At 42.9% G+C, this 56,341-nt stretch overlaps 1 protein-coding gene, 2 pseudogenes and 1 gene segment (V, D, J or C); all 4 read left to right on the top strand.

Annotated features, from left to right (window-relative positions):
* The first annotated feature begins 11,634 nt into the window (after positions 1–11,634).
* LOC103227065 (T cell receptor beta variable 29-1-like) lies at positions 11,635–12,559 on the top strand. The segment is given in 2 exon segments: positions 11,635–11,746; positions 12,034–12,559. Coding segments are annotated over 2 exon segments (510 nt in total).
* A 10,432-nt stretch (positions 12,560–22,991) lies between these two features.
* LOC119621577 (putative trypsin-6) lies at positions 22,992–26,513 on the top strand (annotated as a pseudogene).
* A 7,038-nt stretch (positions 26,514–33,551) lies between these two features.
* Positions 33,552–37,868, top strand: LOC119621578 (putative trypsin-6). 3 transcript variants are annotated; one of them, XM_073009439.1, is made up of 6 exons: positions 34,351–34,390; positions 35,413–35,572; positions 35,926–35,967; positions 36,629–36,882; positions 37,278–37,414; positions 37,716–37,868. In XM_073009439.1, the coding sequence occupies exons 1-6, from the start codon at positions 34,351–34,353 to the stop codon at positions 37,866–37,868; spliced, it is 786 nt and encodes a 261-aa protein (XP_072865540.1). The 3 variants fall into 3 exon arrangements, with proteins under 3 accessions (XP_072865539.1, XP_072865540.1, XP_072865542.1); XM_073009438.1 differs by lacking the exons at positions 34,351–34,390; positions 35,926–35,967 and adding an exon at positions 33,552–33,660; XM_073009441.1 differs by lacking the exon at positions 35,926–35,967.
* Positions 37,869–43,733: 5,865 nt separating this feature from the next.
* LOC140709713 (putative trypsin-6) lies at positions 43,734–49,649 on the top strand (annotated as a pseudogene).
* Positions 49,650–56,341: the final 6,692 nt, after the last annotated feature.

Here is a 56,341-nt window from a genome sequence, read left to right on the forward strand (position 1 = left end):
GCAGCTGCTGGATGCTGTGGGTTTTCTCAAACCTGATCAATCTTTGTTCCACGGGGGTACATTATGTTTATTATCCTGGATAGCAAACAGATCCAGAGGGAGATGTTATCTCTATCTTCCAGGCTGATTGCTATACAAACATTCTTGACAAGACAGTCCAAATGAAAAGTTGATATATGATTGTAGAAATGTCAGAGACCCATGGGGGAATTAACTCTCAACACCTCTCCACTGCCTTTGGCACAGAACAACTAGGTAACTATACCTACAGTAGCATAATAATACATTTTTATTTGAAGAAATTGAGCACCCACAGAAAAGAGACTTACAAATACTGATATTTCAGTGTCCCTTATGACACGACTGGTTTCCCGCCAAATCTCTTCAAGTAAAATCTCCTGGTGAACAAGTACCATCCATATTACCAGGCTTCCAGTCACGTTTTTAGTGCTTTACTCTTAAAAATCAATATACAATCAAAGATCATTAGTATACAAAGTTTCTTAACATTTATGATAGAAAGCAAAAGAGACAGACATTAAAGGAAAGAAGAGAAAAACAAAATAAAAAACAAGAAACAGAAAAAGGAAAAGAAATGAAGTAAATTGTGGGAACAAAGAAAATTGAGGCAAGCATATGAAATACAGAGAAACAAAGGTGGAGTTCTAAATAGCAATCACATAAATGATTGTTTCTATCCAAGACAGATATAAGAAACATGTCATCCCTAAAACAGAGTAAGATTATATACACACACACACACACACACACACACATATTTATATGTGTACGTGTATTATATATGTATGTATATATTTTTTTTTTTCCGGGGAGAAACTTTAAGAAAGCCAAAATAAAATTTTAAAATAAGAGTCAAAAGAAAACTTGATATAACATCCCAGAAAATAGAACAAAATATCAAGAAGTTATATAACAGAAAACATGAAAGAAAATATAAGTGACTTGAAGGGTGAACACAGGAGAATCAATGGCTGTCCAAGAGAAAGTCCAGGAAAAAATTTAAAAATTATCAGAGAAATCATACCATAAAAATTAGTTCTCAGAAATGAAAAAACGTAAGCCTCCATATTTTAAAATGCCTGTTGTTGGCTGATTATTGTAAAACAACTGAAACTAAGGCATACCTTCATGATTTCAGAACACTGGGGACTAAATGATTCTAAACTACAAAAGACAAAGAAAATGTTAAAAATCAAAATTATACTTAGAGAAAAGCCATAGATAATGCAAAAGTGGAATAACATCACATTTCTAAATAGCAACACTGAATTCTAAAAAAAAGATGCAAGAAATATCAATAAAATTCTGATAGAAAATCATTTTAATCTTAGATTTCTCTACTAACCCAAGATATCAATAAAATGCAAATAAAAAGACATTTTTAATTATGTTAGGATCCAAAACATTTACCTCTATCTCAAGCTTTCTTAGGAAATTACTGGGTAGTATGTCTCAGCAAACTGAGAAAACAAACCAAAAAGAAAAAAACAAATGGGATACAGGAAATAAAAAATCTCATTCAAAGTAAAAACAAAGAAAAATGTCAGGATAAAAGCTGGGCAGTGGAACTAATTAGCACCCGGCCCAGACTAAAGCAAAGGGACTCCAGGGTTGCATTTTCAAATAATGCCAAAATGCAGACTATGGATCTATTAAATCAGACATCTGAGTAACTCATCCACAATTTTGTAGCCTTTGTTTACATGGCCTGTTAAAAATCCAGATCCATCCTGGAGAAGGTGATCCCAATTCAGATTATTCAGCAATATCAAATATAGGTAGAAACCAAAAGACAAAAATCTGCTGATTTTTCAAGCCATTAAAAAGATTGATGCAGTTCTGGTAATGGCATCATAATTCTTAGAAGACCCATGCCACAAATAACAAATATAAACTCAGGACAAGCATTTTTAAAGCCTACCTTAAGGGACTGCAAAGCAACCAATAGCAGGTAGAAACTATAGGGAAGTCAACACTTGGATGAAAGGTAAGTTTTCTGTTTTTGTAGCTTTTTGCTGAAAAGTAGTTCCCAGTCAAATAGAAACCCATTAAAAAGCCAGCTGTAGAGTTAGGAAAGACAGCCAAGAAAGGGAAAGTCCAAAAAATAACAACCCAATGTTCTTCAGACAAACTCTGTTTGAATCTCAGGTTGAGGCCTAAACTATGCATGTGAGAGGAATACTGTAATTAGCAATGCTAAACCAATAACCAGATAGAGATTTCGGCTGTTGCCCACTGTAGGAAACAGAATTTGAAGTATAAATCCAACCAAGTTAAATGCCTGTTAAAACAAAATCCAACCATCCTTAGAAGGATAAAACAAAATCTAGATATATTGTGGACGATGTCCAAGATATAATGCAAAAATTACTAGGCATATGAAGAAAAGAAATCACACGACCTAATTTGAATGAAGAGGTCATTAGTGGATACAAATTGAGTTTACCTGGATGCTGGAATTAGTAGACTGAAATTTAAAGTAGCTATTATAATCATGTTTAAGAATATAAAAGAAAATGTTCTTATAATGAATACAATAGGAACGTTTATAACAATAATGAAAACTATTAAAAATAAATGAAAAATTTAAAATTTAAACTGCAATATTTGAAAATTAAATAAGATCTCACTTAATGAAATTTGAGCAGATTAGAGATGACAGAAGAAAGATTCAGAAACTTGATGTTATATCCATAGAAATTACAAAATCTAGAGAACAGGAGAAAAAATACGAAAAAATTAAAGGCCTCAGTGATCTTTAGAAAAATATCAAAAGGTACAAAATGTGTGCAATTGGAGTAAGAGTGAAAGAAGATGAGATATAAATATTAAAAAGCATGGATAAAAAACAATATTTTTAAAAAATAGCCTAATTTAATAGTATATTGAAAGACATAAAAAGAATTTCAGAAAAATAATCTGTAGAACACCTACCTAGGCACATCACAGTCAAATTGTCCAAAACTAGAAAATAAGACAAAATCTTCAAACAGCCAGAGAAAAATCATACATACCAGGAACAATGACATGAATAACGATAATTTTTCATTTTAAAAAAGTGAATACCAGAAGAGAAGGGAACTGTAGCTTTAAAGTGCTACAAGAAATAGAAAAAGTCAACCCAGAATTTGATATAAAATATTCAGCAAAAAATTAAAATACCACAGTAAAGTTATCTGAATATAAATAAAATTAAAATATTCATTGACAGTAGAACTACATGATAGTAAATGGCAATGGAATTCTCTTAGGTGAAAAAGAAATAATACCAGTTGGAAGCTTGGATTGTGAGGAAGAAATGAAGAGCACAAGAAAAAATGAAATGTAGTCAGATATTAAAGAATCTTAAAAATTCTATATAATATGTAAGACTAGTTAAAGTAAAAACTGCATCATTGTACTATAGGATATATAAAATATATATAATACAGAATGACACTAAAACTTAAAGGATGGAAGTAGGAAAAACAGATCTATTAGTTGCAAATTTCTTATATTTTAAGTAAACTTCTACAATACATTAAGTAGACAAGTAGTTTTAAATGCATCATTCTTTATTTTCCATAATAGCCCTGAAAATATTAAAGAAATGTAGCTAAAAGCCAATAAATAAAAATCAAAACAGAATCCAAAAATATTATTCAAATATTTAAATAGTGTCTATTCTAGGAGCAAGTTTGGTCTAATATTTAAAAATCAATCAATGTAATTCATCTTATTAACACATTTTTAAAAATCTATTTGATTATACCTGCAGATAGAAAACATTTGGTAAAATCCCAAACTCATTTATGATAAAAACACTCAGAAAATTAGGTTAAAAAAAGGGACTTCTTCAATCTAATAAGGCACCTGAAAGAAACCAACAGCTTATGTCACATTTAATGACAGAAATATTAAACATCTTCCCATTTTTATTTCTTAAATATTAAACAAGTTCAAGATCATAAACAAGTCAATAATGTTCACTCTTACCACTTCTATTCCATATTGTACTGATACATAAAAACAAGAAAAATACTAAAAAGCTAAAGATCAAAAGATAAGGAAAACCTTTTTCAGAGATGAAAGAACTATTTAATTCAAATATTAAAAGAAACCTAAATATTAACTACTCATATTAATAAGTTCATACATTAATTTACTATTACAACATATAAAACTTATATTTTATATACTAATGGTAAACAATTGGATAATTCAATTTTAAAACCTGAATTTATATTAAAAAACATAAAATACTTAAATTTAGCCAAAGACGTGCAAGACTTGTATACAAAAAGCTAAAAATAGTTGCTAAAGGAAATGAAAGACAGTTTTAAAAAACAGAAATATAAATCATGTCTATGGATTGTTGCAGCCTCTGCGTCAAGAGTCCGCTACAGCCTGGAACACCTAACAAAAGAAATGCAGGTGCAGTGCCAGGGATTGGAGGTGGCTCCCCACAAGTCCTAGAAGTAAACCTTGTGAGGGAGCCATCTCTCTCCCCCACCCACCTCAGAGCATGCCTGTGAACAAGAAAGTCCAAGAGCCACACAAGCTGGAAGTTAGCCTAGCTACCGGCCATTCCTCTTAAGTGCCTTCTACTGGATCACAGCACAAACTACAACACTAAAATTATCGTGCTTATATATGCAGGATGTGAAACCCAGTGCAAGAATTCACCCACAAATGTGGATTCTATACAGAGCCCTGACCCTCCGAAAGCATCCAGAAATGTAGCCAACTGACCATACTCAACTTACACCACAGTTAAAGGAACACCAACCCTAGCAGATGAGAAAGAATCAGCACAAGAACTCTGGCAGTTCAAAAAGCCACAATATCCCCTTACAGTCAAATGGGTTACTAGCTCCCTAGAAATGGTTCTTAAAACCAGTCTGAAATGGCTGAAATGACAAACACAAAATTCAGAATCCGGATAGAAAGGAAGCTCACTGAGATTAAGAAGAAAGTTGAAACTCAATCCAAGGAATCCAAGTAACCCAGTAAAATGATCCAAGAACTGAAAGATGAAATAGCCATTTTGAGAAAGAATCAAAATAAACTTCTAGAGCTCAAAAATTTACTACAAGAATTTAATAATGCAATAAGAAGTATTAACAACAGAATAGACCAAGCTGAGAAAAGAATCTCAATGCTTGAAGACCAGTTCTTTGAATCAACTTAGACGAAAATAAAGAAAAAAAAAATTTTTTTTAATGAACAAAACCAGCCGGGCACGGGGGCTCATGCATGTAATGCCAGCACTTTGGGAGGCCGAGGCCGGCAGATCATGAGTTCAGGAGATCAAGACCATTCTGGCTAACACAGTGAAACCCCGTCTCTACTAAAAAATACAAAAAAAAAAAAAAAAAAAAAAAGCCAGGCATGGTGTCAGGCGCCTATAGTCCCAGCTAGTTGGGAGGTTGAGGCAGGAGAATGGTGTGAACCCGGGAGGCGGAGCTTGCAGTGAGCCGAGATAGCACCACTGCACTCCAGCCTGGGTGACAGAGCGAGATGCTGTCAAAAAATAAATAAATAAATAAACAAATAAATGAACAAAACCTCTAAGAAATATAGGATTATGTAAAGATACCAAATCTATGACTCATTGGCATTCCCAAAATAGAAGGAGAAAGAGTAAGCAATTTCAAAAATATATTTGAAAAACACCAAAAATTGCCTAATCTTGCTAGAGAGGTTGAAATTAAATTCCAAGAAATACAGAGAACCCTGGCTAGTTACTATATATGACAACTATCCCCAAGACACATAGTCATCAGATTCACCAAGGTCAAGGTAAAAGAAAAGAATTATAAAGGCAGCTAGAGTGAAGGGTCAAGTCACCTACAGAGGAAACCACATTAGGCTAGCCACAGACTTCTCAGCAGAAAACTTATAAACCAGAAGAGATTAGGAGACTATTTTCAGCATCCTGAAAAAAATTCAACTAAAAATGTCATATCCTGTCAAACTAAGCTTCAAAAATGAAAGAGAAATAAAATCCTTCTTAGACAAGCAAATGCTGAGGAAATTTGTTCTAAGTAGACCATCCTTACAAAAGGTCCTTAAGGGAGTGCTAAATATGGAATCTAAAGAACCTGCTGCCATAAAACACTTGAACACATAGCCCATAGGCCCTATAAAGCAACTACACTATCAAGTCTACATAACAACCAGCGAACAACATGGGTATGAGATCAAAATCACACATATCAATACTAATCTCAAATATAAATGGGCTAAACACCTGCTTAAAAGACATTGAGTGGCAAACTGGATAAAAACACAAGACCCAGCCATCAATGCCTTCAAGAGACCCATCTCACATGTAACAACATCCACAGGCTCAAAACAAAGAGAGGGGAAAATATCTATCATGCAAATGAAAAACAAAAAAGGACAGGAGTTGCTATTCTTATATTAGATAAAACATGTTAAACAATGAAGGGCATTACTATAATGATAAAGAGTACAATCCAACAAGAAGACCTAACAATCCTAAATATATATGCATCCAACACTGGAACACCCATATCTATAAAACAAGTTATTCTTGGCCTATGAAAAGATTTAGACAACCAAACAATAACAGTGGCAAACTTCAAAACTCCACTGACAGTGTTAGACAGATCATTGAGAGTGTTAGACAGATCATTGTTAGACAGAAAACTAACCAAGAAATGCTGGATTTAAACTCAACACTTAACCAGTTTAAACTAATAGATAAATACAGAACACTCCACCCAAAAGGAATGCTTATACACTGTTGCTGGAAATGTAAATTAGTTCAGGCACTGAGGAAAGCAGGTTGGAGATTTTTCAAATAATTTAAAACAGAGTTACCTTTCCACCTAGTAATCCCATTATTGATTATACATCCAAAGGAAACTAAAATATTATACCAAAATGCACTCATATGTTCAAAACCGTGCAATTCACAATAGCAAAGACATGGAATCAATCGAGGTGCCTATCAATGACAGATTGGATGAAGAAAACATATACGCTATGGAATACTACACAGCCCTAAAAAAGAATGAAATCAGTTTGTTCGCAGCAACATAAACAGAGCTGAAGGCCATAGTCCTAAGTAAATTAATGCAGGAACAGAAAACCAAATACTACATGTTCTCACTTACAAGTGGGAACTAAACATTGAGCACATATGAACATAAACATGGGAACAATTGACACTGGGCACTACTTGAGGGGAAGAGAGAGGGAGGTTGACATAGGTTGAAAAACTACCTATTGAGTACTATGTTCACTACCTGGGTGCAGTATACCCGTGTAACAAACCTTCATATGTACCCCCTGTATCTAAAATAAAAGTGGGAATTTTAAAAAGACTAAACATGTTAAAACTAGTACTCTCTAAATTTTATCTACAGTCATTAAAATCTCAATTGTTATCTCAACTGTTTTTGTTTTCTAAGAAACTAAAAAGCTGATTCTAGAAGGTATATGAACACAAAGAATTTATGAGAAGTCCCACTCTTGGTTAGAAGTCTATGTACGATGTTTCAGGCCATAGGTAATCACAAAGGCTTTACCTGGCAGGTTTACAGGGTGTGGAGAGGCTGTTCTGTCCACCCCAGACTTGGTGCACAGCCAATGCATTGCAGCCTTTGAAGGGAGTTGCAGTCAAGGACCCCCTGGCTGGTCACGCCCTTGTGCATATTTATATTGCCAGCTCAGAGTCCTTCATTCTTAGGTCTCTTTATCTGAGGTCTATGTAGAGGTCTTTTTCAGGTGCCTCTGTCAAGGCCTCCTAATAGGAGAGGAACAGAAAACTTAAAGACACTTTTCTCCACTCTGAGTACCCAGTGAGATTCCACTTTCTCCTTGCAGGGCCCCCCAACAGTGAGACAAACCCATGTCTGTACTAATCCAACTAACCCTTGACCAGGTCATTTCCACAGAGAAAAATGGAACAGGGTGAGTCAGTACTTTCTCTGGCTTTAGACTCTTGCTTACACTATTGAAGGAGGTAATTAAAGACTTAACTCTTTCCTTTTGGGCTTGTTGCTTTAATTGGCTCACTACCTGGGTGCAATATACCCATGTAACAAACCTGCATATGTACCCCCTGTATCTAAAATAAAAGTTGAAATTTTAAAAATATGTTAAAATGAGTACCTAAGTCCTCAGCACTCTTTTTCAGCTCTGCTGAGCTCCTGACACTCTAGAATAATCAAAACGTTATTTAGAAAGAACACACTTGGAGTACTTTCACTATCTGACTTCAAGACTTACTATAAACCCACAATAATCAAAGGAATGTGGTACTGGCAAAAGGGCAGACAAATAGGAAATACACATTAAAACCACAATGAGATACCACTAACCATCCACATACCCACTCAAATTAAACCACCTGGCAACACCAAATGCTGGCAAAAATTTGGAGTCCCAGAAGTCACATAGATTGTTGGAGAAAGTGGATAATAGTACAACCAATTTGGAAAAAGTTCTAATAGTTTGTTATAAAACTAAACCCCATGATCATCTATCCCTATGAGCCAGCAATTATGCTCCTAAGTATTTACTTAAGAGAAATAAAAACATACATCTACAAAAAAAGACTTAAACCAGAATGTTTACAGAAAGTGAATTAATCCTTGCCAAAACCTGGAGACATCTTGAATGTCCATCTCCAGGAGAGTGGCTAAACAAACGGTAGTATATCCATATGGTGACATATTCCACTGCCACAAAAAGGAATGAAGTACTAATACACACGACTTGGACAAATCTTAAAAACATTATTCTGAGTGAAAGAAACTTTGCATAGAAGAGTGTATGATGTTATTCCATTTATATAAAATTCTAGAAAATAATAATTTATAATAAAGAAATCAGAACACTGGTTGCCTCTAAGGGGTTAGCAGTGGGGAAAACTAAAGGCATGAGAAAATCTTGGAGATAATGGTAATATTCTATAATTTGGTAGGTTACACAGTGTATGCATTTGTCAAAACTTGTTTAACAGTATTCAAGATTTGTGCATGGCGCTGTAAGCAAATTTTACCTGAAAAACACCTTGAACTCCAGTTAATTATATGTGTGCTGAACTGCTTAGAAGTGAAGTATGCCTTCAACTGACTTTTCAATGAATTACAAAATTAGATGGATTGATGGACAAATAGAAGGATGGATAGATGGATAGTTATGTGGTAAAGCAATAATGGTTTTATCTAGAACCTAGGCGGTGGGTACATGCGTGTTCACGGTATGATACTTTCAGCTTCTATAGATGTTTGAAAATTTTCATAATAAAATGGAAAATAATGGCACGATTCTGTGTATTTTTTAATAAAATCAACTTTGAAATACGCTGATAAGAACCACATTGCTAATTAAAGAAGCGAAGTACAGGAAGGTTTGGACTGTGTGTTTCCTGTGTAAAACAAGAAAGGGTCAGATTTACATAAACTTGAGCAAGCAAGAACTATTATTTCTAAGAATATGTACCAAAACACTTGAAAGACTGTTTGTCTCTGGAGAGGGGACTTACTTTTTGTTCTCTGTTATAATTGAGTCATTAACTATGTGCATGTATTAATTCAATAAATAAACACATTAAAATTAAACGAGAGTTTAGTATCCATAACATTCCCTGAGAGAAAAATGTAGAGACCACTGCAGTTTGAAAAGCATGAAAAGGGAGGGGAATATGTTTGCTGGTTTGTTTTTTTTTTTTTTTTTTCAAACAAAGAGAATACTGATGAAGAGGCAAAGATTTGGAATTTAGTAAAGAATAGGGATCATTTGTTAATTTTCAGAAGCTTTTAGGATAAATGAAATGAAAAAGATGCTGGGTTATTTTGGCAGAGAGTTTGATACAATTGACTAAAAGATTTAAAAATATATCTACATGTCAATAAAAACTGAAGTATTCTATATCTTTTACTATTTCTACTTAGCAGAGTTTACCTCAAGTCACTGTCTGAGTCATGTCCAATAGATGTAAAGGCTTCACACACACTCCTCATATGAACAAGTTACTGAAATATTGTTAAAGTGTCACATTTTCTCTATTATAAGGTAAATTGCTTTTCACAATTCTATTTTCTTTGAAATATGAGTAAGACCTATAATCAATCTTCACCTTTAATGTGGTAGTACTAAACACCACCCAAAAGTAACAATTCGGTATTTAATAGAACATCTTATAATAGAGAGAATCTCAGAATCAAATAAGATAGGTTAGTTTTTGCAAGGCTGTCTTTCTAGAGTTTCCTAGTATTCTGTAGAGTGTTAGGCCTATCATTTTCAGTTACCCACCAGACTGTACTTTACTGAGGCACAGGCAACTGCAAAACTCAGACAATTCTTGATAGTGTTGATATTAACACTTGAGATTTGTGATCACATAGGCATTGACTTGAGTCCTGACTCTGTTACTTACTCTTGGATTATAGGAACTTGGATAGGTTATTTAAGGTCTCTAGGTCTTACCTCTAAAATTTCCTAATCTGTAAAAATAGTGTAACAATAATAAATAGCCAAACCAAAAAATAGACTTAAATAAATGTATGAAAAGCAGGCCGGGCACGGTGGCTCAAGCCTGTAATCCCAGCACTTTGGGAGGCCGAGACGGGCGGATCACGAGGTCAGGAGATCGAGACCATCCTGGCTAACACGGTGAAACCTCGTCTCTACTAAAAAATACAAAAAACTAGCCGGGCGTGGTGGCGGGCGCCTGTAGTCCCAGCTACTTGGGAGGCTGAGGCAGGAGAATGGCGTGAACCCGGGAGGCGGAGCTTGCAGTGAGCTGAGATCCGGCCACTGCACTCCAGCCTGGGCGACAGAGCGAGACTCCGTCTCCAAAAAAAAAAAAAAAAAAAAGAAAAGCAGAGTAAGTGCTCAAAAACTTAGATCTACTTTTATGCAAAAATGAACTATTTTAAGCAGTTACATGATATGAGAAATCAGCTTGATAATGGAAAAAGATCATAGCATTGTGGTCAAGTTTTACACATGCATGATCTGTTTCATGGCCTAGACCAAGTTGAATTAGAATAGAAGAAACTATATTACAAGTATCCAGGAATTAAGCAAAGACAAAAAAATAGTTATGACTGTGATAACTGAAACAAAGGAAGAGATATAAGAGACAACACATTTAATTTGTGAATTGGCAAATAAGGTAGGTGAAGAAAAAAAGAGGCTTATGGAATTCTTGAGCCTAACGTGCAAGAAGAGCAGGGATGCCATTTATTGGGAGAGGGGAACTGAGGAATAAGAGCCCGTTTATTGGTGTGTGTATGTGCTGGGGGAGGAATGAGTTCAGTTTGAGATAACCATGAAGACCCAGCAGACAGCTGAAATACTGTTATGAAGTTCCCTTATATTCTAACATATTACCTTTAGTTCTTTGAAGTCAATTCTGCACCCCACTGTTTGCTCTACACCCAGACAGTAGCACCGACTGGTGTTCAGTAATGACAGATGGTAAAGTGGTGGGAGAACAGTGGTGAGTTGCCGGTGCATGCTGCAAGGCTTGGGCATGAAGACTCATCCTGAGTGAAGAGCCACACAGTTCCACCAGGGGGAAGACTGATTTTTGCATATCTTGCAGAAAATCAACCACCTGTTAGAGGAGGGAAACAGAGCAGGAAGGAGCTACGCTGTAGGAAGCAAAGATGAACTTGAGTTTCACTTCTTAGTGCCTTTTCTCAGGGGAGAGGCCATCACTAGAAGATGCTGGGTTTTCTGCTCCTTCTGCTGGGACGAGGTATGAGCCTTGGCTTGTGAGGAGTCTGGGGTTAATGTTAATGCTGGGTGGAGAGGTGGAAAGACTTTCTCTTCAGAGAGTCTGAAGCCACCAGACAGAAGATGAAGGGGATATGTTAGATTAAAGGATCATAACAGAGTAATTGTTGGCACAATAAAAAGGAGGCAGTGCCCTGGGGTCCTTTGGGAGCTGAGGTGGCATTGGAGTGACAAAGCAGAGACGTTCCTGCCTGGCGAGACATCTGACTCCAAGCTTGTCAGTCCTCATGCATATCTCTCTGGAATTAGGCTCTGTGTTCAGTGCTGTCGTCTCTCAAAAGCCAAGCAGGGATGTCTGTCAACGTGGAACCTCCGTGACGATCCAGTGTCAAGTCGATAGCCAAGTCACCATGATGTTCTGGTACCGTCAGCAACCTGGACAGAGCATGACACTGATTGCCACTGCAAATCAGGGCTCTGAGGCCACATATGAGAGTGGATTTGTCATTGACAAGTTTCCCATCAGTCGCCCAAACCTAACATTCTCAACTCTAACTGTGAGCAACACGAGCCCTGAAGACAGCAGCATATACCTCTGCAGCGTTGAAGACACAGTGCTGGGCACAGATCAAAGATCTGAGCAAGAACCTCAACTCTCTCCTACCCAGCTCCCCTTGCATGAGCCTGAGGGCCCTGCCAAGGTGGGACAGGAGGAGGAAACCACAGCTCTTGGGCAGGCACAGCTGTTTCTGTGCTTGTGGGTGGGCATGAGTATGAATGGATAGACTGGGGATGAGGAGAGCATCTGTAGGACTAGCTGGAGTGTTCTATCCACAGACAGGAAGGGTGGCTCCTGGAAAGGTGAGGGTAAAATTTCTTCTAGAAGGGTGCTCAGAAATACCCAATAAAAACAATCAGATACAGTTTCCTTCAAGTGGAAGGGTCAGTAATAGCCTTTAACTGTTTTATCTCAAGGCTCTTTTTAGCTGGTTTTCTATCATAATATATTTTGGCAGAACTTTAGTCACCTTGAAACAAAGCTGGTACATTACGTTAATGACATCTGGTTGTTCTCAGTCAATAGGAATTATAAAGCTCTCTAGATGCCTCAGTATGACAATATGACACACGTATCCCAGGCCAACATAAAATCTGCGAAGTTCAGGAACCTTCTATAATGGTGAGTTTTGGAGTAGTCCAGAGGTTTGGGGCATGTCAAAATATCTCCTCTAATGTGAGAAATAAGCTGCTGCACCTTAGATCATCTACCACAGAGAAAGAGGTGCAATGCCAAGTCTTCGGACTTTGAATTAAACTTTGGATATACTGCATTTGATTGTGCTACTCTATTCCATTTACTATGTAATCTGTAAAGCTGGAGCCATTGCAAGAGAGGGTTCTGTGGCAGAACAAGCCCATGATGAAAGCTTCCTGCTGCTTGGGCCATAGACTAAGCAGACCCAGTTGTTCTTGAAGATCCTATGATAGATACGGATGCTCTAAGGAGATCCTGAAATTCCCCAATAAGAGAATCACAAGGCAGTGTGGAACAGGTTCGCTGTGCCCTGATTGGCACTTCAGACCATTGCATCTTGGGTTATACTTTTGTTGCTTTCCAGATCCCAGAGAGAAAGAATGCTCACACACACAAATTACATGAAGAGTGTTTATTACATACAGGCAGCAAGGGAAAACAGAGGCCTAAGATTCAGGGAAAGCCAGTTCCACTAGGCTCAAGAAAGCTGCCAATGGTGGATGAAACTTTGTCTGTGCCTTCCCTACTTGCTCTGCCACTGAGGGACCTCAGAGAGCAGCCACTCTGGGTGTTATATCCTAAGCAACTTGACATGCTTGGCAAAACATTGAAGGGCATCCTACTTCTAGAAGGGACTGGAACAGAGCCCTGGTTGTTCTAGCCAGTTCCTCCTAATCTCAGGATGTTACATTACCAGCACATTGTACAGTCATTCTTGAGAACTACAAGCAAGAAATGGGGAGGTACTGAGTTGGTCCAAGGCCACCTGGAGAATTGCCCTGAAGACAGGTGCAGAGTTTTGGTGTAAAGCTATACTCTTACCGGCCAACGACCCCCTTTTCTTTTGAAACGTTGCTCCTGCCTCTGTAACGGATACCTTATAATGGCATTCAGAACAAGGTATTATCTGATCTGCAAAACTGTAACGTTGGCTGTGCCCAGAGCATTCTCTCTGTTATTAAATGGAAAATATATAATCGAGACCATACTTAAATACAGCTGGAAGAAGGTACAATTCAATTTCAAGAGCACATCTCAGAGTGTCATGGTACCCACTCATGCTTTTCTCCTCTTACCTTCAAACCACACCCAAGTTTCATAGAAATTTCATATTTCCAGTTGAGAAACATGTGGTCATTTTTTTCAGATGGGTCTCCACATTATTCTTGAAGGATCATTACAGTCTAACCAAGTATGGTTCTGAAAGGTAGTGGTGAAGGGAAATCCTCTTGGGGCCAAAACTTAAATCGGTATACCTGATTGTTGTCCACATTTTATTGAAGAAGATATGGTCAGAAGTATAGCTATATCTTATATTCAATTTTCTTTCATACTATCATCTAGTCTTCTTACCTATTCAGTCATATTTTTCTTCTTTTTGCTTCTCTATGCTACAATCTGGATAATTTCTTTAAAACTACTGTTTAGTTTACTAATTCACACCTCAGCTCCAGTAATTTAATGTTTCAACTGACTTTGTTCATCTAAATTATATTTTTTATTTCTAGAAACTCCATTTGGGTCATTTACAAATATGAGTTGTCATTTTTGAACGCATCTTGTTCCTTGTGTATTTTAAAATTATTTTCTTTTTATAAGTATATTAAGCATCTACTGGGAATTCTTATCTGACAATGCCAGCATTTGATGCCTTTTTGCATCTTGTTTTCAGTAGTCTGCTGACTCTCACTCAGGGTGGCCTATTTCCTTGTGCACTATGTAACTTGATGTGAATTTATCTTTCATAATTCTTTAAATACTGGAGTAAACGTGGGTTTTCTAGGAAATATTCATGCTTGCCTCTGTCAAGAAATTGGAGTGCTACAGACCCAATATCATTTTATTTTATAATTCTCAGTATATGTCTTCTTGGTCATAGAATGTCTATCTCAATCTCCAATGGGATGACTGTTCAGTGACCATGAATACTCAGAGGAAATTTTTAAAAATCCTTCACCCAAAGCCAAGACCAAGATAAATAATATTCTTTGTTAACTGCTTCTAGGATTAGTTTTCTAGCTCATCCTTTCACTAACTATGTATCTCTTTGTGTACCTCACTTTATAAAGGAGTGATTCCTATCTAGTTTCTGGTCCATGTAAGGTCCCATGGGCCTTGTCCAGTTTCCATGTGTACTAATTCTCCAGGTCACAGGAATGCGCATGTATACCCATTTTATCTCATGAGTTCAATGCTAGCTTACCTTTCCTGCCCCATGCTCCCATTACCATAGGAAGTTGACAAATTTACCTACAGTGAAGTCTTGGATTATGAAGCACCTTCCTATATTATAAAATTGCCTCTTTAAAAGCAGTAAAGCACTGTGGTTAGGAACTTGAACTTTGTCAAGTGACAGACCTAAGTTTAAAACTTGGTTCTTCTGCTTTAACACTAGGTGTAACCTTAACAAGTTACACAATTTCTCCATGCCTTAATTTCTCCATAGAAAATAAGGATAATAGCGAGTTTTTAAATGTAAATTTTTAATAAGAAAGTGATGCAATTATCTGTATAAAAAGCACACAGAGACAAAATATGCAATTAGTGTAGTTGCTATCTAAACGTATTTCTCACTATAAAAACATAGTTTACCACTAGCAATTCCTTCCTCAAGAATAAGTAGGACCCTCTCTCAGAAAATTTTATTATTACAATTGTTTCTCTTTTAGATATTTTAACTAAATAAAAAAATTTGTGGTATTATAAAATATGCATATTATCAAAATAAAAAAGTCAAAATCACTCAGTTTAATAAAATTAGATCATAAAATATGTAGTTTTAGAAGTTAGTCCCTTAACCCAACAATATTTCATGAATATCATTTCATGTCAAAAATATTTTACATTAACTTTAACAAGAATAATTCAATATACTGATGAACGTCCTTCATACAATCAAAACCCACGACAAGGTATATATCCATAGGCTAGATGACACGGTTACTTAATTTTAAATAGCAATCAGTTGTGTGTGTTGAATTATTTCTGTTACAGACTCAGAAGGAAATCATGAAAGCCCTCCTAACTCTACCTGCAAATGGCTGGTTCCTTTTTATTCAGGTGTTAACTTAAATGCCACCTCCCCAAAGAGACCCTTCCTGACCACTCTACATAACAGCACTTCAGCAGTCATCCCATATTATATTATCACTTTATCCTATTTTAGTAATATGTACTCATCATGTACTGAAAGTAATGTATGTGCATCCCATTTCTATACCTCCTCACATGTGCATGAATGCATGCACATGTACACATGAATGCAATGAAAACAAGAACCTTTTCTGTCTTCTTCATTGCTGTTTCCAAATAGCATAGAAGAACTCTTGGAATATCACTTCAGGAATTCAATAAATATTTGTGAGTAAATAAATATGATTTCAAACATAAGAGGAAAATTTATACAGCTGTAGTGGATTTCCCTGAAGGAAAGCTCTACAAAGGCATTTGAGTTTAGATAATCTAAACCCATAAGAAAATTAACTAGATTATTCTAACAGGAAAGGAATAAGCACTTCAAACTTTATATTTTTTATTCTTGTTTTAAATTTATGTTTTTGTTGGGAGGAGGATACAAAAAGATTAAATGACACAAAATTACAGCTAGATAGGAGGAATAAGTTCCAGTGTTTTACAGAACTGCAGGACTACAGATAACAAGCTTTGTATTTGAATAGAAAAGGTACACATGTCATGTGCCAACCCCCTTCTGCTGCCTTACCCAAGACTGGGAAATGGAACAGAAGACATGGGTTCTACAGAGGGGCAAAGTGCAGAACCTGCTCAAACACAGTGGCCCTAGGGCGAAAGGTTCTCAATTGGAATTGTGTTGGTGCTTGTGTGGATGAAGCACTCAGTTCTGAGCCTTGGGAGCCTTTTGAAGGCCCTCCTGGCCAAGACGATCTTGAGGAAATGGCTGACCCGTTGGCTGCCTTCCAAATGGATGACACAGTCTAGAATTTTATAAGCTAAATGAGTAAAAGGAACCCAGTTGACTGGATTTATCACCAAACCTATCTTGTGAGACTCAATCTAGAGCTAGTACAATTTAGAAAAATACATACATATATCATATATTAAACTCTGAGTATCATGAAACAGATCCTAGATGTTATAATAATAAGAACCTACATGGGTGTTTCTCCCACACTCTGTCCTGGCTTTCTTCTGCTTCCTATCTAAGGCAGCCTAGACTCACTTAAGCAGCTCTAATAGGCCAAACAAGAGAGTGGTCAAGGAGTGGCTGAAATGTGAACATAAAGACTCATCATTATATTACAGCAATCAATCTATCCTTAAAATAATTTAGGTTTAGTCTCAAGTGCTAGAGGCTTCCCCATTTACTCATACATGGAAGCCTGAAGAATAAACAGAACTATAAACTTCCCTCTGGGCATAAAACCTGCATGTTTTCCATGGCCATCGACTCCATCTTACAAGTCAGACTTTTTTGGATCACACAGAGGACTCCCTTCACTCTCCAGATTCAGTGATTCCTGGGTTGAGATAGTAATGAAAACAATTCCTTATTGGATAAAGAGAAATTGTGCCATGGGGTAGACCGGTAGCTTAGAAAAAAAAAAAAAAAATGGATGAGGAGAGGAGCTGGGAATTTGTGGGGAAGACAGCCTAAAATCTGACAATCTGGTTGGAGAATGATAAAGGATACTGGAACCCAAGGAGGAGTTGAGTAAGAGCTTAGGATAAAGATGTGGTGGGATTTGGAGAAGAAAGTGTTAAAAAAAAAAAAAGAATTTGGAATCTGACACTTTTCCGACTACTAGGAGGTCTGAAAGACTCAACTCTGTAGCGACATGAAGGGGAACAAACTTCGTCTGAATAGGGAAGGTTCTAGTATGATCTCTGCTTTCCTTAGACAAGTGACCCTGGAGAAGTCACTTCACCTCTGAGCTTTAGATTGTTCATCTCTAAAAAGGAGATAACAATATCTGCTGCCTGCCACCTCAGTGAGGCTGCACCAAGGATCGGTTTGGAGGAGGCAAAGCAGAATGCCCTATGGCAGAGCATGGAGGCCCTAGAGTTAGATCAACATACTTACATCCCATCTTTACAACCTACTGGCTGTGTGACCTTGAGCAAGTCACTTCACCTTCAGAAAGCCCATTGGATCTCTGTAAAATGGGCAATTCCATAGGTGGTTGTGATGATAAAATGAAAAAGCCATTCTTATATGAGTTACGTGCCGTATGGTAAGTTATGTGGTAACTTACTTGTTTTTGGCAGAACAATTATTTTCCTTTGGAAATAATTGGAATTAAAGGAATTGCTGGGTGGAAAGGTAGTTCTCTTTTAAATTATTTCAGAAATCTCCAAAGTGCTTTCTGCATTACTTTTTCCATGAACTAATTTACACTCGGGCCAACAGTGTATAAGCATTCCCTTTCCTCTGCAGCCTCACCAGCATCTTCTGTTTTTTTTTTTTTTTTGTTTGTTTTTTTTATATTTTAATAATAGCCACTCTCCAGCCACGCTCTTTCAAGGCCAATGTGGGGAAGAGCCATGAACATCCATTTTCCCGAAGAGAATTCTTGCCTGCCCACTGGCAGAATGCTTGTTGTCATCTGTCTTCTTGTTTTCCAAAGAAAAACCAAAGGTAAAGTAGTATGATCTTCCACACCTGAACCAGTTTGTAGCTGCCAGAGCCTGCTGGGAAGGGGCCCCCCAAGCATGCATTGATCTTGTCACCTGGAATTTGAGATATCAACAAGCCCCATAGCAACCGACCATACAACTGCCCATCAGCGCCCATCCTTTCATGGGATTAGCTCAATTCTGGCTCTGCAGACACTGGCAGCCACAGGTCACAAATCCTGGGCCTCTGTGGGCTTCCCTCATCACCCACGGCCAAAATGGGCTGCCTGTCCTAGGCAGAGACACAGCAACATTCTGTTAAACTGAAATTAAGCTTAAATCCACTTCACCAATAATCATCTGAGGGCACAGTCCCTGCCTCCTTCCTGGGGGATTTTAAAACACACATCTCTCTGACCAAACAGGTAGGTGAGATCTGACTTTAAAGGGGGGGAAATCGGGATGAACTTGGGCATCAGGAATGAATCCCAAGTGTTTTTGTGTGGGGACAGGCATCCACATCCCAAACTGTACCTGGAGATGGAGAAAAATGCAGGAAAGGAGGAGAGAAAAAAAGGGGGACAAAGTGACTAAAAGTAATTGAAAGCTTCCCTTTTGGTTCTTTCCAGCTCTGGCTGCTTTGCCAAGATCATAGGTGAAGGCAGGGTCAGCTCTGGCTGGGAGCTGCTGTTCTGGGAGATGGGAGAGTCATGTCACCTCCAGAAAGCTCATTTGATCATCTGTAAAATGGGGAATCCCATAGCTGGTTGTGATGATAAAATGAAAAACACATTCTTAACTTGTATGAGTTACATGCTGTATAGTAAATTATGTGCTATATAGTAAGCACACAAAAATGATTCACTGTTATCATAATTGAAGGGCAGTAGTTTGGTGTGCTAAGCACTAAATACAAGCCAGAAAGATGTCTTACAGAAGTAGACAAAGAAAACTGTAGCTCAGAATGAATAGTGCCAAGAATGGCATGTCCTCCAAATTGAGCTCGGGCACCTGGATCTGAACCTGTCCTACACATGTGAGTTTACAGTATGAAGTAACAGTCTCCACCTATAGCTGTCTTTGCTGCCTATAAGGTCATTCATTTTTGAACAAAACTGACCTCAGACTATACTGTGATCATTTAAGGAAGAGCGCAAAATACTGGAGAAGACTAGTCTTCAAGCTGTAGATACAGAAAATCCTCATATTCTGGTGTGTTCCCTTTCAGACAGAGCGTGAGAGCCACAAGCACTGATCCAAAAATCCCCTTTACCAAACAAATTTTCCATCTTCTACAGAGGTTCACCTCCCTCTTTAGTGCACACTGGTGTCTACAGTTGCTAGAGCAAGAGTCTCTCCTTATCCTCCAAGGCAGGAGTTCTGTGAAGACCGCCTGACAAGGGGATAAAATGAAACAACATGTTTAGGGACAACAAAGGAAAACCCCATATTATCAATGCTCCAAAACCTGGTTACCTCAGGCTTGGCCAGTTCTTCATGAGCAGAGAAGTGTGTCATCTACATGGCGGTCATGGCCTAGATGGGTCTGGAACTGTGGCAAGGTAAGGCTCTAAGACAAAGTGCCAGGAGAAAGATGAATTGAATCATCTGTTTCTGCCAGGAAGAAAATACCAGGAAGGAATCAAATGTACCGTTTGTCCTCTGGGGACCTCTGCCTTGATCCTCAATGAATCTCCTTTTAGATGCCACCTGCAGCAATTCCCATACTTCACAACGCTCTCTATGGCTTCCGTTGGCCTTATGATCAGCTCTGCCAAGATCTGTATTCTTGGGAAAGACAGAATCCTTCTGAATCTCATTGTCTTCCTCTATAAATGGAAATAATTTTGCTCTGCACAAATCACAATTAGCATGTTTGTGGGAAGTTAAACTGTGAAACTCAGCATAAACGAAAAGCTATGCACCACTCTTGCTTACTTAAAAACGTGTAAAGCTGTCAGACACCATATACCATCTAAGTACAGCAGCATTAGGTTTGAGCCCAACAGTGATTACATAGGGTACGGGGTGGAGAGGGTGTCTCAGAGCAGTGGGTCTCCTGGCTGTCAGGAAGCTGGATCGGTGGCCATACCAGGAGTTGAACCCGAAGGTACTTTGTGTGTCCTCTCAACTCCACGGGCCCCACTTTAGCATTTTTTCCGATTCCCTCTGGTTTCCATTTGCTTCCTCCCTCTAGCCCCTGGCCATGTCAAATTTTACCACCAAGTTTCTGAGCTTTTCTCATTTTGTTCATCGTCTTCAGAACACTGCTACTTCTTTTACCTTTCAAAGAATTCAAACTTGAACTCTACTCACTCCTGCCCATCACCAGCCTGAACTCAGAGTTGCTGAGAAGGGAAAGCACCCTCATAAGCAAGCTCCTCCTTTCTTTACATCACCAGACCTGAGTACAGACAGCATCTCCATCTCCACACTGCTCTGGCCAGGTTATGCCTCAGTCAATTACACAACTGTGTCTTAGTAGCATTGGTAGGGCCCAAATCAGGGTATTCTCTGGGAAGATTCATTTTGTACTGAGCACAGCATAATCTCACTGCATCGAAGATAGAAAACTCTAGACCCACCCCTCCTCATCTTCGTTATTGAACCCAATATGTGACCCATTTAACATGTGCTAAAATCTCCACCTTCTGCTGATTCTCAGATCAGATCATAACCAGATTTACCATGGTCCAAAGTCTGATATCTCATCGGGGGCATGTCATTTGGGGGCATGTCATTTGTTGTTTGGAGAGCTCATGGTAGGGGTAATAGTAATAGTAATAGTAATAGTAATAGTAATAGTAATAGTAATAGTAATAGTAGGGCGATTTCTAGGTCAAATAGTAGAAAGGTGATGCCAACTAGGAAAAATTTTATGGAGAAAGGAATGTGAGCAGAATTTAGTGGGTCAAAGCCGCATTCATAAGAGTCAGTTTTTTCTGTGTAGGAGTTGAGTTGAGGTAGTCAGAATATGATGATTATTAATAGTAGGGTCAGAAGGGTGTTGATTATTAAGGCTAATACTAGGTTAATTACTCTTTCTTGAATATTGTTGAAACTGGCTAATTGGAAGTCAACTGTACTAATTGTACTAAAAGAGTAAGACCCTCATCAGTAGATAGAAATATAGAGGAATAATCAGACTACATCTACAAAATGTCAATATCAAGCGGTGGCTTCAAAGCCGAAGTGGTGGTTTGATGTGAAGTGGTATAATAGTTGGCGAATAAGACAGATAGTGAGGAATGTAGATCCAATGATAACGTGGAGTCTGTGGAAGCCTGTGGCAACAAAGAATGTTGAACCATAGATACCATCGGAAATAGTAAAGGGTGCTTCAAAGTATTCTGAGATTTGCAGTAGGGTGAAGTAGATGCCTAGTAGAATTGTAATGAGCAGGGCTTGGATTATTTGTTTTCGGTTATTTTCTATTAGACTATGGTGGGCTCAGGTGATTGTGACTCCTGATGCAAGCAATACACAGGTGTTTAAAAGGAGTATTTCTAGTGGATTTAGGGGAGTAATTCCTGTTGGTGGTCAGTATCCTCCTAGGTGGGGCTGTCAACCCCGAGCAGATGGTCCAGTTTGCATCACCCTGAGTGCCAATAGCCAGGGCACCATGAGGCTGCATAAAAAACACCTATGACAAGACGCACATGAGACAGACAAATGTCTTCACATTGAAGAAGGGGAGGAGTGCACCATTGATTTCCATGCTCCAGAGGCACTGAGTAAGCACCTACCTAACCTGTGCCCCCTCCTTCTTTGCAACACTTCCCATCCTTAAGGCTTGGTAGCAAGGAGAGCCATATCAAATCCTATCGGATGCTGAGTCTTCCTTCTCCTTACCCCTTAGTTTTGGAATTCTTATACCCCAAAGCCTTAGATTTAACCGTGCCACATGCTGCTTGGAGAGAAGTATCTTCATATTCACAGGAACGAGCCTTAGATATGACTTTGCTCCTCTCCTGGGGGCTTCAGGACACTGAAAAGCCAAGCTTGTTACCAACGCTTGCCCTTCCTTAAGTACATTAAATACATCCCCAATAGTTAAAAAGATTCCTAAACAGCCAGGGCATTCTCCCTCCTTCTAACCCTCACCTCCTCGGCCTGAGAAATCCCAGCTGTGTGACTCGGGGCTTGATTTTCCCTGTCTTCCCCATCCCAGCATCCTTCCAGGAAACAGCCAGTCTCCCTCTCTGCTCTCAGAAGGCAAGTTCCCTTATCACCTGTGAATCACAAACCCACAGAGTGGCCAAACACAGCCGGGCTGATGCAAGACCCTGGGAAGGGGAAAGCTGCAGGTTTGTTGGTCCTACGAGGAGCAGTGACCCTCACCTCACAGACACTTCCTCTCCCAATCCTCGGGAGGTATAAAGACAGGTCCTCCACCACCAGTCAGGCACACTCTACCACCATGAATCCACTCCTGATCCTTGCCTTTGTGGGAGCTGCTGGTGAGTTTCATGCCCTGCCTCAGGCCCCAACCACCCCTTTCCTGACAGACACATGCCCTTCCATTCTTGCCACCTCTCCTCTTTTGACTGTGCTCTGGTATTTTATTTACTCTATCTGGCATCTCTACTTCCCATCCTCCCTGGGCTCTCTTTAAGCCTCACCTCTTTTACCTTCTCCCTGATTTCACTCCCACCACTGCAATTCATCCATATCCGAGCTGGGGATGGAGATGCTGGGAAGGGAGACAAGGTGAGGCTGTCTCACAAAATAAAGCAGTGGGTTTCAGGCTTGGCTCCCACAGCACCAGAATACCTCCACTATAGCTGCTCTTAACCTTGAATGCAACTGGGGAGGTGGAAAAATCACTCATGCCAGAGACTCAGCTCTAGAAATTCTCACTTCATTTGTCTGGGGTGCAGCCTGTGTTCTGGGCTTTTAAGCTTCCCAGGTGATTTTTAACATTTCTAGGCATGCAGCCAAGGATAAGAATTGCTGTTCTTTTAGACAATAATAACGTCTACCTTTGTTCTGTCGAAGTGAGCCAGGGGCTGCCCTCAACTCCGCCTTCACTACACAGATCTGAGCTGAGGGGGAAGCTGGTCATGGCCAGGTCGACACAGCCAGGGGATTTTCCTAGTTTGGCCAAAGTCTCCTGACCATCCAGGGCTTAAACGGCCAGGTAGAATACACAGGTGGTGAATGAAAGAGAGAAGCATTCAGTGGGTGAGACAGACACATCCCAACTCCTATCCCACTGGAAGCATTTTGAGGACATTCCTTGCTTCCTTAGCCTGGTGACCCCAGGAGAGATCTGAACACCTGCAGGGTACCTAGCTATGTGCCCTGCAGACAGAGACTTGGAAGCCACATCCAGTGATGCTCACCAGGGGTGGCAGCGCTCACTCCCTTGCCTAGCCTCACTGAGCTTCTTAAGGATTTCTAATTAGCAGAGAGCAACTGCAGGCTGGGAGCACCACCCCTAACATGCAACTGACTTGCCTTCTCCCTTCCCATCTCCACTCCAGTGGCTGCCCCCTTTGACGATGATGACAAGACCGTTGGGGGCTACACCTGTGAGGAGAATTCTGTCCCCTACCAGGTGTCCCTGAATTCTGGCTACCACTTCTGTGGTGGCTCCCTCATAAACGAAGAGTGGGTGGTGTCAGCAGCTCACTGCTACAAGCCGTAAGTGTGGGGCCCCTGACTGCAAAGCTCCCAGCCAGGCTGCCTGGGAGAGCTTGGCTTCAGCCCAGGGAAGTACTGAGGCTGGGTGAGACGGATGGGAGAGGTGGTGGAGAAGAAAACTTATTGGCAGCAGCTGACTGTCCAGAGCAGAGAGTGAACACAAGACAGGAACCTCTCACACCCAGGCAAATCCATGAAACAGCAAGGGTTGTGGTCATAAAAGCAGGCAGGAATGATCTTGGAGTGGACTGAGCTTGTGAGAAAAGCAGGCAAGTACTTTTGCTGGTTAGCTATACATTAAAGCCACCTAAGAAAGAGTTTTTAAAAATACTGATGCCTGTGTCCTATCCCAGGGCAATTAACTCAAAATTTTCAGGAAGAAAGTGTGAATATCAGTATTTCACACTCTACCTCTGGTAACTATAGAGTGTATAGACAGAGCTAAGAACCGCCACCTACACCAAAAACTCAAACCTGAGTATGCATCGGAACCAGCTGCAGGCTTGCTATGGCACAAATCACTGGGTCCCATACCCAGGGTTCTGATCAGTAGGTGGGGGTAAGGACCAAGAATTTACATTTCTAACAAGTTTCCAGGAGATGCTAATGCTATGGCTACCCTTGGATTAGATTACACAGAAGGGTGGTGTTCACCAGGCCAAGAAGGGAGGGAGGAACAGGCACTGTGCACAGTTAGAAAGGCCTGGGGTGAAGAATGCTGGGAAAACTACAAGGAGCTCTTTGTGCCCATAGTGCTGGTGATTGTGGAAATTGTGGGAAAGAGGCTGGGAAGGTGGGGTGAGGAGCAGCCTCTGGTGCATCCCTTTGACTCTTCCGCACCCCACTAACAACAACCTCTGAAGCAGAAAGGTCCTGGGTCTCCCACCTGCACTGACCCACATCCCCCTCCTGCCCATGCGATATGGCCACATACTCCACCCCATGCCTCCAGAGCTGTCCATGAGCAGGGAGCTTAAGGACCCTGGGGAAGGCGGGATGGGTGCCCCGGCTGTGGGAGAAGGTCTTCACCATGCCTGCCCTGCCCATCAGCCGCATCCAGGTGAGACTGGGAGAGCACAACATCGAAGTCCTGGAGGGGTCTGAGCAGTTCATCAATGCAGCCAAGATCATCCCGCACCCGACTACAACGAGGTTAAGAAATATAACACTGACATCATGCTGATCAAGCTTTCCACACCTGCTGTCATCAATGCCCGTGTGTCCACCATCTCTCTGCCCACCTCCCCTCCAGCACCTGGCACCGTGTGCCTCATTTCTGGCTGGGGCAACACTCTGAGCTCTGGCGGTGAGTGGGACCCTTTGTCTTTCTCCTTCTCTCCATCCTCTCAATTTCCAGAATGAAGCATATCCCTTAATTTGAATCCTCTCGCCCCCAGGCTTAAGATACATTTCCAATGCCCATTATACACAGGCTCTGCACTGAACATGAGAGAGATGCAAAGTCTAAGGACTTGGCTCCTAATACAAAAGACAGGACAAATGGAGAGCTTGCCGTGATCACATCTTGGGAGGGGTTCAACAATGATCATTCTGGGAACTAAAAGCCAGAGTCCCTTGCCAGGACTTACGTTTTAGAGTCCTCTCCAGGAGCAGTGTTCCTATTCAGTGTTCCATCCTAGATTATTGTCTCCTTCTCCGGCCTGACCCACATTTCGACTTTCTTTGATCTGTTCCTGATCCTCACAGCCGACTACCCAGATGAGCTGCAGTGCCTGGATGCTCCTGTGCTGACTCAGGCTGAGTGTGAAGCCTCCTACCCTGGAAGGATTACCAGCAACATGTTCTGTGTGGGCTTCCTTGAGGGAGGCAAGGATTCCTGCCAGGTGATTTGAACAACCTTCCCATGCTGAAGCTCCCACTGATACTCAGGCCCCATCTCGAAAAAAGATTTCAACTGCCAAGATGGCGGGGCGGAGGAGGCTCCCTGCAGTGTCCCCATGGAGAAGTGAGGAAGGTTCCCTTGGGCTGCATGCTGTCTGCTTAGGAAGAACAGAGAATGGGCCACCGTGAGAAGGACGTGGAGCCACAGAGCTGCCTGGAAAGGGGTCTTTTAAGGTTCAGAGTAAATATAGCTATATTCCTCCTCCATCTCTCCATACAACTTGTACCTTCTTCTCCCCAGGGCGACTCTGGTGGGCCTGTGGTCTACAACGGACAGCTCCAAGGAGTTGTGTCCTGGGGTTATGGCTGTGCCCAGAAGAACAACCCTGGAGTCTACACCAAGGTCTACAACTATTTGGCCTGGATTAAGGACACCATAGCTGCCAACAGCTAAACCCCAGTCACTGTGCAGTCTCTATACCAGTAAAATGACCCTGTTCTCACTGTGTCTGTGCCTGCTCCCTCACACTCCTTCACACTGGAAAGCATCTTCCAATCTCTGGTCAGACACGGCAGTCCCCCTTAAAGGTAAGCAGAGCCCCCAGCTCCCAAAATGTGTTGCATGGTACACTAGATTAGCACATACAAAGAGATGGAATCCAAAAATAATAAGAAGCTTGGGAGAAAGGGGGGTACTCTTTTCTAGAGAAACGTGTGTTTCGGAAAGGTGGTCTTTTGGTGGGGAGGTTGATTTTTATTTGGGCTTCTCACAGTGGTTGGAGCTACTCTACCTTCAGAACAACCACAGCACAGAAAAGGTGTCAGCATCTTCCAGACAAACCAAAAAATTTGACGAGCTAAATCTTATTGCTAAAATACAACAATAATTACAAATGCTACTGGTGATGACATGCCTCTCTGAGGAATGTTTTGGTACCAAACCCTGGACCAAGTCCTCCCTTCTCATTGACCTGGAAAATCAGACTCAAGTAAATCTCCCTGGCCCCCTAATTATCCCTCAACTCCCTAGTTCCATCTCTGTGAGCAGCTAGAGAGATGTCCCGCCTACCATAGCAGGAGCCTGACTGCAACTTGTGAATCAAACCCAGCTCTGCACACTGCATTTTCCTCTTCTTTGACTTTGGGATAGGACGTTGCAGTGAATCCCTCAGCTAACACCAGCTCCCCACTATGACCAGGGAAAGAAATTAGAGAGGGTCAGGATTCCCCAATTTGATCAATTAGCTGAGGAAGGATTCATTTTCATAAAACTTGTTCGCCTTTAAGACACTTCAAATGAGTTATTTGGGACTCTTTAAAAAAGGTAGAAGGAAAGATCTGAGGGCTGTGACACCATCCAGCCACTCTGGCCACATGTTGGCTGGCTTGCACTCACTGGACACAGCAGAGGGAAGCAGGCCTGGTGGCAACTCTGGCACCTGCCAAAGCCTCCTCGTGACAATTCTGAGAGGGCCCATGTTGGGTCCATAGCTCATCCAAGCTTGTCACCGAAGATCCAAGCAAGCTTCTCTTTGAAATTCCACCTTCACCTTCTGTCCCAAGTGGTTGTGGATACCCCCGGGAGCTGGAACCAAGGGCCAGGAGCAGCCAAGGGAGACAGACAGGTTCAGAGCACATTTCCTGCTACAGGGAACACAGCACAGACCTCCAAGTGTACAGGGAGCAGCGTGCAAATTGCAGTGATGAGTAGAGTAAAACCCCTACATGGAGCACAGCATTCCTGGCAAACACAGGGGACCTCAGTCCACTTGCTGTACAATACACCCAAGTATGCATCAGATACTTGTTTGGTAAACAGTAAATGTGTAAGATCAATTACCTTCAGAGGGCCATCTCGGCTCCAGATGTGTGATTCGTGTGAGCAGATGGCTACCACTCACTATCTTCGGAGGAAAGCAGGGATCAGGGCTCACACACAATGGACAGATACACATGGGTTACCCAGAAATTCACTGCATACAAACATCACTTTGTTCAACAAGGATTTTGTTTTTATGGAGTCCAAATGCGAACAGACCATAGTTCACCTTACAGCCTTGGGTTTGTCTGCTTTTGGAGAGAGATATATATATACACGAGATAGATAGACAGACAAGATAGATACATTTTTTCCCTTTCTTACCATAATGTCAAGGCCTCGCCTGAATATCATCATCACTCAAGAGTCAAGGGAAGAACCAAATGCTTCATATAAACAGGGCTGGGCAGGGAGTGTTAGTTTCCACTGTTTTCTGTCTCCATTCAGATCATTCCTAGCAAAGCCCAGCTGGTTACCTGAAGCCAAGAGACAGACATAAGGATCCCAGTGGACTTCCAGATGGCTGCTTCTACCTCCTACCTGGGCCACTTAGAGTCTTGACACAGAAAAGTGAGTCACCCCACTCAGAACAGTTGCCAGCAGAAACAGGGCATGAAAATCACAGATAACCATGGCATCTCTTACAAGTGGTCAGTATAAACTAAACCAACACTACCACCACCAAAACCACAAAACAAGCAAAAAAATCCTTATCGAAAATTCAAGACAAACTACTGTGTAGAGTCAGGCCATGAGGTTGCCTTTTCTCAGGCCACACAGCTTTCCCAGTCCATTTGCTCACATGGAACTGTGAGATGTGAAGGTCTCCAGAGCGTGTGCTCAGGATCGAGGCTGGTGCTGTTCACTTGTGGGTCCAGAACAAAGGGCAAAGAAGCAGAAAACTGCAACTATGTCCACTGCCATGGCTTATGCCCTCCTTCCCACAGAGGCTCCGAAGAGCCCCCACCTCAGCCTTCACACAAAACATCTCCTTCTGCCTCAACTACAGCCAGGCTGGAGTGCCGTGGCATGATCTCTGCTCACTACAACCACTCCCGGGTTCAAGTGATTCAGCCTCCCAAATCACTGGAATTACTGACTCCCACCACTATGCCCAGCTATTATTTTTATTTTTGTTTTTGTATTTTTAGTAGAGACAGGGTTTCACCATGTTGGCCAGTCTGGTTTTGAACTCCTGACCTCAAGTGATCCAAAGTGCTGGGATTACAAGCGTGTGCCGCTGCTTCTGGCCCGGGCCCCATTTAAAAAAAAATAATTCCAACTTTTATTTTACATTCAGGGGGTACATGTGCAGGTTTGTTACATGGGTATATTGTGTGATACTGAGGTTTGGGGCACAAATGATCTCATCACTCTAGCAGTGAGCATAGTACCCAATAGGTAGTTTTTCACCCTTTCCACCCTCCTGCTCTCTTCCCTCTAGTAGTTGCATATTTATTGTTCCCATATTTATGTCCATGTGTACCCAGTGCTCAGCTCCCACTTATACACAAGAACGTGATATTTGTTTTTCCATTCGTATGTTAATTTGCTTAGCATTATGGTCTTCATCTCCATCAATGTTGCTGCAAAAGACATGATTTCATTCTTTTCATGGCTGCATAGCATTACACCATGTATGTGTACCACATTTCCTTTATCTAGTCTACTGCTATGGCCACCTAGGTTGATTTCATGGCTTTGCTACTGTGAACAGTGCTGTAACAGACATTCAAGAGCATGTGTCTTTTTGGCAGAACAATTATTTTCCTTTGGTTAAATGCCCAGGAAAGGAATTGCTGGGTAAAAAAGTAGTTCTGTTTTAAATTATTTCAGAAATCTACAAACTGCTTTCTGTATTAATTTTTCCATGAACTAATTTACACTTAGGCCAACAGTGTATCAGCATTCCCTTTCCTCTGCAGCCTCACCAGCATCTTCTATTTTTTTTTTTTTTTTTTTGACATTTTAATAATAGCCACTCTCCAGCCAAGCTCTTTCAAGCCCAACGGAGGGAAGAGCCACAAACATCCCTTTTTCCGAAGAGAATTCTTGCCTGCCCACTGGTAGAATGCTTGTTTTCATCTGTCTTTCATTGTTTGTCAAAGAAAAACCAAAGGTAAAGTGGTATGATCTTCCACACATGAACCAGTTTGCAGCCACCAGAGCCTGCTGGGAAGGGGACCCTCAAGGATGCATTGATCTTGTCACCTGGAATTTGAGAGATCAACAAGCCCCATAGCAACCGACCATACAACTGCCCATCAGCGCTTATCCTTTCACGGGATTAGCTCAATTCTGGCTCTGCAGACACTGGCAGCCACAGGTGACAAATCCTGGGCCACTGTGGGCTTCCCTCGTCACCCAAGGCCACGATGGGCTGCCTGTCCTAGGCAGAGACATAGCAACATTTTCTTAAACTGAAATGAAGCATAAATTCCCTTCACCAATAATCATCTGAGGGCACAGTCCCTGCTCGCATCCTCAGGGATTTTAAAACACACATCTCTCTGACCAAACAGGTAGGTGAGATCTGACTTTAAATGGGGGAAATCGGGATGAATTGGGGTATCAGGAATGGATCCCAAGTGTTTTTGTATAGGAACAGGCATCCACATCCCGAACTGTACCTGGAGATGGAGAAAAATGCAGGAGAGAAGGAGAGAAAAAAGGGGGACAAAGTGGCTAAAAGTCATTGAAAGCTTCTCTTGTGGTTCTTTCCAGCTCTGGCGGCTTTGCTGAGATCATAGGTGAAGGCAGGGTCAGCTCTGGCTGGGAGATGCTGCTCTGGGAGACGAGAGAGTCATTCACCTCCAGAAAGCTCATTTGATCATCTGTAAAACGGGGAATCCCATAGTTGGTTGTGATGATAAAATGAAAAACACATTCTTAACTTGTATGAGTTACATACTGTATAGTAAGGTACATGCTATATAGTAAGCTCACAAAAATGATTCACTGTTATCATAATTGAAGGACAGTGGTTTGGTGGGCTAAGCACTAAATACAAGCCAGAAAGATGTCTTAGAGAAGTAGACAAAGAAAACTGTAGCTCAGAATGAACAGTGCCAAGAATGGCATGTCCTCCAAATTGAGCTCGGGCACCTGGATCTGAACCTGTCCTACACATGTGGGTCTACGGTATGAAGTAACAGTCTCCACCTATAGCTGTCTTTGCTGCCTATAAGGTCATTCATTTTTGAACAAAACTGACCTCAGACTATACTGTGATCATTTAAGGAAGAGCACAAAATACGGAGAAGGCTAGTCTTCAACCTCTAGATACAGAAATCCTCATATTCTTGGGTGTTCCCTTTCAGACACAGAGTCAGAGACACAAGCACTGATCCAAAAATCATCCCTTTTCCAAAAAATTTTCCACCTTCTACTAAGGTTCACCTCCCTGTTTACCGCACACTGGTGTCTACAGTTGCTAGAGCAAGAGTCTCTCCTTATCCTCCAAGGCAGGAGTTCTGCGAAGACCCCATGACAAGGGGGCAAAATGAAACATGTTTAGGGACAACAAAGGAAAAACCCATATTATCGATGCCCCAAAACCTGGATACCTCAGACTTGGCCAGTTATTCGTGAGCAGAGAAGTGTGTCATCTACATGGCGGTCATGGTCTGGATGGGTCTGGAACTGTGGCAAGGTAAGGCTCTGAGACAAGGTGTCAGGAGAAAGATGAATTCAATCATCTATTTCTACCAGGAAAAAAAGCACCAGGAAGGAATCAGATGTACAGTTTGTCCTCTGGGGACCTCTGCTTTGATCCTCAATAAATCTCCTGTTAGATACCACCTGCAGCAATTCCCACACTTCACAGCACTCTCCATGGCTTCCGTTGGCCTTATGGTCAGCTCTGCCAAGATCTGTATTCTTGGGAAAGACAGAATCCTTCTGAATTTCATTGTCTTCCTCTACAAGTGGAAATAATTTTGTTCTGCACAAATCACAATTAGCATGTTTGTGGGAAGTTAAACTGTGAAACTCAGCATAAATGAAGAGCTATGCACCACTCTTGCTTACATAAAAACTCGTGTAAACATGAAAAAATGCTCATCATCACTGGCCATCAAAGAAATGCAAATCAAAACCACAATGAGATACCATCTCACACCAGTTAGAATGGCGATCATTCAAAAGTCAGGAAACAACAGGTGCTGGAGAGGATGTGGAGAAATAGGAACACTTTTACACTGTTGGTGGGATTGTAAACTAGTTCAACCATTATGGAAAACAGTATGGCGATTCCTCAAGGATCTAGAACTAGATGTACCATATGACCCAGCCATCCCATTACTAGGTATATACCCAAAGGATTATAAATTATGCTGCTATAAAGACACATGCACACGTATGTTTATTGCAGCACTATTCACAATAGCAAAGACTTGGAATCAACCCAAATGTCCATCAGTGACAGATTGGATTAAGAAAATGTGGCACATATACACCATGGAATACTATGCAGCCATAAAAAAGGATGAGTTTGTGTCCTTTGTAGGGACATGGATGCAGCTGGAAACCATCATTCTCAGCAAACTATCACAAGAACAGAAAACCAAACACCGCATGTTCTCACTCATAGGTGGGAACTGAACAATGAAATCACTTGGACTCGGGAAGGGGAACATCACACACCGGGGCCTATCATGGGGAGGGGGGAGGGGGGAGGGATTGCATTGGGAGTTATACCTGATGTAAATGACGAGTTGATGGGTGCAGCACACCAACATGGCACAAGTATACATATGTAGCAAACCTGCACGTTGTGCACATGTACCCTACAACTTGAAGTTTAATAATAATAAATAAATTTTAAAAAAACTCGTGTAAAGCTGTCAGGCAGCATACACCATCTAAGTACAGCAGTGTCAGGTTTGAGCCCAACAGTGATTAGAGGGGGTATAGGGTGGTGAGGGTGTCTCCAAGCAGTAGGTCTCCTGGCTGTGGGGAAGCTGACTTGGCAGCCATGCCAGGAATTGGGCCAGAAGGTAGTCTGTGTGTCCTCTCAACTCCTTGGGCCCCACTCTGGCATTTTTTCCAATTCCCTCTGGTTTCCATTTGCTTCCTCCCTCTAGCCCCTGACCATGTCCAATTTCACCACCAAGTTTCTGAGCTTTGCTCATTTTGTTCACCATCTTCAGAACATTGCTGTTTCTTTTACCTTTCAAAGATTTCGAACTTGAACTCTGCTCACTCCTACCCATCACCAGTCTGAACTCAGAGTTGCTGAGAAGGGAAAGCACCCTCATAAGGAAGCTCCTCCTTTCTTTACATCACTAGACCTGAGCGCAGATAGCATCTCCATCTCCACACTGCTCTGGCCAGGTTATGCCTCAGTCAATTACACAACTGTATTTCAGTAGCATTGGTAGGGCACAAATCAGGATATTATTAGGGAAGATTCACTTTGTACTGAACACATCATAATCTCACTGCATCTAAAATAGAAAATTCCAGACCCACCCCTCCACATCTTCGTTATTGAATCCAATATGTGACCCATTTACCATGTGCTAAAATCTCAGATCAGATCGTATTCCAGATTTACCATGGTCCACACTCTGATATCTGATCGGGGGCATGTCACGCTGGTTCAGGCTGTCAGCCCTGAGCAAGTGGGTCAGTTTGCATCACCCTGAGTGCCAGTTGCCAGGGCATCCTTGAGGCTGCATAAAAAGAACCTATGATAAGATGCACATGAGGGAAACAAATATCTTCACATTGAAGAAGGGGAGGAGTGCGCCATTGGTTTTCCATCCTCCAGATGCACTGAGTAAGCTCCTACCTAACCTGTGCCCCCTCCTTTGAAACACTTCCCATCCTTAAGCCTTGGTAGGAAGGAGAGCCATCTGGAAGCCCAGAATCCTGTGGAATGCTGCATTTCCCTTCTCCTTACCCCTTAATTTGGATTTCTTATTCCCCAAAGCCTTAGATTTAACCGTGCCACACGCTGACTGCAGAGAAGCATCTTCATATTCACAGGAATGAGCCTTAGATACGACTTTGCTCCTCTCATGGGGGCTTCAGGACACTGAAAAGCCAAGCTTGTTACCAACACTTGCCCTTCCTTAAGTACATTAAATATATCCACAATAGTTAAAAGGATTCCTAAACAGCCAGGCCATTCTCCCTCCCTGTAACCCTCATCTCCTCGGCCTAAGAAAGTCCAGCTGTGTGATCTGGGTCTTATCTTTCCTTGTCTTTCCCATCCCAGCATCCTTCCAGGAAACAGCCAGTCTCCCTCTCTGCTCTCAGAAGGCAAGTTCCCTTATCATCTGTGAATCACAAGCCCACAGAGTGGCCAAACATAGCCGAGCTGATGCAAGACCCTGGGAAGGGGAAAGCTGCAGGTGTGTTTGTCCTGGGAGAAGTGGTGACCTTCACCTCACAGACACCTCCTCTCCCCATCCTTGGGAGGTATAAAGACGGGTTCTCCACCACCAGTCAGGGACATTCTACCACCATGAATCCACTCCTGATCCTTGCTTTTGTGGGAGCTGCTGGTGAGTTTCATGCCCTGCCTCAGGCCCCACCTACCCCTTTCCTGGCAGACACATGCCCTGCCATTCTTGCTACTTCTCCTCTTTTGATTGTGCTCTGATGTTCTATTTCCTCCATCTGGCATCTCTACTTCCCATCCTCCCTGGGCTCTCTTTAAGCCTCACCTCTTTTACCTTCTCCCTGATTTCACTCCCACCACTGCAATTCATCCATATCCAAGCTATGATTGGAGATGCTGGGAAGGGAGACAAGGTGAGGCTGGCCCATGAAATAAAGCAGTAGACTTCAGGCTTGGCTCCCACAGCACCAGAATACCTCCACTATAGCTGCTCCTTGAATGCACCTGGGAGGTGGAAAAATTACTCATGCCAGAGACTCAACTCTACAAATTCTTACTTCATTTGTCTGGGGTGCAGCCTGGGTTCTGGGCTTTTAAGCTTCCCAGGTGATTTTTTACATTTCTAGGCATGCAGCCAAGGATAAGAATTGCCGTTCTTTTGGACAATAATAACGTCTACCTTTGTTCTGCCAAAATGAGCCTGAGGCTGCCCACAACTCTGCCTTCACTACACAGATCTGAGCTGAGGGGGAAGCTGGTCATGGCCAGGTCTACACAGACAGGGGGTTTTCCTAGGTTGGCCGAAGTATCCTGACCATCCAGGGCATAAATAGCCGAGTGGAGTACACAGGTGGTGAATGAAAGAGAGAAGCATTCAGTGGGTGAGACAACTCCATCCCAACTCCTATCCCGCTGGAAGCATTGTGAGGACATTCCTTGCATCCTCAGCCTGGTGACCCCAGGAGAGAACTGAACACCCACAGGGTACCTAGCTACGTGCCCTTCAGTCACAGAGACTTGGGAGCCACATCCAGTGATGCTCACCAGGGATGGCAGCGCTCACTCCCTTGCCTAGCCTCACTGTGCTGCTTAAGGATTTCTAATTCGCAGAAAGCAACTGCAGGCTGGGAGCACCACCCCTAACATGCTGCTGACTTGCCTTCTCCCTTCCCATCTCCACTCCAGTGGCTGTCCCCATTGACGATGATGACAAGATTGTTGGGGGCTACACCTGTGAGGAGAATTCTGTCCCTTACCAGGTGTCCCTGTATTCTGGCTACCACTTCTGTGGTGGTGCCCTCATCTGTAAACAGTGGGTGGTTTCGGCCTGTCACTGCTACAAGTCGTAAGTGTGGGGCCCCTGAATGCAAAAATCCAAGCCAGGCTGCCTGGGAGAGCTTGACTTCAGCCCAGGGAAATACTGAGGTTGGGTAAGATGGATGGGAGAGGTGGTGGAGAAGAAAACTTGTTGGCAGCAGCTGACTGTCCAGAGCAGAGAGTGAACACAAGACAGGAACCTCTCACACCCAGGCAAATCCATGAAACAGCAAGGGTTGTGGTCATAAAAGCAGGCAGGAATGATCTTGGAGTGGACTGAGCTTGTGAGAAAAGCAGGCAAGTACTTTTGCTGGTTAGCTACACATTAAAGCCACCTAGGAAAGAGTATTTAAAAATACTGATGCCTGTGTCCTATCCCAGGGCAATTAACTCAAAATTTTCAGGAATAAGGTGTGAATATCAGTAAGCATTTCACACTCTACCTCTGGTAACTGTAGAGTGTATAGACAGAACTCAGAACTGCTGCCTATACCAGGAACTCTCAAACCTGAGTATGCATCAGAAAAACCTATAGGCTCGTTAAGGCACAAATCGCTGGGTCCCATCCCCAAGGTTCTGATCAATAGACAGGGGTAAGGACCAAGAATTTACGTTTCTAACAAGTTCCCAGGAGATTCTAATACTATGGCTACCTTTGGATTAGATTACACAAGTATGGTGCTCACCAGGCCAAGAAAGGTGGGAGGAACAGGCACTATGCACAGTTAACAAAGGCCTGGGATGGAGGATACTGGGAAATCTTCAAGGAGCTCCTTGTGCCCACAGTGCTAGTGACTGTGGAGATTCTGGGAAAGAGGCTGTGAAAGTGGACTGAGAAGCAGCCTCCACTGGGATCCCTTTGACTCTGCCCCACCCCACTAACACCAACCTCTGAAGCAGAAAGATCCTGGTTCTCACACCTGCACTGACCCACATCCCTCTTCTGTCCCTGCGATATGGCCACACACCCCACCCTATGACTCCAGAGCTGTCCATGAGCAGAGAGCTTGAGGACCCTGGGGAAGGTGGGATGGGTAACCCAGCTGTGAGAGAAGGTCTTCACCATGCCTGCCATGCCCATCAGCCACATCCAGGTGAGACTGGGAGAGCACAACATCAATGTCCTTGAGGGGACTGAGCAGTTCATCAACGCAGTCAAGATCATCTGCCACCCCGAATACAACCGAACAACTCTGGACAATGACATCATGCTGATCAAGCTCTCCACACCTGCCGTCATCAATGACTACGTGTCCATCATCCCTCTGCCCACCGCCCCTCCAGCTCCCTGCGCTGACTGCCTCATCTCTGGTTGGGGCAACACTTTGAGCTCTGGCGGTGCGTGGCTCCCTTTGTCCTTCTACTTCCCTCCATCCTCACAATTTCAAGAACGAACCATGCCCCTTAACTTAAATCCACTTGCCTCCGGGCTTAAGACACATTTCCAGTGCCCATTACACACAGGCTCTGCACTGGGCACCAGAGGATGCAAAGTCTCAAGGACTTGGCTCCTAAAATCAAGAGACAGGACAAATGGAGAACGTGCTGTGATTACATATTGGAAGGGGTTCAACAATGATCATTCTGGGATTCAAAAGCCAGAGCCAGGACTTATGTTTTGGAGTCCTTTCCAGGGGTAGTGTTCCTCTTCAATGTTCCATCCTAGATTATTGTCTCCTTCTCTGGGCTGACCCACATTTCTACTTTCTTTGTTCTCTTCCTGATCCTCACAGCTGACTACCCAGATGAGCTGCAGTGCCTATATGCTCCTGTGCTGACCCAGGCTAAGTGTGAAGCCTGCTACCCTGGAGAGATTACTAGCAACATGTTCTGTATAGGCTTCCTTGAGGGAGGCAAGGATTCCTGCCAGGTGATTTGAACAACCCTTCCCATGCAGAGGCTCCCACTGATACCCAGGCCCCACCCGGGAAAAAGATTGGAACTTCCAAGGTGGTGGGGCTGAGGAGGCTCCCTGCAGTGTCCCCATAGAGAAGTGAGGAAGGCTCCCTTGGGCTGCATGCTGTCTGCTTAGGAAGAACAGAGAATGGGCCGCACCATGAGAAGGACGTGGAGCCACAGAGCTGGCTGGAAAGCGGTGTTTAAGGTTCAGAGTAAATATAGCTATATTCCTCCTCCATCTCTCCATACAACTTGTCCCTTCTTCCGCCCAGGGGGACTCTGGTGGCCCTGCGGTCTGCGATGGAGAGCTCCAAGGCATTGTCTCCTGGGGCGATGGCTGTGCCCTGAAGAACAAGCCTGGAGTCTACACCAAGGTCTACAACTATGTGGACTGGATTAAGGACACCATAGCTGCCAACAGCTAAAGCGCCCGGTCCCTCTGTAGTCTCTATACCAATAAAGTGACCCTGTTCTCACTGTGTCTGTGCCTGCTGCCTCACACTCCTTCACACTGGAAAGCATCCTCCAATTTCAGGTCAGACACGACTTTCCCGCTTAAAGGTAAACAAAGCCCCCAGCTCCCAGAATGTGTTCCATGGTACACTAGATTAGCACATACAAGGAGATGGAATCCAAAACTAATAAGCTTGGGAGAAAGGGGGGCACTGTTTTCTAGAGAAACGTGAGTTTCGGAAAGGTGCTCTTGGATGGGGGGTATTGATTTTTATTTGGGTTCTCACAGTGGTTAGAGCTACTCTGCCTTCAGAACAATCACAGCACAGAAAATGTGTCAGCATCTTCGAGGCAGCCCAAAAAATCTGACCAGCTGAATCTTATTGCTAACATACAACAATAATGACCAATGCTGTTGGTGATGACATGCCTCTCCCAGGAATGCATTGGCACCAAGCCCTGGACTAAGCCCTCCCTTCTCATTCACCTGGAAAATCAGACTCAAGTGAATCTCCCTGGCCCCTAACTCTTCCTCAATTCCCTACTTCTCTCTCTGTGAGCAGCTAGAGAGATGTCCCGTCTACCATAGCGGGAGCCAGACTGTGACTTGGGAATCAAGCCCAGCTCTGCACGCTGCATTTTTATCTTCTTTGCCTCTGGGATAGGAAACCACAGTGAATCCCACAGCTACCACCAGCTCCCCACTCCGACCAGGGAAAGAAACTAGAGAGAGTCAGAATTCACTCATTTGATCAATTAACTGAGGAAGGATTCATTTTCATAAAACTTGCTTTCCTTTGAGATACTTCAAATGAGTTATTTGGGACTCTTTAAAAGTGGTGGAAGGAAGGACATCTGAGGACTGTGACACCATCCAGCCACTCTGGCCACACGTTGGCAGGCTTGCACCACTGGAGGCAGCAGACAGAAGCAGGCCCCATGGCACCTGTGGCAGCTGCCAAATCTTCCTCCCGGCAAATCTGAGGGCCTATGTTAGGGCCACAACTCATCCAAGCTTGGCACCGAAGATCCAAGCAAGCTTCTCTTTGAAATTCCACCTTCACCTTCTGTCCCAAGTGGTTGTGGACACCCCTGGGGGCTGATACCAAGGGCCAGGAGCAGCCAAGGGAGACAGACAGGTTCAGAGCACATTTCCTGTTACAGGGAACACAGCACAGGCCTCCAAGTGTCCACGGAGCAGCGTGCAAATTGCAGTGATGAGTAGAGTAAAACCTCTACATGGAGCACAGCATTCCTGGCCAACACAGGGGACCTCAGTCCACTTGCTTTGCAATACACCCAAGTAAGCATCAGACACTTGTTTGGTAAACAGTAAATGTGTAAGATCAATTACCTTCAGAGGGCCATCTTGGCTCCAGATGTGTGATTCGTGTGAGCAAATGGCTACCACTCACTATCTTCGGAGGAAAGCAGGTCTCAGGGCTCACACATAATGGACAGATACAGACACGTCACCCAGAAATTCACTGCATACAAACATCACTTTGTTCAACAGGGATTTTGTTTTTATGGAGTCCAAAGGCAGACAGACCATAGTTCACCTTACAGCCTTGGGTTTGTCTGCTTTTGGAGATACGTATATATATATACACGAGATCAATAGACAGACAAGATAGATACATTTTTTCCCTTTCTTACCATAATGTCAATGCCACATCTGAATATCATCATCACTCGAGAGTCAAGGGAAGAACCAAACGCTTCATATAAACAGGGCTGGGCAGGGAGTGTTAGTTTCCACTGTTTTCTGTCTCCATTCAGATCATTCCTATCAAAGCCCAGCTGGTTACCTGAAGCCAAGAGACAACATAAGGATCCCAATGACCTTCCAGACAGCTGCTTCCACCTCCTACCTTGGCCACGTAGACTCTACACAGAAAAATGAGTCACCCCACTCAGAAGTGTTGCCCGCAGAAACAGGGTATGTAAATCACAGATACCCATGGAATTTCTTCCAAGTGGTCAGTGTAAAACAAACCACCACTACCACCAACAAAAACACAAAACAGGCAAAAATATCCTTATCGAAAATTAAAGACAATATACTGTGTGAGAACCAGCCCATGGGGTTGCCTTTTCTCAGGCCACACAGCTTTCGCAGTCCATTTGCTCACATGGAACCGTGAGATGTGAAGTTCTGCAGAGCGTGTGCTTGGGGTCGAGGCTGGTACTGTTCACCTGTGGGTCCAGAATAAAGGGCAAAGAAGCAGAAAGCTGCAACTCTGTCCACCGCCACGGCTTAGGGCCTCCTTCTCACAGAGGCTCCGAAGAGCCACCACCTCAGCCTTCATACAAAACATCTCCTTCTGGCTCAACTACAGCCAGGCTGGAGTGCCGTGGCATGGTCTCTGCTCACTACAACCTCCGACTCCCAGGTTCAAGTGATTCACTCCCAAATCGCTGGGATTACTGACTCCCACCACCATGCCCAGCTATTATTTTTCTTTTTGTTTTTGTATTTTTAGTAGAGACAGGGTTTCACCATGTTGGCCAGTCTGGTTTTGAACTCCTGACCTCAAGTGATCCAAAGTGCTGGGATTACAGGTGTGAGCTACCACTTCTGGAGCACATTCTATTTAAAAAAATATAATTTCAAGTTTTATTTTACATTCAGCGGGTACATGTGCAGGTTTGTTACATGGGTATATTGTGTGATGCTGAGGTTTGGGGCACAAATGATCTCATCACTCAGGCAGTGAGCATAGTACCCAATAGGTAGTTTTTCACCCTTTCCACCCTCCTTCTCTCTTCCTTCTAGTAGTTGCAGTGTCTACTGTTCCCATATTTATATCCATGTGTACCCAATGCTCAGCTCCCCCTTATACACGAGAATGTGATATTTGTTTTTCCATTCGTATGTTAATTTGCTTAGCATTATGGTCTCCAGCTCCATCAATGTTGCTGCAAAAAACATGATTTTATTCTTTTCATGGCAGCATAACATTACACTGTGTATATGTACCACATTTCCTTTATCTAGTCTACTGCTATGGTCATGTAGGTTGATTCCATGGCTTTGCTACTGTGAACAGTGCTGTGACAGACATTCAAGAGCATAAGTCTCTTTGGCAGAGCAATTATTTTCCTTTGGGTAAATGCCCACTAAAGGAATTGCTGGGTAAAAAAGTAGTTCTGTTTTAAATTATTTCAGAAATTTACAAACTGCTTTCTGCATTACTTTTTCCATGAACTAATTTACACTCTGGCCAACAGTGTATCGGCATTCCCTTTCCTCTGCAGCCTCACCAGCATCTTCCATTTTTTTGACATTTTAATAATAGTCACCTGCAGCCAACCTCCTTCAAGGCCAACATGGGGAAGAGCCACAAACATCCCTTTTCCAGAAGAGAATTCTTGCCTGCCTACTTGTAGAATTCTTGTTTTCATCTGTCTTTCTTTGCTTATTATTGGAAAAACAAAAAACAAAAAACAAAAAACCAAAGGTAAAGTGGTATGATCTTCCACACCTGAACCAGGTTGCAGCCACCAGAGCCTGCTGGGAAGGGGCCCCTCAAGCATGCATTGATCTTGTCTTCTGGAAATTGAGAGCTCAAGAAGCCCCATAGCAACCGACCATATACCTGCCCATCACCACTCATCCTTTCACAGGATTACCTCAGTTCTGTCTCTGCAGGCATTGGAAGCCACAGGTGACAAACCTTGGTCTCTGTGGGCTTCCCTCCTCACCCAGGGCCACCATGGGCTGCCTGTCCTAGGCAGAGACACAGCAACATTCTCTCAAACTGAAATTAAGCATAAATCCACTTTACCAATAATCCTCTGAGGGCACATTCCCTGCCTCCTTCCTCGGGGATTTTAAAACACACATCTCTCTGACCAAACAGGTAGGTGAGATCTGACTTGAAAGGGGGGGAAATCAGGATAAATTGGGGTATCAGGAGTGAATCCCAAGTGTTTTTGTGTAGGAACAGGCATCCACATCCCGAACTGTACCTGGAGATGGAGAAAAATGCAGGAGAGGAGGCTAGAAATAAAGGGGGACAAAATGGCTAAAAGTCATTGAAAGCTTCTCTTGTCCTTTCTGGCTCTAGTCGCTTTGCCAAGGTCTTAGGTGCAGGCAGGGCCGGCACTGGCTGGGAGCTGCTGCTCTGGGAGATGGGAGAGTCACTTCACCTCCAGAAAGCTCATTTGATCATCTGTAAAATGGGCAATCCCATAGGTAGTTGTGATGATAAAATGAAAAACACATTCTTAATTTGAGTTACATGCTGTATAGGAAGTTAGGTGGTATATAGTAAGCACACAGAAATGATTCAGTGTTATCATAATTGTAGGACAGTGGTTTGGTGGGCTAAGCACTAAATAAAAGCCAGAAAGATGTCTTAGAGAAGTAGACAAAGAAATCTATAGTTCAGAGTGAACAGTACCGAGAATGGCATGTCCTCCAAATTGAGCTCAGGCAGCTGGATCTGAACCTATCCTACAAATCTACACATCTGAATTATAGTATGAGGTAACAGTCTCCACCTATAGCTATCTCCTCTGCCTATAACATCATTCCTTTTTGAAGAAAGCTGACCTCATACTATTCTGTGATCATTTAAGGAAGGGTGCAAAATTCTGGAGAAGGCTAGTCTTCAAGCTCTAGATACAGAAAATCCTCATATTCTTAGGTGTTCCCTTTCAGACAGTCAGAGACACAAGCACTGATCCAAAAATCCCCTTTTCCAAACAAATTTTCCATCTTCTACCAAAGTTCACCTCCTTGTTTAGTGCACACTGGAGTCCACAGTTGCTACAGCAAGAGTCTCTCCTTATCCTCTAAGGCAAGAGTTCTGTGAAGACCCCATGACAAAGGGACAAAATGAAACAAAATGTGAGGTGGTGGAGAAGAAAACTTGTTGGCAGCAGCTGACTCTCCAGAGCAAAGAGTGAACACAAGACAGGAAACTCTCACACCAAGATAAATCCATGAATTTATCTTGTTGTTGTGGTATTAAAAGCAGATAGGGATGATCTTGGGGTGGTCAGAGCTAGTGAGAAAAGCTGGCATGTACCTTTTGCTGGTTAGTTCCACATTAAAGCCACCTAGGAAAGAGTTTTTAAAAATACTGATGCCTGTGTCCTATCCCAGGCAATTAACTCAACATTTTCAGGAGTATTTAACACTCTACTTGTGATAACTGTAGAGTGTATAGACAGAGATGAGAACCGCTACCTACACCAAGAACTCTCAAACCTGAGTATGCCTCAGAACCATCTGCAGGATTGTTAAGGCACACATCACAGACTCTCATCCCCAAGGTTCTGATCAGTAGGTGGGTGTAAGGACCAAGAATTTATATTTTTAACAAGTTCACAGGAGATGCTAATGGTATGGCTACCTTTGGATTAGATTACACAGAAGGGTGGTGCTCACCAGGCCAAGAAGGGAGGGAGGAACAGGCACTGTGAGCAGTTAGCAAAGGCCTGGGGTGATGAATGCTGGGAAATCTACAACGAAGTCCTTGTACCTACAGTGCTAGTGACAATGGAGATTGTGGAAAAGAGGCTGGGAAGGTGGGTTGAGAAGCAGCCTCCGGTGGGATCCCTTTGACTCTTCCCCACCCCACTAACACCAACCTCTGAAGCAGAGAGGTCCTGGGTCTCCCACCTGCACTGACCCACATCCCTCTCCTGCCCATACGTTATGGCTACACACACATCCCACCCTATGGCTCCAGAGCTGTCCATGAGCAGAGAGCTTGAGGACCCTGGGGAAGGTGGGATGGGTGCCCCGGCTGTGGGAGGTCTTCACCGTGCCTGCCCTGCCCATCAGCCTCATCCAGGTGAGACTGGGAGAGCACAACATCAAAGTCCAGGAGGGAAATGAGCAGTTCATCAATGCGGCCAAGAAAATTCGCCACCCCAAATACAGCAGGAAGGCTCTGAACAATGACATCATGCTGATCAAGCTCTCCACGCCTGCTGTCATCAATGCCCTCATATCCAAGATCTCTCTGCCCACCACCCCTCCAGCTGCTGGCACCAAATGCTTCATCTCTGGCTGGGGCAACACTCTGAACTCTGGCAGTGAGTGGGACCCTTTGTCCTTCTGCTTCTCTCTATCCTCACGATTTCCAAAATGAAGCATGCCCCTGAAGTTGAATCCTCTCACTTTCAGGCTTAAGACACATTTCTAGTGCCCATTATGCACAGGTTCTGCACTGGGAACCAGAGGATGCAAAGTCTCAAGGACTTGGCTCCTAAAATCAAAAGACAGGACAAATGGAGAACTTGTTGTGATTACATACTGGGAGGGGTTCAACAATGATCATTCTGGAAACTAAAAGCCAGATTCCCTTGCCAGGACTTATGTTTAGAGTCCTCTCTAGGGGCAGGGTTCCTCTTCAATGTTCCATCCTAGATTATTGTCTCCTTCTCTGGCCTGACCCACATTTCTACTTTCTTTGATCTCTTCCTGATCCTCACAGCTGACTACCCAGATGAGCTGCAGTGCCTGGATGCTCCTGTGCTGACCCATGCTGAGTGTGAAGCCTCCTACCCTGGAGAGATTACCAGCAACATGTTCTGTGTGGGCTTCCTTAAGGGAGGCAAGGATTCCTCCCAAGTGATTTGACCCCTTCCCATGCTGAGGCTGCCACCAATACCCAGGCCCCACCAGGGAAAAAGATTTGAACTCCCAAGGTGGTAGGGCTGAGAAGGTTCCCTGCAGTGTCCCTATGAAGAAGTGAGGAAGGTTCTCTTGGGCTGCATGCTGTCTGCCTAAGAAGAACAGAGAATGGGCCACTGTGAGAAGGACATGGAGCCACAGCGCTGGCTGGAAAGGAGTCTTTTTTTTTTTTTTTTTTTTTATTATTATTAAACTTCAAGTTGTAGGGTACATGTGCACAATGTGCAGGTTTGCTACATATGTATACTTGTGCCATGTTGGTGTGCTGCACCCATCAACTCGTCATTTACATCAGGTATAACTCCCAATGCAATCCCTCCCCCCTCCCCCCTCCCCATGATAGGCCCCGGTGTGTGATGTTCCCCTTCCCGAGTCCAAGTGATCTCATTGTTCAGTTCCCACCTATGAGTGAGAACATGCGGTGTTTGGTTTTCTGTTCTTGTGATAGTTTGCTGAGAATGATGGTTTCCAGCTGCATCCATGTCCCTACAAAGGACACAAACTCATCCTTTTTTATGGCTGCATAGTATTCCATGGTGTATATGTGCCACATTTTCTTAATCCAATCTGTCACTGATGGACATTTGGGTTGATTCCAAGTCTTTGCTATTGTGAATAGTGCTGCAATAAACATACGTGTGCATGTGTCTTTATAGCAGCATAATTTATAATCCTTTGGGTATATACCCAGTAATGGGATGGCTGGGTCATATGGTACATCTAGTTCTAGATCCTTGAGGAATCGCCATACTGTTTTCCATAATGGTTGAACTAGTTTACACTCCCACCAACAGTGTAAAAGTGTTCCTATTTCTCCACATCCTCTCCAGCACCTGTTGTTTCCTGACTTTTGAATGATCGCCATTCTAACTGGTGTGAGATGGTATCTCATTGTGGTTTTGATTTGCATTTCTCTGATGGCCAGTGATGATGAGCATTTTTTCATGTGTCTGTTGGCTGTATGAATGTCTTCTTTTGAGAAATGTCTGCTCATATCCTTTGCCCACTTTTTGATGGGGTTGTTTGTTTTTTTCTTGTAAATTTGTTTGAGTTCTTTGTAGGTTCTGGATATTAGCCCTTTGTCAGATGAGTAGATTGCAAAAATTTTCTCCCATTCTGTAGGTTGCCTGTTCACTCTGATGGTAGTTTCTTTTGCTGTGCAGAAGCTCTTTAGTTTAATGAGATCCCATTTGTCAATTTTGGCTTTTGCTGCCGTTGCTTTTGGTGTTTTAGACATGAAGTCTTTGCCCATGCCTATGTCCTGAATGGTACTACCTAGGTTTTCCTCTAGGATTTTTATGGTATTAGGTCTAACATTTAAGTCTCTAATCCATCTTGAATTAATTTTCGTATAAGGAGTAAGGAAAGGATCCAGTTTCAGCTTTCTACTTATGGCTAGCCAATTTTCCCAGCACCATTTATTAAATAGGGAATCCTTTCCCCATTTCTTGTTTTTGTCAGGTTTGTCAAAGATCAGATGGCTGTAGATGTGTGGTATTATTTCTAAGGACTCTGTTCTGTTCCATTGGTCTATATCTCTGTTTTGGTACCAGTACCATGCTGTTTTGGTTACTGTAGCCTTGTAGTATAGTTTGAAGTCAGGTAGCGTGATGCCTCCAGCTTTGTTCTTTTGACTTAGGATTGTCTTGGAGATGCGGGCTCTTTTTTGGTTCCATATGAACTTTAAAGCAGTTTTTTCCAATTCTGTGAAGAAGCTCATTGGTAGCTTGATGGGGATGGCATTGAATCTATAAATTACCTTGGGCAGTATGGCCATTTTCACGATATTGATTCTTCCTATCCATGAGCATGGTATGTTCTTCCATCAACCGGTACCAGCCATTGCAAAAACATGCCAAAATGTAAAGACCATCAAGGCTAGGAAGAAACTGCATCAACTAACGAGCAAAATAACCAGTTAATATCATAATGGCAGGATCAAGTTCACACATAACAATCTTAACCTTAAATGTAAATGGACTAAATGCTCCAATTAAAAGACACAGACTGGCAAACTGGATAAAGAGTCAAGACCCATCAGTCTGCTGTATTCAGGAGACCCATCTCACACGCAGAGACATACATAGGCTCAAAATAAAGGGATGGAGGAAGATTTACCAAGCAAATGGAGAACAAAAAAAAGCGGGGGTTGCAATACTAGTCTCTGATAAAACAGACTTTAAACCATCAAAGATCAAAAGAGACAAAGAAGGCCATTACATAATGGTAAAGGGATCAATTCAACAGGAAGAGCTAACTATCCTAAATATATATGCACCCAATACAGGAGCACCCAGATTCATAAAGCAAGTCCTTAGAGACTTACAAAGAGACTTAGACTCCCATACAATAATAATGGGAGACTTCAACACTCCACTGTCAACATTAGACAGATCAACAAGACAGAAAGTTAACAAGGATATCCAGGAATTGAACTCATCTCTGCAGCAAGCAGACCTAATAGACATCTATAGAACTCTCCACCCCAAATCAACAGAATATACATTCTTCTCAGCACCACATCGTACTTACTCCAAAATTGACCACGTAATTGGAAGTAAAGCACTCCTCAGCAAATGTACAAGAACAGAAATTATAACAAACTGTCTCTCAGACCACAGTGCAATCAAATTAGAACTCAGTACTAAGAAACTCAATCAAAACCGCTCAACTACATGGAAACTGAACAACCTGCTCCTGAATGACTACTGGGTACATAACGAAATGAAGGCAGAAATAAAGATGTTCTTTGAAACCAATGAGAACAAAGATACAACATACCAGAATCTCTGGGACACATTTAAAGCAGTGTGTAGAGGGAAATTTATAGCACTAAATGCCCACAAGAGAAAGCAGGAAAGATCTAAAATTGACACTCTAACATCGCAGTTAAAAGAACTAGAGAAGCAAGAGCAAACACATTCGAAAGCTAGCAGAAGGCAAGAAATAACTAAGATCAGAGCAGAACTGAAGGAGATAGAGACACAAAAAACCCTCCAAAAAATCAATGAATCCAGGAGTTGGTTTTTTGAAAAGATCAACAAAATTGACAGACCACTAGCAAGACTAATAAAGAAGAAAAGAGAGAAGAATCAAATCGACGCAATTAAAAATGATAAAGGGGATATCACCACCGACCCCACAGAAATACAAACTACCATCAGAGAATACTATAAACACCTCTACGCAAATAAACTGGAAAATCTAGAAGAAATGGATAATTTCCTGGACACTTACACTCTTCCAAGACTAAACCAGGAAGAAGTTGAATCCCTGAATAGACCAATAGTAGGCTCTGAAATTGAGGCAATAATTAATAGCCTACCAACCAAAAAAAGTCCAGGACCAGATGGATTCACAGCTGAATTCTACCAGAGGTACAAGGAGGAGCTGGTACCATTCCTTCTGAAACTATTCCAATCAATAGAAAAAGAGGGAATCCTCCCTAACTCATTTTATGAGGCCAACATCATCCTGATACCAAAGCCTAGCAGAGACACAACAAAAAAAGAGAATTTTAGACCAATATCCCTGATGAACATCGATGCAAAAATCCTCAATAAAATACTGGCAAACCGGATTCAGCAGCACATCAAAAAGCTTACCCACCATGATCAAGTGGGCTTCATCCCTGGGATGCAAGGCTGGTTCAACATTCGCAAATCAATAAACATAATCCAGCATATAAACAGAACCAAAGACAAGAACCACATCATTATCTCAATAGATGCAGAAAAGGCTTTTGACAAAATTCAACAGCCCTTCATGCTAAAAACGCTCAATAAATTCGGTATTGATGGAACGTACCTCAAAATAATAAGAGCTATTTATGACAAACCCACAGCCAATATCATACTGAATGGGCAAAAACTGGAAAAATTCCCTTTGAAAACTGGCACAAGACAGGGATGCCCTCTCTCACCACTCCTATTCAACATAGTGTTGGAAGTTCTGGCTAGGGCAATCAGGCAAGAGAAAGAAATCAAGGGGATTCAGTTAGGAAAAGAAGAAGTCAAATTGTCCCTGTTTGCAGACGACATGATTGTATATTTAGAAAACCCCATTGTCTCAGCCCAAAATCTCCTTAAGCTGATAAGCAACTTCAGCAAAGTCTCAGGATACAAAATTAATGTGCAAAAATCACAAGCATTCTTATACACCAGTGACAGTCAAACAGAGAGCCAAATCAGGAATGAACTTCCATTCAAAATTGCTTCAAAGAGAATAAAATACCTAGGAATCCAACTTACAAGGGATGTAAAGGACCTCTTCAAGGAGAACTACAAACCACTGCTCAGTGAAATCAAAGAGGACACAAACAAATGGAGGAAAGGAGTCTTTTAAGATTCAGAGTAAATGTAGCTATATTCCTCCTCCATCTCTCTCTTCATACAACTTGTCCCTTCTTCTCCCCAGTGTGACTCTGGTGGCCCTGTGATCTGCAACAGATAGCTCCAAGGAGTTGTCTCTTGGGGCTATGGCTGTGCTCAGAAGAACAGGCCTGGAGTCTACACCAAGGTCTACAACTATGTGGACTGGATTAAGGACACCATAGCTGCCAACAGCTAAAGCCACCAGTCCCTCTGCAGTCTCTGTACCAATAAAGTGATCCTGCTCTAGCTGTCTGTGTCTCTGCCTGCTCCCTCACACTCCTTCACACTGGAAAGCATCCTCCAATCTCAGGTCAGATTGGGGTGTCCCCCTTAAAGATCAGCAGAGTCCACAGCCCCCAAAATGTGTTCCATGGCACACTAGATTAGCACATGCAAAGAGATGGAATCCAAAAATAATAAGAAGCTTGGGAGAAAGGGGGTCACTGTTTTCTAGAGAAACATGTGTTTCAGAAAGGTGGTCTCTCTTGGGTGGGGGAGGTATTGATTTTTATTTGAACTTCTCACAAACGTTAGAGCTACTCTGCCTTCAGAACAATCACAGCACAGAAAATGTGTCAGCATCTTCGAGGTCATCCAAAAAATTAGACCAGTGGAATATTATTGCTAAAATACAACAATAATGAGAAATACTGTTGGTGATGACATGCATCTCCCAGGAATGTTTAGGCACCAAACCCTCGATCAAGCCCTCCCTTCTCATTCACCTGGAAAATCAGACTCAAGTAAATCTCCCTGGACCCCTAACTCTTCCCTCAATGCCCTAGTTCCATCTCTGTGAGCGGCTAGAGAGATGTCCCGCCTACCATAGCGGGAGCCAGACTGTGACTTGGGAATCAAGCCCAGCTCTGCACACTGCATTTTCGTCTTCTCTGCCCCTTCACTTAAAACCTCTTGCCTCCAGGCTTAAGACGCATTTCTAGTGACCATTACACACAGGCTCTGCACTGGGCACCAGAAAGATACAATCTCAAGGACTTGGCTTCTAAAATCAAGAGACAGGACAAATGGAGAACTTGCTATGATCACGTCTTAGGTTCAACAATGATCATTCTGCGAACTAAAAGCCACAGGCCCTTGCCAGGACTTATGTTTTGGAGTCCTCTCCAGGAGCAGTGTTACTCTTCAATATTCCATCCTAAATTATTGTCTCCTTCTCTGGCCTGACCCACATTTCTACTTTCTTTGATCTCTTCCTGATCCTCACAGCTGACTACCCAGATGAGCTGCAGTGCCTGGATGCTCCTGTGCCGACCCAGGCTAAGTGTGACGCCTCCTACCCTTTAAAGATTTCCAGCAACATGTTCTGTGTGGGCTTCCTTGAGGGAGGCAAGGATTCTTGCCAGGTGATTTGAACAACACTCCACATGCTGAGGTTCCCACCATTACCCAGGCCCCACCAGGGAAAAAGATTTGAACTCCAAAGGTGGCAGGGCTGAGGAGGCTCCCTGCAGTGAGCCCATGGAGAAGTGAGGAAGGCTCCCTTGGGCTGCATGCTGTCTGCTCAGGAAGAACAGAGAATGGGCCACCACCGTAGAAGGACGTGGAGCCACAGAGCTGGCTGGAAAGGGGTTTTAAAGATTCAGAGTAAATGTAGCTATATTCTTCCTCCATCTCGCCATACAACCTATCCCTTCTTCCCCCAGGGTGACTCTGGTGGCCCTGTGGTCTGCAACAGACAGCTCCAAGGAGTTATCTCTTGGGGCTATGGCTGTGCCCTAAAGAGGAGGCTTGGAGTCTACACCAATGTCTACAACTATGTGGACTGGATTAAGGACACCATAGCTGCCAACAGCTAATGTCCCCGGTCCCTCTGCAGTCTCAGTACTAATAAAGTGACCTTGCTCTCATTGTCTGTGTCTGTGCCTGCTGCTTCACACTCCTTCACACTGGAAAGCATCCTCCACTCTCAGGTCAGACAGGACTGTCTCCCTTAAATGTAAGCAGAGCCCCCAGCTCCCAAAATGTGTTCCATGGTACACTAGATTAGCATATAGAAAGAAATGGAATCCAAAACTAATAAGAAGCTTGGGTGAAAGGGGGGCTTTGTTACTGTTTCTAGAGAAACATGTGTTTCAGACAGGTGGTCTTTGGCGGGGGGTATTGATTTTTATTTGGGTTCTCACAGTGGTTAGAGCTACTCTGCCTTCAGCACAATCACAGCACAGAAAATGTGTCAGCATATTCGAGGCGGTCCAAAAAATCTGACCAGCTGAATCTTATTGTTAACATACAACAATAATGACCAATGTTGTTGGTAATGATGTGACTCTCCCAGGAAAGTGTTGGCACCAAGCACTGGACCAAGCCTTCCCTTCTCATTCACCTGGAAAATCAGACTCAAGTAAATCTCCCTGGACCCCTAACTCTTCCCTCAATTCCCTAGTTCCGTCTCTGTGAACAGCTAGAGAGATGTCCGGTCTACCATAGCGGGAGCCAGACTGTGACTTGGGAATCAAGCCCAGCTCTGCACACTTTATTTTCATCTTCTTTGCCTTTGGGGTAGGACTCCACAGTGAATGCCACAGCTACCACCAGCTCCCCACTCTGACCAGGGAAAGAAACTAGAGAGGGTCAGGATTCACCCATTTGATCAATTAACTGAGAAAGGATTCATTTTCTTAAAACTTGCTTTCCTTTGAGACACTTCAAGTGAGTTATTTGCGACTCCTTAAAAAAGGTGGAAGGAAAGACATCTGAGGTCTGTGACACCATCCAGACACTCTGGCCACACGTTGGCTGGTTTGCACCCACTGGATGCAGCAGAGGGACGCAAGGCCCCGTGGCATGTGTGGCACCTGCCAAAGGCTCCTCCTGGCAATTCTGAGAGTGCCCATGTTGGGGCCATAGCTCATCCAAGCTTGGCACTGAAAGTCCGAACAAGTTTCTCTTTGAAATTTCACCTTCACCATCTGTCGCAAGCATTGTGGACACCCCTGGGAGCTGGTACCAAGGGCCAGGAGCAGCCAAGGGAGACAGACAAGGTCTGAACACAATTCTAGTTGCAGCGAACAGAGCTCAGGCCTCAGAGTGTTCATGGAGCAGCGTGCAAATTGCAGTGATGAGTAGAGTAAAACCTCTACATGGGGCACAGCTTTCCTGGAAAGCACAGGGGACTACAGTCCATGTGCTGTGGAATACACCCAAGTAAGCATCAGATACTTGTTTGGTAAACAGTAAATGTGTAAGATCAATTACCTTGAGATGGCCATCTGTGCTCCAGATGTGTGGTTCATGTGAGGAGATGGCTACCACTCGCTATCTTCAGAGGAAAACAGGGCTCAGGGCTCACACAAAATGGGCAGATACAGACGGGTCACCCAGAAAGTCACTGAATAGAAACATCACTTTGTTCAACATGGATTTTGTTTTCATGGAGTCCAAACACAGAGCCTAGTTCACGTTATAGCCTTGGGTTTGTCTGCTTTTGGAGATATACATCCAATAGATAGATACACAGAGAAGACATATACATTTTTTCCCTTTCTTACCATAATGTCAATGCCTCATCTGAATGTCATCATCACTCAAGAGTCAAGGGAAGAACCAAACACTTCATAGAAACAGGACTGGGTGGAGAGTGTTAGTTTCCACTGTTTTCTGTCTCCATTCAGATCATTCCTATCAAAGCTCAGCTGGTTACCTGAAGCCAAGAGACAGACATAAGGATCCCAATGGCCTTCTAGACAGCTGCTTCCACCTCCTACCTGGGCCACGTAGACTCTTTACACAGAAAAATGAGTCACCCCAATCAGAAGGGTTGTCAGCAGAAACAGGGCATGAAAATCACAGATAACCATGGGATTTCTTCAAAGTGGTCAGTGTAAAATAAATCACCACCACCACCACCAAAAACATGAAACAAGCGAAAAAATGCTTATTCAAAATCCAAGACAAAATACTGTGGGAGAGCCAGGCCATGGGGTTGCCTTTTCTCGGGCCACACAGCTTTCCCAGTCCATTTGCTCACATGGAACAGTGAGATGTGAAGGTCTCCAGAGCGTGTGCTTGGGATCGAGGCTGGTACTGTTCACCTGTGGGTCCAGAACAAGGACAAAGAGGCAGAAAACTGCAACTCTGTCCACCACCACGGATTATGCCCTCCTGCTAAGAGAGGCTCTGAAGAGCCCCCACCTCAGCCTTCACACAAAACATCTCCTTCTGGCTCAACTACAGCCAGGCTGGAGTGCCGTGGCATGGCCTCTGCTCACTACAACCTCGGCCTCCCAAGTTCAAGAGATTCAGCCTCCCAAGTAGCTAGGATTACAGGTGTGTGCCACCATGAACAGCTAATATATATATATATATATATATATATATATATATATATATATTTATTTTTTTTTTTTTTTTTTTTTTGATTTTTAGTAGAGACAGGATTTCACCATGTCGGTCAGTCTGGTTTTGAACTCCTGACCTGAAGTAATCCAAAGAGCTGGGAGGATAGCCGTGAGCCACTGCTCCACGCCCAGGCTCCATTTTTAAAAAATAATTTCAACTTTCATTTTAGATTCAGGGGGTCCATGTGCAGGTTTGTTACATGGGTATATTGTGTGATGCTGAGGTTTGCAGAACAAATGATCTCATCACTCAGGCAGTGAGCGTAGTAATCAATAGGTAGTATTTCAGCCCTTCCCACCCTCCTTCCCTCTTCCCTCTAGTAGTTGCAGTGTCTACTGTTCCCATATTTATATCCATGTGTACCCAATGCTCAGCTCCCACTTATACATGAGAATGTGATATTTGGTTTCTGTTCCTATGTTAATATGCTTAGGATTACAGTCTCCATCTCCATTCATGTTGCTGCAAAGACATGATTTCATTCTTCTCATGGACGCATAGTATTCCATGGTGTATATGTACCACATTTCCTTTATCCAGTCTACCGCTGATGGCCCCCTAGGTTCATTCCATGGCTTTGCTACTGTGAATAGTGCTGTGAAAGATGTTCAAGAGCATGTGTCTTTTTGGCAGAACAATTATTTTCCTTTGGGTAAATGCCCAGTAAAGGAATTGCTGGTTGGAATTGTAATTTTGTTTGAAATTATTTCAGAAATCTCCAAAATGCTTTCTGCATTAATTTTTCCATGAACTAATTTATACTCAGGTCAACAGTGTATCAGCATTCCCTTTCCTCGGCAGCCTCACCAGCATCTTCTATTTTTTTGACAATTTAATAATAGCCATTCTGCAGCCAAGCTCTTTCAAGGCCAATGTGGGGAAGAACTACAAACATCCCTTTTCCAGAAGAGAATTCTTGCCTGCCCACTGGTAGAATTCTTCTTTTCATCTGTCTTTCGTTGTTTAGTTTTCGAAGAAAAACAAAACGTAAAGTGGTATGATCTTCTACTCCTGAACCAGTTTGCAGCCACCAATGCCTGCTGGGAAGGGGTCTGTCCAGCAAGCATTGATCTTGTCACCTGGAATTTGAGAGATCAACAAGCCCCATAGCAACCAACCATAAAACTGCCCATCAGCGCCCATCCTTTCATGGGATTAGCTCAATTCTGGCTCTGAAGACACTGGCAGCCACAGGTGACAAACCCTGGGTCTCTGTGGGCTTCCCTCCTCACCCAGGACCACAATGGGCTGCCTGTCCTGGGCAGAGACACAGCAACATTCTCTTACACTGAAATTAAGCATAAATCCACTTCACCAATAATCATCTGAGGACACAGTCCCAGCCTCCTTCCTCGGGGATTTTACAACACACATCTCTGATCCAAGCAGGTAGGTAAGATCTGACTTTAAAGACGGGGATATCGGGATGAACTGAGGTATCAGGAATGAATCCCAAGTATTTTTCTGTGGCATCCATATCCCGAACTGTACCTGGAGATGGAGAAAATTGCAGGAGAGGAGAAGAGAAAAAAAAGGGGGACAAAGTGGCTGAAAGTCATTGAAAGCTTCTCTCAAGGTTGTTTCTGACTCTGGTTGCTTTTCCAAGGTCTTGAGTGCAGGGAGGGCCGACTCTGGCTGGGAGCTGCTGCTCTGGGAGATGCAAGAGTCACTTCACCTCCAGAAAGCTCATTTGATCATCTGTAAAACGGGCAATCCCATAGTTGGTTGTGATGATAAAATGAATAAAACATTCTTAACTTATATGAGTTACATGCTGTATAGGAAATTACGTGGTATATAGTAAGCACACAGAAATGATACATTGTTATAATTGAAGGACAGTGGTTTGGTGTGCTAAGCACTAAACACAAGACAGAAAGATGTCTTAGAGAAGTAGACAAAGAAATCTATAGTTCAGAATGAACAGTATCAAGAATGGCATGTCCTCCAAATTGAGCCTGGGCAGCTGGACCTGAACCTATCCTACACATCTGAGTCTACAGTATGAAGTAACAGTCTCCACCTATAGCTATGTTCTCTGCCTGTAAGGTCATTCCTTTTTGAAGACAGCTGACCTCAGACTATACTGTGATCATTTAAGGAAGAGCGCAAAATACTGGAGAAGGCTAGGCTTCAAGCTCTAGATACAGAAATCTTCATATTCTTGGGTGTTGCCTTTCAGACAGTCAGAGACACAAGCACTGATCCAAAAATCCCATTTTCCAATAATTTTTCCACCTTCTACCGAGGTTCACCTCCCTGTTTAGTGCACACTGGTGTCTACAGTTGCTAGAGCAAGAGTCTCTCCTTATCCTCTAAGGCAGGAGTTCTGTGAAGACCCTATGACAAGGGGACAAAATGAAACAACATGTTTAGGGACAACACAGGAAAAACCACATTATCAATTCTCCAAAACATGCTTTCCTCAGGCTTGGCCAGTTATGTGTGAGCAGAGAAGTGTGTCATCTACATGGCGGTCATGGCCTAGATGGTTCTTGAACTGTGGCAAGGTAAGGCTCTAAGACAAAGTGTCAGGAGAAAGATCAATTCAATCATCTATTTCTGCCAGGAAGAAAAGATCAGGAAGGAATCAAATGTACTGTTTGTCCTCTGGGAATCTCTGCCTTGATCCTCAATGAATCTCCTTTTAGATGCCACCTGCAGCAATTCCCACACTTCACAATGCTCTCCATGGCTTCCGTTGGCCTTATGATCAGCTCTGACAAGATCTGTATTCTTGGGCAGGACAGAATCTTTCTGAATCTCATAGTCTTCCTCTATAAATGAACATAATTTTGCTCTGCACAAATCACAATTAGCATATTTGTGGGAAGTTAAACTGTGAAACTCAGCATAAATGGAAAGCAATGTACCACTGTTGCTTACATGAAAACTCTTGTAAAGCTGTCAGGCATCATGCACCATCTAAGTATAGCAGTGTTAGGTATGAGCCCATCAGTGATTAGAGGGGCTACGGGGTGGAGAGGGGGTCTCCAGGCAGTGGGTCTCCTGGCTGTGGGGAAACTGGCTCAGCAGCCATTACAGGAGCTGAACCTGA

This window comes from Chlorocebus sabaeus, chromosome 21 (genome assembly GCF_047675955.1).
Source record: "Chlorocebus sabaeus isolate Y175 chromosome 21, mChlSab1.0.hap1, whole genome shotgun sequence".
Classification (NCBI taxonomy): Eukaryota; Metazoa; Chordata; class Mammalia; order Primates; family Cercopithecidae; genus Chlorocebus; species Chlorocebus sabaeus.

Excerpts from the sequence above, each read along its gene's own strand:
- LOC119621578 (XM_073009438.1), top strand. The coding sequence starts at position 33,579 with ATGCACATGAGGGAAACAAATATCTTCACATTGAAGAAGGGGAGGAGT. Across the intron at positions 33,661-35,412 it reads CCATCCTCCAGATGCACTGA|TGGCTGTCCCCATTGACGAT; the intron begins GTAAGCTCCTAC and ends TCTCCACTCCAG. Across the intron at positions 37,415-37,715 it reads GAGGCAAGGATTCCTGCCAG|GGGGACTCTGGTGGCCCTGC; the intron begins GTGATTTGAACA and ends TCTTCCGCCCAG.